The sequence below is a fragment of the Ranitomeya variabilis genome, chromosome 4, assembly GCF_051348905.1.
Source record: "Ranitomeya variabilis isolate aRanVar5 chromosome 4, aRanVar5.hap1, whole genome shotgun sequence".
Lineage (NCBI taxonomy): Eukaryota > Metazoa > Chordata > Amphibia > Anura > Dendrobatidae > Ranitomeya > Ranitomeya variabilis.
In genome coordinates, this window is record NC_135235.1 from 403,305,043 (window position 1) to 403,377,131 (window position 72,089).

General features: G+C 45.1%; 2 protein-coding genes across 8 annotated transcripts; both read left to right on the top strand.

Moving 5' to 3' along the window:
• Window positions 1-671: 671 nt before the first annotated feature.
• Window positions 672-15,514, top strand: LOC143764940 (uncharacterized). 7 transcript variants are annotated; one of them, XM_077251077.1, is made up of 7 exons: window positions 672-949; window positions 3,232-3,340; window positions 3,425-3,857; window positions 10,728-10,844; window positions 10,969-11,139; window positions 12,463-12,565; window positions 13,669-15,514. In XM_077251077.1, exons 3-7 carry the CDS (start codon window positions 3,432-3,434, stop codon window positions 14,826-14,828), a joined length of 1,977 nt encoding a protein of 658 aa, XP_077107192.1. In that variant the 5' UTR covers window positions 672-949; window positions 3,232-3,340; window positions 3,425-3,431; the 3' UTR covers window positions 14,829-15,514. The 7 variants fall into 7 exon arrangements, with proteins under 7 accessions (XP_077107192.1, XP_077107193.1, XP_077107199.1 ...); XM_077251080.1 differs by having other exon boundaries at window positions 884-1,065; XM_077251083.1 differs by having other exon boundaries at window positions 909-1,087.
• Window positions 15,515-49,510: 33,996 nt separating this feature from the next.
• Window positions 49,511-59,818, top strand: LOC143764942 (gastrula zinc finger protein XlCGF66.1-like). Its single transcript, XM_077251085.1, has 5 exons — window positions 49,511-49,553; window positions 57,859-57,975; window positions 58,218-58,403; window positions 58,488-58,611; window positions 58,689-59,818. Exons 2-5 carry the CDS (start codon window positions 57,898-57,900, stop codon window positions 59,678-59,680), a joined length of 1,380 nt encoding a protein of 459 aa, XP_077107200.1. The 5' UTR covers window positions 49,511-49,553; window positions 57,859-57,897; the 3' UTR covers window positions 59,681-59,818.
• Window positions 59,819-72,089: the final 12,271 nt, after the last annotated feature.

Here is a 72,089-nt window from a genome sequence, read left to right on the forward strand (position 1 = left end):
TATGTACTGTATAGGGGGATGTGGGGCACATAATGCTGTGTGTAGGGGCTGTTGGGACATTATTACTTTTTAAGGGAACTTGGGATATTAAATGTTAAGTGGGCACTTAAGAGGCATGGGGCACTGTGTATTATAATTGTCAGAGGCATGTAGGAGACGGTCTTACTTTCTAGGGACAAAATACGAACACTAATACTTTTTAGGGCACTCAGAGGGTTTTATTATTTTTAGGGGGCAATTTTAACATCCCTGGTGATTCCCCCCCCCCCTACTGCTGCCAGTGACTGACAAGCCTTTGCCTATACACGAAGGTAGGCAGACACCTGTTATTTCAGGCAGCGGACACCAGGGAGAAGCCACGGAGGACCCGCCGGTACGACTAGTGCACAGTGCGGCTCGGTCCCAACCAGCTAGTAAAGTATGCTTTTTTTCCCTGAAATGCCGCAGTTTCAGACTCTGACATAACTAGCAAACAGAAAATAGAGATAAAAAAGAGAAACTAAAAGGATACCTTGGGCGAAAATGCAAAACAGGCTAAACACAGCAAAAACTGGACAGTAGAGGATGCAATAATGAAATGGCCAACAATGTCCACCTCAGGGAGGAATTCACACTGAAATCCAGGTCAAATGTGAACAGGCCTTATGTGACCGATATAGGGAGCACTGACTGACTGACAAAGTGACCGTCTGAGGCAGTTAGAGCTCCCGGTCTCCTGTCATCAAATGGTCGACTCGCCGGAGCCGTCGCTGTTTGCTCACTCAGGACACAAAAGGCCACAGGCTCCTCCCCTAATGACACGTGACCACTGACAGGGCAGTCATCCGTCCGCGGTGCCTGATTGGCTGGATGCAATACACGTGATTGACTGCGGCGATTGCATGCCCCGGAATTCCGGTGAACGTGAAGGCGGAGTAATCGGGTCGACGTCGTCCGTGTCCTGAGGAGTGTAGGTACCGAGCGGCGGGGCATGAGACCGGGAAGTAATACTCTGCAGCTGAGGGTTGGGTAAGGCGTGGAGGAGACGGGAAGCATTCCCCTACATATGGGGAGTCAGCACGGCAGGTATAACAATCTGCAGGTGGAGGTGAGAGAGGGTGTAATGCTCTGCAGACCTAGCAAACCACGGGGTGTAATGCTCTGCAGGCCTAGCAAACCACGGGGTGTAATGCTCTGCAGGCCTAGCAAACCACGGGGTGTAATGCTCTGCAGGCCTAGCAAACCACGGGGTGTAATGCTCTGCAGGCCTAGCAAACCACGGGGTGTAATGCTCTGCAGGCCTAGCAAACCACGGGGTGTAATGCTCTGCAGGCCTAGCAAACCACGGGGTGTAATGCTCTGCAGGCCTAGCAAACCACGGGGTGTAATGCTCTGCAGACCTAGCAAACCACGGGGTGTAATGCTCTGCAGGCCTAGCAAACCACGGGGTGTAATGCTCTGCAGGCCTAGCAAACCACGGGGTGTAATGCTCCGCAGGCCTAGCAAACCACGGGGTGTAATGCTCCGCAGGCCTAGCAAACCACGGGGTGTAATGCTCTGCAGGCCTAGCAAACCACGGGGTGTAATGCTCTGCAGGCCTAGCAAACCACGGGGTGTAATGCTCTGTAGGCCTAGCAAACCACGGGGTGTAACGCTCTGCAGACCTAGCAAACCACGGGGTGTAATGCTCTGCAGGCCTAGCAAACCACGGGGTGTAATGCTCTGCAGGCCTAGCAAACCACGGGGTGTAACGCTCTGCAGACCTAGCAAACCACGGGGTGTAATGCTCTGCAGGCCTAGCAAACCACGGGGTGTAATGCTCTGCAGACCTAGCAAACCACGGGGTGTAATGCTCTGCAGGCCTAGCAAACCACGGGGTGTAATGCTCTGCAGGCCTAGCAAACCACGGGGTGTAATGCTCTGCAGACCTAGCAAACCACGGGGTGTAATGCTCTGCAGACCTAGCAAACCACGGGGTGTAATGCTCTGTAGGCCTAGCAAACCACGGGGTGTAACGCTCTGCAGACCTAGCAAACCACGGGGTGTAACGCTCTGCAGACCTAGCAAACCACGGGGTGTAACGCTCTGCAGACCTAGCAAACCACGGGGTGTAATGCTCTGCAGACCTAGCAAACCACGGGGTGTAATGCTCTGCAGACCTAGCAAACCACGGGGTGTAATGCTCTGCAGACCTAGCAAACCACGGGGTGTAACGCTCTGCAGACCTAGCAAACCACGGGGTGTAATGCTCTGCAGACCTAGCAAACCACGGGGTGTAATGCTCTGCAGACCTAGCAAACCACGGGGTGTAATGCTCTGCAGACCTAGCAAACCACGGGGTGTAACGCTCTGCAGTCCTAGCAAACTACGGGGTGTAATTCTCTGCAGGCCTAGCAAACCACGGGGTGTAATGCTCTGCAGGCTTAGCAAACCACGGGGTGTAATGCTCTGCAGACCTGATGTGCCTCAGGATGTAGTGGTTTGTAAATCTGGCGGGGCGTTGGTGCTCGGCGGATCTGGCGCGCCGCGGGGCGTTGGTGCTCGGCGGATCTGGCGCGCCCCGGGGCGTTGGTGCTCGGCGGATCTGGCACGCCGCCGGGCGTTGGTGCTCGGCGGATCTGGCTCGCCGCCGGGCGTTGGTGCTCGGCGGATCTGGCGCGCCGCCGGGCGTTGGTGCACGGCGGATCTGGCGCGCCGCCGGGCGTTGGTGCACGGCGGATCTGGCGCGCCGCCGGGCGTTGGTGCTCGGCGGATCTGGCGCGCCGCCGGGCGTTGGTGCTCTCTCAGCTCCTACTCCACATTTGGAGGTGTCCAGGTATTTGCTCCCTTAGAGGCTGGGTCCCCACAGTAGCAGCACAGTGGACGCAGCACGTGTTTGCTGCGTCCAGAACGCTGCCTTCTACTGAAGATAAGTAATTCCACCCCATGTCAGTGTCCCTGGGTGATCCGCAGGTGCACATGGTGGACATCTGATGTCTTGAAATCCCTTCCACTATGCTGTATTACCTGGGCACTGTGGGTTTGACGCTACATAAATACACAGCGTCAAAACTGCAGCAATTCCTGATCGTGGGCACACACCCTAAGCCTTCCTTTGTATTCATCCATATGTGCACTTCCTATCATTTGTGCCGAGTCCCCTCCGTGATGGAGGGCCATCTTTACTCGTCGGGGTCTGTTAGTTTCTATGGTTGGACATTTCATCCCGATGTTCAGCTTCCACAGTAATCCTGTTGTGCCTTCTCCCCGCAGGTCCTCGTAGAGCCACCCTCACCCTTCTATTGAGTAGCTGACAACCCTCAGCCTCTAAATCTTCACCCTCACCAGATGAAGAAGTCTCCACAGAGCTGGTAGTCAGAGGGTTAGTGGTGCTGCCGGGTGCTCACCGTCATTCTCTTGTTCCTTCCGTCAGCAGGTGTGACATTGTGCTGCCCTCTCCCTGCAGGAGTAAAATGCCACGATGCTTCATCCAGCGATGCTCATCATCGAAGAGGTTGTCGCCCAACATCATCTTTCACGTATTTCCGAATCGCCTGGATAAGATCAGAACGTGGCTTCATTACATTCAGCAGAGCGGGCAGGAGCTTGGGGACATTGACAGCACTGCTGAAAGGATCCTGGAGGCCAAAAGAATAGACACCTACAGAGTCTGCTCCAAACATTTTACAGAAGATTGTTACGTACCCGGAGGCCTCCGCAAGACTTTGAAAAGAAATGCCATTCCTTCTGTATTCCAAGGTATATCTCTGCCAAGGGCCTGCGAGCAGTGGGTGAAGCCGCCATGTAAGAGAGTTCATGTGGATCCCTTTATACGACGTCAGCGCAACCGCCCTCGTGTTGTAGACCTCAGCCCTCTGCTCTGTTGTCATGGTGACTTGGTGAGTGCCTTAAGTGAGAGTGGACTTTGTTTCTGAATGGCCAGCACCTCATTCATCACCTTACTGGGTGCAGTATGGAGTAGAGGCACTCCCGCACTCAGTGACGTTGTGAACAAGACCCAGGGGTCGAAACGTTTTATCATTGTCGCACTTCTCCCTGCACCTTAATGTCCATTTCATATCTACTACATGTCTGCATAAATAAGTGTTTGCATTCTTGAAGCAAAGAGTGTGCAGTGAATTACTCCATATATGCTTCTGGGATTCCACATCTCGTCCAACAGCATCTCATATCATAAGTGTTTGCTCCTTCCTGATTTCCTATTCTTTTGCATGATTGTCACACTTAAATGTTTCAGATCACCAAACAAATTTAAATATTAGACAAACTTAACACAAGTAAACACAAAATGCAGTTTTTAAATGAGAGTCTCTTATTAAGGGTATGTGCACACGTTGCGGATTCTCTGCGGATCCGCAGCGTTTTTTGCAGTGCAGAAACGCTGCAGATCCGCAATTGATTTACAGTACAATGTAAATCAATGAGAAAAAAAAAATGCTGTGCACACTTTGCGGAAAATCCGCTGCGGTTTAACCCCTTCATGACCGTGGGATTTTTCATTTTTCCGTGTTCGTTTTTCACTCCCCTCCTTCCCAGAGCCATAACTTTTTTATTTTTCCGTCAATTTGGCCATGTGAGGGCTTATTTTTTGCGGGACGAGTTGTACTTTTGAACGACATCATTGGTTTTACCATGTCGTGTACTAGAAAACGGGAAAAAAATTCCAAGTGCAGTGAAATTGCAAAAAAAGTGCAATCCCACACTGGGTTTTTGTTTGGCTTTTTTGCTAGGTTCACTAAATGCTAAAACTGACCTGCCAATATGATTCTCCAGGTCAGTACGAGTTCATAGACACCTAACATGACTAGGTTATGTTTTACCTAAGTGGTGAAAAAAAAAATTGCGCCATTTTCCGATACCTGTAGCGTCTCCATTTTTCATGATCTGGGGTCGGGTGAGGGCTTATTTTTTGCGTGCCGAGCTGGCGTTTTTAATTATAGCATTTTGGTGCAGATACGTTCTTTTGATCGCCCGTTATTGCATTTTAATGCAATATCGCGGCGACCAAAAAAACGTAATTCTGGCGTTTTGATTTTTTTTCTCATTACGCCATTTAGCGATCAGGTTAATGCTTTTTTTTTATTGATAGATCGGGCGATTCTGAATGCGGCGATACCAAATATGTGTAGGTTTGTTTTTGTTTTTTTATTGATTTATTTTGATTGGGGCGAAAGGGGGGTGATTTAAACTTTTATGGTTTTTTTTATTTTTTTCACATTTATTTTTACTTTTTTTTTTTTTTTACTTTTGCCATGGTTCTATAGCCTCCATAGGAGGCTAGAAGCAGGCACAACCCGATCGGCTCTGCTACATAACAGCGATCATCAGATCGCTGCTATGCAGCAGAAATACAGGTGTGCTGTGAGCGCCGACCACAGGGTGGCGCTCACAGCTACCGAGGATCAGTAACCATAGAGGTCTCAAGGACCTCTATGGTTACCTTCCTGACACATCGCCGACCCCCGATCATGTGACGGGGGTCGGCGATGACGTCATATCCGGCCGGATGCGGTAGTTAAATGCCGCTGTCTGCGTTTGACAGCGCCATTTATCTAGTTAATAGGTGCGGGCAGATCGCGATTCTGCCCGCGCCTATTGCGGGCACATGTCAGCTGTTCAAAACAGCTGACATGTCCCGGCTTTGATGCGGGCTCACCGCGGAGTCCTGCATCAAAGCAGGGGAGCCGACATCGGACGGTATAGTACGTCCGATGTCGGTAAGGGGTTAAAAGAAGTAGCATGTCACTTCTTTTTTGTGAATCTGCAGCGTTTTTGTACCCATTCCATTATAGAAAACCGCAGGGGTAAAAAACGCACAAAAAAACACAGGTGCGTTTTCTGCCAGGAGAGACAGAATACGCACCAGAAATTCCTAAGCCTAATCCGCAACGTGTGCACATAGCCTCAGGGAAAAAGAAATCCAAACCTACAGGGCCCTGTGTGAAAAAGTGATTGCCCCTTACACCTAATAACTGGTTGGGCCATGAGTTTTTACAACGCTCTGGAGGAATTTTGGCCCACTCATCTTTGCTAAATCGTTGTAAATCAGCCACTTTGGAGTGTTTTCGAGCATGAACTTCCTTTTTAAAGTCATGCCATTCAGAGGTGGACTTGCTGGTGTGTTTTGGATAATTGTCCTGCTGCATAACCCAAGTGCGCTTCAGCTTGAGGTCACGAACAGATGGCTGGACATTCTCCTTCATGATTTTTTGTTAGACGGCAGAATTCATGGACCCATTTACCACAGCAAGTCTTCCAGGTCGTGAAGCAGCAAAACAGCCCCAGACCATCACACTACCACCACATTTTAGGCTATGTGCACACGTAGGAAAAGAGGTGCAGAATTTTCTGCACAAAATCCACATCTTCTGGCAGAATCCGCAGCCGCGGATTTTCTGCGGTTTTTGCTACTGCGGATTTTTATCATGGAGGGGTGCAGAAACGCTGCAGATCCGCACAAAAGAAGTGACATGCACTTCTTTGAAATCCGCATCAATTCCGCACTGATTTTTCTGCACCCTCTGCACAGGTTTTTTTTTTTTTTAGTCCATTGAATAACTTTGTACTGTACATCACAGTGCGGATCTGTAGCGTTTCTGCGCGGAAAAATCCGCTGCGTATCCGCAGCAAATCCGCATCGTGTGCACATAGCCTTACCGTTTGTATGATGTTCCTTTTCTGAAATGCTGTGTTACTTCTATGCCAGATGTAATGGGACATACGCCTCCCAAAGACCACGGAATAGTCTCAAAAAAGTCTTGGGTATCATCAAGATATTTTCTGGCAAAACAGAGACGAGCCTTTGTTCTTATTGTTTAGCAATGGATTTCATCTTGGAACTCTGCCATGCAGACCATTTTTGCAGAGTTTCTTTCTTATGTTGGAGTCATGAACGCTGACCTTAACTGAGGCAAGTGAGGCTTGCAATTCTTTGGAGGTTGTTGTGGGGTCTTTTATGGACTCTTGGATGAGTCGTTGCTGCCCTCTTATGGTAATTTTGTTTGGCTGGCCACTCCTGGGAAGGTTCACCACTGTTCCATGTTCTTGCCATTTGTGGATAATGGCTCTCACGTTGGTTTGCTGGAGTCCCAAACCTTTAGAAACGGCTTTATAACCTTTTCCAGACTGATGGATCTCAGTTACTTTTTCTCATTTGTTCCAGAATTTCTTTGGATGGCGGCATGATGTATAGTTTTCAGGGTGGATAAAAATCAATGTTTTTTAAAAAAAAAAAATCGGATTTTTTTTATTTAAATCGGATTTTTTTTCAATAAACTGCTTTTTGAGGAAAATATTTTACCATCCAAAGGTTCTTCCATCATGAGATAAAGCTGAGTTGTTTAACTCAGTAGAATAAAGGCTGTATATGTGTAACATTCACAATGCCATGCTCTTCCAGAGGTTTCTGTAGGATTAGTGGGCAGTTTCTCTCCTATATTATCACAGACGCTCGCTTTACTTACGCAGTTCTCAAAACTGAATTTGACTCCGCAGAGGTCCCAGCCTCTTCTTCACGGCAAAAATGTTACAACATGAACAGAGTTGAGAAAAAGACCTTAATCCTATTGTTCTCCAAACCTATGAATACAAAATCAACCCCTTCAGTGCCAAGTCCAAGACGTTAGACAATATGTTTCTGATTGTTTGGAGTGGAATAGATCTGCACAACACAAGAAGAATGTGAATCTAAGTGTGAGGAGGAGGAAGGGCAAGCAGACAAGAAAATGAAAGTGAAACGTTGAGCACAATACTGCAGCATAGCCACAAACAGACAAGTCTGGATCTGTTTGTGTGTACGATCTGAGGTTTATTACATTCTTTCCTTATAATGGCAGCAGGCCGTAAAAGAGACCCAGTTTGGGAATATTTTAATGACGCTCCTTCGCCTATCGGTAAGGCAGGCATGCGTGCAAAATGCAAACGATGCAACAAAGAGATGCAAGGCCTGGTGGCGCGAATGAGGCAACATCATGAGAAGTGCGGTGATGAAGATGACCAAAGAAACACTTCTGAACAGGCAGGATCTTCAGGTTGGTAAACATTTTTATTGAATTCTATTTCTAAAGAGTGAACTGTCATGTGTAAGAAAAATTATTTCTTATTATTACTGCATGTTACTGTCATTTGGTACAGTTATGAAGAAAAACAAATATTCCTTTTGGGGCAGGGGCAGTGATGTGTTGTGTACAATAAGCAGAAATTGTATAAACAATAAAATAACAGCATTGACTTTTTTTGTTTAGGGGAATTCATGGATTCTGGAAACTATCCACCTCCAAGATCACCTTCATCCTGTTCTACAGTTTCAGAGTTATCCATCCAGGATAGTGCTTCATTAGCAGCAGCATCATCATCAGACACCCACAGCCACATATCACCATCACCCAAAAGGAAGAAAAAACCTTTACCTCCTGGAACCACCATAGATAGGTTTGTGATAAGAACTAGCAGATTAGAAAAAGAGTTGATTGATGAAAAAATTGCCCAGTTTATTTATGCAACGAACTCTTCTTTCCGTCTGACTGAGAACCCACATTTCATTAATATGGTTCAGTCACTGAGACCAGGATACAGTCCACCCAGCAGAGCTGATGTTGCAGGGAAACTGCTGGATCAAGTGTATGACAGAGAAATGGAGCAATGTGCAACAGCTCTGGAGGGTAAAATTGTTAACCTAAGTATTGATGGGTGGAGTAATGTCCACAATGATCCTATTGTATGTGCTTGTATAACAACAGAAGAAGGTAAAGTCTTCCTTGCACAAACAACTGATACGTCAGGAAATGCACACACAGCAGAATACTTACAAGAAGTGGCAGTAAAAGCTATAACGACATGTGAACAAAAATTCAAATGTCTAGTACGCAGTTTGGTCACTGACAATGCTGCAAACGTATCCAAGATGAGAAGAGATTTAGAAGAGCAGGGAGGGAATACAAAGCTGCTAATAACATATGGTTGCAGTGCTCATTTGCTGCACCTCTTAGCCAAAGACTTAAGTGTTCCAGAAATAAAGGCTAATGTTGTTGAAATTGCTAAATACTTCCGTAATAATCATTTTGCTGCAGCAGCTCTGAAAAGGATGGGTGGAACCAAGCTAACGCTCCCACAAGATGTTAGATGGAACTCTGTGGTGGACTGTTTTGAGCAGTATATCAAAAACTGGCCTATTCTGATGACACTTTGTGAAGAAAATCGAGATAAAATAGATGGCACTGTCACGGCCAAAATCCTCAACATTGGGCTTAAGAGAAATGTTGAACATATGCTGAGCTTCCTGAAACCCATCTCTCAAGCTTTAAACAAAATACAGAAAAATAGCTGTTTTATTGCGGATGCTGTTGAAATTTGGAAGGAACTGAGTGAACACTTAAAAACAGAACTACACATGGACAGAATTAAATTACAAGCAGTAAACAAACGAATGAAACAAGCACTGACTCCAGCTCATTTTTTGGCAAATATTGTCAATATCCAATATCGGGGTCAAAACCTAAGTGCTGAGGAAGAGGAGTTAGCTATGACATGGGTATCCAGCAATCATCCATCTTTAGTGCCAACTATAATAAACTTCAGAGCTAAGGGGGAACCATTCAAGAAATATATGTTTGCTGAAGATATTTTAAGGAAGGTCACACCAGTAAACTGGTGGAAGTCACTTAAGCGCTTGGATTTAGAGACTGTTCAATTAATGATTTCACTTTTAACAGCAGTAGCTTCTTCTGCAGGCGTTGAAAGAATATTCTCTTCCTTTGGACTCATTCATTCTAAATTGAGAAATCGGTTGGGACCCAATAAAGCAGGAAAGCTTGTTTTTCTTTTCCAGATTATGAATAGGAACAAAGAAGAAGATGATGATGAAGATGACGACAAGTGAGCTACAGAGGACAGCAGGGACAGTAGTATTTAAGTTTTTCATGTGTCGGCTGGGCTGACAGTCTAAGTTTCTTAAAATATATATATATATTTTGTTTAGCCAAATTAGTTAACAAACATGGATGTTTGTTTAAGCAAATAACTTATGCTGTAATGTTGTTATTGTTTCAGTTGAATAAATCTATTTAAATTGTTATTAAGATCAGGATTATTTTTCTCCTTCCTAAGTACAACAGATCAGTGGTGTCCAAATATGAATGATTAACCCATTAAACTAGGGAGAAAAAAGTAATATAATAAGTGATTCTAAAAATCTTCATCTACTTGCATGTTAAAGTAGCAAGAACTAGTTTAGGTAGAAACTTTGATTTAAATCACTGATTTAAATCAAGCCTTACTGACTAGTGATTTAAATCGTGATTTAAATCCGTTAGATTTAAATCAAATCCACCCTGATCGTTTTTGAGGATCTTTTGTCAGGCAGGTCATATTTAAGTGATTTCTTGATTGAGAACAGGTGTGGCAGTAATCAGGCCTGCTTGTGGCTAGGGAATTTGAACTCTGCTTCTCAAAGATGTGATAAACCAAAGTTAATTTCTTTTATATGGGGAGGGTGAACACTTTTTCACATAGGGTCCTGTAGATTTGGATTTCTTTTTATTTTAATAATAAAGACATTGATTTAAAAACTGCGTTTTGTGTTATCTTTGTCTAATATTTCAATTTGTTTGGTGATCTGAAACATTTAAGTGTCACAAACATGCAAAAGAATAGGAAATCAGGAAGGGGGCAAACACTTTTTTACACCACTGTCTGTACATAGGTCTGCCCCATGCATTGTATGTATTACCATGATATTTGTTCACCTCTAGGCAAAACGAGATTGTGAAGAGCGACCACCAGCGCGAGAAAACACGGGAGACAGGAGCAAGATTTCCGAAAATATATTCAATTTCACCCTGGAGATTATGTGCCTGCTGACTGGAGAGGTGAGGCTTCTCAAGGTGACCTTGCATAGGCGGAGAAGGAGTAACATGAGCACATCTATATATTTGGGGGTTGGAGGTCTGGCTTCCTTCAGTGAGTTGCTTTTTTTTTATTATAATTTTGTAGGACTGTGTTGTTGTGAAGAAAACATCAGGTGAGAGAGTTACTCCCCTCAGCAGTCCACACGTCTCAGAAGGCTGGAGCAGGACCCAGAGCCCTTTCACAGGGTCTTCACCTTGTAATGAGCAGAAGATACTGGCATTAGCTTTCCGGATCATTCAGCAGCTCACTGGAGAGGTGAGCACCACTGGGAATTGTGGGATGTGCAGGAACCTTAACCCCTTCAAGATCTCTAATGTATATTTAAAGATCGTATCCCTGCCTTTTAATATGGGCTCTGATGCTGATCCCGCATTTTTCCCCTCGCACTCGATAGCTGATTTAATCAAGCAACAAGTGCCTTTAACAGTCATGGGTGGAGTGGTGCTCCGCCTGTGGTAATTAACCTGTTAAATCTCGCTGTCAATCATGGACAGTGGGATTTAAAACATGGCACTCAGAAGCGCCTCACATCCTGTTCATCGCCATCCCTGTCACGTGATCGTTGGGCACTGATGGGTTGTCACAACAGCCGGCTGTCTGCAGAAGAATCCCATGCCTGTCATTGTGACTCCACTGTGAATACCGGCTGTGAATTTTTGCTATACATAACAGACCTGAAGCCCTGTTATGTATAGCACAGGCGATCAGATGATCGAAGCTTCATGTCTCTTAAGGGGACTAAGTCAGTAAATTTGTGTGGAAATTTTTTTTTATATATGAAAAAAATAAAACTCAAGTTCAAATCACCACCATTTTGCCCCATTGAAAATAAAATACTTAAATACACATTTGGTGTATCCCTGCATTCAGAAATATCCCATCTATCAAAATATAAAAATAATCCAATTGGTAAACGACGTAACGAGGAAAAAAAAATCAAAACACCAGAATTACTTTTTTGGGGGGCTGCCTCAACATTGTAATAAAAGGCGATCAAAACATCGTATATGTACCCCAAAATAGTATTAATAAAAACATCAGCTCAAGACTAGTGATAAGCGAATATACTCATTACTCGAGATTTCCCGAGCACGCTCGGGGGTCCTCCGAGTATTTGTTAGTGCTCGGAGATTTAGTTTTCGTTGCCTCAGCGGAATGATTTACTTCTGTTAGCCAGCTTGATTACATGTGGGGATTCCCTAGCAGCCAGGCAACCCCCACATGTACTTATGCTGGCTAACAGATGTAAATCATTCCGCTGCGGCGATGAAAACTAAATCTCCGAGCACTAACAAATATTCGGAGGACCCCCGAGCGTGCTCGGGAAAGCTCGAGTAACGAGTATATTTGCTCATCACTACTCAAGACGCAAAAAAAAAGAAGCCATCACCCTGGCTCCATATCCCAAGAAATGAAAACACTACGGGTCTTGGAAACATAAGCCAAAGTTTTTTTGGTTTTTTTTGTTACAAATTTCAGGATTTTTTTTTTTTTTTACAAGTTAATTAAAAAAAAATTAAAAATTAAAGGGTAGTGTATCAGAATATTGATGAACTTGAACATAACTTTTTGTGTTAGGAGCCAAAAAAACATAAAGACTCTTCTAATTCTTTCGGTGTGGAAATCGTTGAAAGATGCAAGGAAGACCTGGTGGCAAGTAACCACAGAGTTCCATCTCCAGGTAAGGGATTCACCATGTTGGACTTTACAATTACGGGACAACATGCAATTATAGGGGTTGTGCACTGAAAACAAATTATCACCTATCTGAAGCATAGATGATAACTTTTATTGATTGGTGGGGTCCATGTACTGGGACCCTCACCAATCGGCACATAGGGGTATTTTTATACTTGATGAAGAACTACATCACTCATACCCCAGATTCACAAGGCCCCTGCCTGGGTGTAACCCTTGACCCTGCTTTTTCCTTCAAATCACATACTCAAGTCCTCACCACCTCCAACAAAAAAATGTATTTGTAGAATTTGTCCTTTCCTCATCCCCCAAACCTACTATGTTAATGCATGCCCTCATTATCTCCATCTCAACTAATCTACAGACGCCTTCCCAAATGTTATCTGCAGCCCTCACAAGATCTCCTCCTCTTCTCCTCTGTGATCATATGTTCCTCATCCAATCACCTCCAAGACTTTTCCCAAGCATACCCCATCCCTTGTAATTCTGCGTCCCAACACATCCGATTGTCTGCCACATTTGGAATCTTCAGATGTAATTTGAAAACTCATCTCTTCAGCAAACAAAATACTTGGCAATGTTCCTGCTTTCACCTCCCTACCACTGGAGCTGCTGCACCCCTCTTTGCTGGCATACTGTTTCCATGCCCATTACTATGTGGATTGTAAGTCCACAAGGCCAGTGTCCTCTTCCCCTCTTTACCAGTTTGCCACACTTAGTTTGTTCATTGTAGTTTATATGTTGTATGTAAACCCCTTTTCACATGTACAGCACCATGGGGCTTTAAAAAGAAATAAAAATAATAGTGCAGCAGGTCAGACAATTGAATACTCCTCCATTTATTTTGTATGGAGCTGCCGGAAAAAGCCAAATACAGCGCTTATTGGCCTCATAGGGAGTGAATCGAGCATTCTCACTGCCACTCCATTGGAACAGGGTTAAAAGTCCTCTGATCTGCGCTGGTCCAGGCTGTTGGACCCACCACCACCACACTGATCAATACCTTTTCACTTATTTTGTGGATAGGTGATGACTTATAACAGGACAACCCTTTTCTTTCTAATGTTAGTTTTTAATTCTTTCCAGGTCCAGTTTTAAAAAGCCTGTCACACTGTAAAGCAACTATTGTTAAAGAGGAATCTTCACAAGAAAGAGTTTCTTCTGCCCTTTCAGAAGATACAGTGGGTACATCTATATGTATTAAAGAGGAACCAGATTCAAGTGAAGATGGAAACCTCACAGATTCTGAATTTTGTACCTCTGCAAATCCCACAGATCCGCATCCACATGTTCATGTTAAACACGAGTCAAGTACAAGTGATGGAGGTCGTGACCATGATGAACCCTCAAGCACAGGTCATATACAGTATACGTCTGTTCGGATTAAGGAGGAGCCTGTCCCATATGAAGATGGGAACATCACGGATACTGATTACACATCCACTGACGAAATCCAGTACACAAGCATTCAGATCAAAAAGGAGACTGTGTCAGATGAAGAAGGGAGCTTTTTAGACACGGATGACTACAGGCCCACTGCCTGTAGGCGGTATACAGCCTATGGTTCTGACGAAGAAACTGATTCATGTGAGGAAGCAAATGCATCTGAAAGTGATGATTTTACACCTGCAGATCATGAAAAGCCGTATCCATCAACTCATTCAGGACCCGCTTCCACGCTGTATGGGGGTAACCAACTGCAGAACGACTTTCTAATTTTTGATGAAGGAAGTAGCTTTGACACCGATGTCTCTGCTCTCATTAAACACGCACAGACAAAATACAGTTTTGCACCGATTGAGGAGGGTTCAGGTTCAGATGAAGAGGAGGTTACAACAAGCACTGAGACTCACATGTCCAAAGATCATCCACAAGCTAAGACGTCTTCGGGGACAGATGAAGCGGCGGCTGGTGAGGAAGGTTCTGCCTCACAGGTGAAGAAGGATTACAAGTGCTCAGAGTGTTCGGAAGTTTTTGTCCGTAGGTCCGATTTTGCTAATCATCGGAGGAATCACCGAAGAGAGAGGTTGACGTGTTCAGAGTGTGGGAAGCTCTTTTCTAACAAACCTAGCCTTTTAAATCATCTGACAGGTCATACAGGAGAGAAACCTTACTCTTGCCCTGTCTGTGGTAAATGTTTTACTCGAAATAGTAATCTGATTGTCCATCAGGCCATACACATGGAGAGAAGTCCCTTAGGTGCCCGAAACGTGGGTGATTTTATATATATAAAGCCAGTCTTGTGAGACTTTCGAAGATGACCACTCGTACCAGGTGATGACACTTGATTATTCTTCCATGGAGGAAGCCATTTTTCTTTAAATGTGCACAAGAGGCAGGCTCTTGATTTTCCTTGTCTCAGTTGTTCGTGGAGTCTTTTTTTTTTTTTATTTGTAACTTTATGAACCGTAGCATGTGTGTATTACCTGTGAAACAATGACCTCTTTTGACCAGTAATGATCTTAACCCAACCCTCCTTTTGTGTTGGTCTTTCTTGGTAGCTTAGTTGTTCCTGCGCCAAAGTCTTGAGTATTAGCGTTAGTCCTTCCAACCATGATGTATTTTGCCAATATTTTATTTGTCTTAAATTTGCCGCAAAATGGGCTCATTTCCTTGCAAAAATAGTGGGATTTTTTTGTTCTTTCTTTATTACATATAAGCTTGAATGATTACATATAATGAATGCAAACAATAGTTTTGTTTTTTTTATTTGCACGGACTACAATTTCTGATGGCAGTTGTACCTAAGTTACACATTTCAGGTTTTTGCTTTTCTTTTTTGCACGACTTCAGGTTATTTTTTTCATATTGAAAATAACAATGTCTTTATTAAAAGACTGTTTTATAACCATCTTTTCTTTTTTTGTTGTGTGCTGGTGCTTGTTCTGTAATTAATAACCCCTAGTAATTAAACATGAACATATCCTCAGTACCTTCTGAGAAAATAAGTATGTTGTCTTAATTTAAAGGTCAAAAGACCTAAAAATGGGGGGGGAGATAGGTGGTCAGTGGGTGGGGTGCAAAGGAGTAGTATTAAAGGGATGATCTGACACTATTAGTGAATTTCATACCTATTTTTATTAATCCAACCACTTTTTTACCAATTCCTTACCCTTCCGCTTCCCTGTCTACTATTGGTTATTTGTGATTCTTTTGCTTCTCCATGCATGCATTTAGGATTTTCAAACTGATAGTTATCGAAGGGTTGGGGGCTACTGTCACTTACATGACATTTTTTTTTCCTCCCTGAAATAGAGGTTTGGCTGTGCTTTTCTAGTGCATGTACACCAGTTGTTAATTTCGATGCATGATCAGTATGGCCTCTCTGCTCGCAGCGCTCCTCCACTGGCTTGCCATCCTGTTTCAGAGCATGGGAACAGTGGGGAGTAACTACAGCACTGCCAAGTGATGCTTCGATTTAGGAAGGAAAAGCATGCTGTGTAAGGGTATGTGTCCACGTTCAGGATTGCCTCAGGATGTGGTCAGGATTTTATGCAGGTAAAATCCTGAACAAATCTGCACGTGAGGTCACTGGCAGGTCACCTGCGTTGTCCTTGAGTTTTTTCTGCAATGTAAGGACATGCTGTGTTCTTAAAAGACGCGCCGCATGTGAGTATTCTCGGGTGTGCCGCATGCGTCTTTTACTGCATATTGGAGACAGGATTTCATGAAATCCCCTCCACTATGCTGTAACATCTGGACGCTGCGTTTTTTATGCATGCTGCTCAATGCTGCGTCAAAAACGCAGCGTTTCCTGAACGTGGACACATACCCTAAGTGACGGCAGCCCCTGCCCCCTGATGATCCATTTGAGCCTTCAGTTGGGATTCTCAAACGAACCTTCATCAGAAGTATGAAAGACAAACCATATGTTAGAGTGTGCAAGATTTAGAATTTGCCAGTTTAAAGAGGTTGAGCACACATTTCTTTTTCTTAGGGGCATTTGCTAAGGCTACATTCACATTTGCGTTGTTGTGTGTTGCGTCGGCGACGCATCGGCCACAACGCATGCAAAACGCATTGTTTTTTGACGCATGCGTCCTTTTTTTCATGATTTTTGGACGCACAAAAAATGCAACTTGCTGCGTCCTGTGCGCCCTGACGCGTGCGCCCAAAAAGACGCATGTGTCAAAAAACGCATCACAACGCATGTCCATGCGCCCCCATGTTAAATATAGGGACGCATGCGGCGACGAACGCAAATGTGAACGTAGCCTTAAGCCTGGTTTTCTATTTCCACTCTCCTGTAGCTTTGCCCTGTTCTATGTTCTGAGTATATAGAAATGTAACTGCTGCTCTTGAGCCGTGTTTGATCACATACGCATCCGTAAGTAGTACAGTAAGCAAGTAGACTTTGGGGAGAGTCGGCAGGGAATTTGTACATGCTTGTTTTCTCCTACGTATCATTGGGGGACACAGGACGAATGGGTGTTATGCTGCTGCCACCAGGAGGACACTAAGTTAAACACACACAAAAGATTAACTCCTCCCCTGCAGTATACACCCACAGGCTGGACAATCCAGAGCCAGTTCTTACTTAGTGTCTCAGGAGGCACTTGGGTCCTCAGGACCCCACCAATTTTTTGTTTTTAACGGAAGGGAGCGACAGGCAAATTTTCAGCTCTGATCTCTCCCGCACCAACAACGGGCAAGTACATGGAGCGTTCCTCCTGTATCCTTTCCCGCGACGATGGATGCCAGCCCTGGCTCACTTTCCAGTGTGGCGACGGTTCCTTAGCGTTCCGATCTCCCTCCCTCCTTGTCAGGCGACCACGGGGACTAATCATCCACCTAAGTCTCCTGGAGCCAGGGCACAGCCGGACTAATGATATGGCGTCCGTGCAGCCGCCCACTGCATCACCACTGAAGATAGCGGATGTTGCACGGCGGCAGAAGCTCTCCACCCTCTCCCTACTAAGGTGAAGGTGGATGGAGCATCGGCCCTATCGCACAAGGTAAGTGCGGGGGCCGACGAGCTGTCAGAGGACGCCTGTTCAGGGATCCCTTATCCCCTTTCTATTGCGGCGCTGCAGCCGCGGGGCAGCCTTATAATGGGGGCATGGAGGGCAATCCGGCGCCCTGTTAGAGCGGTGACACAGTTTACCGGCCCTGGGCCGGACTCCAACGCGGGCGATCATACTCCCTCCTTCATACAGCAGGAGGGCGGCGGCATTGGCAGCGTTCCGACGCGCATAGCAGGGAATCCACCGCCCGCCCACGACACGCCCCCCCTCTCCCTCTCTCTCTCTCTCTGGGCGCTTCTCGTTCCTGAGAAGCGCCCTTCTCACATCTCGGCAGCCATCTTGGACCAGGAAGTGCGCTGGCGGCTCTGCAGCACCACAGCGCACAGGACTTCAGGATCTCCCTGCCAAGCACCGCAGAACTTGGTGAGACGCACGCAGTAGGATTTTCTCCCCCCCTGCCAGTACGCTCACTTAATGGTAAAGATGTCACAGTCTCAGCAAAAACGGACTGGAAAGTCCCACTCTGTTATTTTTGCTGTGTGCACCTCCTGCAAGGTATCTCTGCCCCGAGGTCACACTACCCCGCTGTGCTCCGCCTGCGTAATGTCTGCGGCACAGGATACTCCGGCCTCTGATCCGGAATGTAGTGAGCCTAGTACCCCCGCATGGGCGTCCTCCCTTGCTCGATCTGTGGCATCCTTGGAAAGGACGATACAGTCCCTCCGTGAGCCGTCCCTTACCCAGGGCACTTCCATGGATGATGTAACGCGGTCTAAGAACCCCTCTCGGCCTAGAGGTCGTACCGTTTCCAGAAGCCCTCGCTCATCTAGAAAGAGGTCCAGGGTAATATCTCCGGTCCGTGATCAGCCCTCCGGCTCAGAGAGCGAAGTCTCTCGTCACTCATCCCCAGCTCATAGCAGGGAATCATTCCTGGACGACGCATCCAGCGTGTCCTGTTCCCCAGAGTATCGTCATGACCAAGAGACCCTAGATTCTCTCATAGACTCTGTAAGTCAGACGCTACAGTTAGAGGAGGAAACCCCGTCCAAGGCGGTTCATCCCGTGTCATTCGGGCGAACTACAAAGGCTCATAGATTTTTTCCTACGCATCCTCAATTCAAGGACATTGTCGATCTCCATAGAGTCCGTCCGGATAAGCGCTTCTCAGGTCAGAAGGCTATGCAATCGAAGTATCCGTTTGCTCAGGACCTTGCTAAGGAGTGGTCTCAGTCACCCTCCGTGGACCCGCCAGTGTCGCGGCTAGCCACCAAGGCGGTTCTATCCTCCTCCGAGGGCGCGTCCATCAAGCATCCCACGGATAGACAGATTGATCAGATGGCTCGCTCGGCCTTTGAAGCCTCCTCGGCTTCTCTCTTCCCCTCTTTTGCCGCCACATGGGTTGCAAAAGCCATGACCCATTGGGCCGAGTCTTTAGCCTCTACAGCACTGCACGCCGATTTACCCCCCGAGGTTTCACACCTGGCCACTCAGATTGCCAGAGCGGGGGACTTTGTAGTTTCCGCATCCTTAGACGCGGCCAACTGTGCCTCACAGGCAGCGGCCAATGCTGTCACGGTCCGCAGATCCCTTTGGCTCAGGGACTGGAAAGCGGACTCAGGATCCAAAAAATCTCTCACGTGCCTTCCATACCAGGGCGAACGCCTTTTTGGGGACAAACTAGATAAAATAATCGCAGATTCCACAGGGGGAAAGAGCAAATTCCTTCCCCAGCAACGAACCTTTCGCCCCTTTCGCAACCAACAGGGCCGAGGCCGTTATTTCCGTTTCGGCTCCAATTGGTCCAACCCTTCCTCCGCGCCACCCGGCGCCGGGAGAGGTCAGCGCAAGGACAGAGCCTCCCAGCCATCTTACAAACCTTCTCCCTCTTGGAGAGGCAGACCCAGACAACAGGGGTCCAGGGGGCCCAGACCTAACAGGTCTCCGCCTCAATGACTTTTGGCAGGCGCCAAAGGACACCGACAGAGTTGGCGGCCGCCTACTCTTCTTTCGGGACGCGTGGCTCTTGGTAGTTCCAGACCGATGGGTCCGCGATCTGGTGTCCTTCGGTCACAAGATAGTTTGTCTCTCTTCCCCCATCTCGTTTCTTCCAGTCCCCTCCTCCCAGAGCAAGGGTCCGTCAGTATTTTCAGGCCATAAGATCGCTGTGGGAAGACGGGGTCATCATCCCGGTACCTCAGAACGAGAGGTACCAGGGTTTCTATTCCAATCTTTTCATTGTACCCAAGAAGGACGGCTCAGTACGTCCAATATTGGATCTCAAGCTTCTCAACAAGTACGTCCGTGTACGTCAATTCCGTATGGAGTCCCTCCGCTCGGTAATTGCCTCTCTGGAAGAGGGCGAGTTTCTTGCATCTCTAGATGTTCAAGACGCTTACCTGCACATTCCCATTCTACCGTCTCATCAGCGCTTCCTCCGCTTCGCGGTCCAGGGGCACCATTTTCAGTTTGTCGCCCTACCTTTCGGGCTGGCCACCGCTCCTCGGGTGTTCACCAAGGTCATGGCAGCTGCCGTGGCCATTCTACATGCTCGAGGCATAGTGGTGTTGCCCTACTTGGACGACATTCTCATAAAGGGCTCCTCTTTCCGGTCCTGCTCAGAAGCGGTAGACGTTACTATAAATACCTTTCTACGCCTGGGCTGGAAGATCAATTTCAAAAAATCTTCCCTAGTCCCGGCTCAAACCATATCCTACCTGGGAATGATCCTAGACTCCTCTCAGGGTCTAGTACTTTTGCCTCCGGAAAAGGTATCCTCTCTACAGAGAGAAGTCCGGAAGCTTACTCGACCTCGCTCTCACTCCCTACGCTTCTCCATGAGGGTACTCGGCAGGATGGTGGCGGCAATGGAAGCAGTGCCCTTTGCGGTTTTTCACCTCCGTCCCTTACAACACGCCATTTTGGCAGTATGGGACAGGAATCCCGCCTCGCTCGACCGCCGTCTCTTTCTCTCTCGCCCCATCAGACAGTCCCTCAGGTGGTGGACCAAGAGGTCCTCCCTGACTCGGGGGAAGTCTTTCCTTCCGGTGCACTGGCTGGTTGTCACAACGGACGCCAGTCTCTTCGGCTGGGGTGCAGTGTTCCAGCGCCACTCGACTCAGGGTCGCTGGTCTCCGCAGGAATCCCAGCTGCCCATCAACATCCTAGAGATTCGGGCAATCAGACTGGCTCTCCGCCAGTTTCAGCCGTTCCTTTCCGGCCGCGCGGTCAGAGTCCAGTCCGACAACGCCACTGCGGTAGCCTACATCAACCGCCAAGGCGGCACTCGCAGCAAAGCGGCCATGGTCGAGGTAGCGCTCATTCTCTGCTGGGCCGAGACCAACCACTCCATACTCTCAGCAGTTTACATCCCAGGCGTGGAAAACTGGGAAGCGGACTTTCTCAGTCGCCACAGCCTCGATCCCGGAGAGTGGTCTCTCCATCCCGCAATTTTTCAACAGATATGCTCTCGATGGGGGACCCCGGACGTGGACCTAATGGCTTCTCGCCTCAATTGCCAGGTTCCCGTCTTCATGGCCAGGTCTCACGACCCCTCAGCCTTCGGAGCCGACGCTCTCGTCCTATCATGGCAGGGTTTCAGACTCCCATACATCTTTCCCCCAATTCCCCTTCTGGCGAAGATAATCAGGAAGATCAAGGCAGAACGGATTCCAGTACTTCTCATCGCTCCGGACTGGCCGCGCAGGACATGGTACGCCGAGATGGTACAACTGGTCTCAGACGTACCTTGGAGGCTACCGAGCCGCGCAGACCTCCTGTCTCAAGGGCCCATTTACCACCCGAACTCAGAGGCCCTGTGTTTAACGGTGTGGCCGTTGAGTCCTGGGTACTGAGGCAAAAGGGGTTGCCCCAGACAGTGATATCTACCATGCTCCGCGCACGCAAGCCTTCTTCTATGCGCATCTACCACCGCGCCTGGAAGGCTTACTTCGCCTGGTGCAGGACGCGGGGACGTTTCCCCCTCCGTTTTTCTATCCCTCACATTTTGGAATTCCTCCAATCAGGCGTAGACTTGGGTCTTGCCCTCAGCTCTCTTAAGGGCCAAATTTCTGCTTTCTCGGTTCTTTTTCAGAGAAGGATTGCAAACAGACTGCAGGTCAGGACCTTCATCCAGGGTGTTTCTCATATGGTTCCGCCTTACAAGATGCCTTTGGAACCATGGGACCTGAACCTAGTTCTCTGTGCTCTTCAGGAGCCCCCCTTTGAGCCCTTGCATGAAGTGTCTTTGCTGTTCTTGTCTTGGAAGATTGCCTTCCTCGTGGCCGTCACGTCTATTAGACGTGTCTCTGAGCTGGCAGCTCTGTCGTGCCGTCCTCCTTTCCTCGTGTTCCACCAGGACAAGGTGGTTCTGCGGACATGTCCGACCTTTCTTCCGAAGGTCGTTTCCTCCTTCCATCTTAATGAGGAGATTGTTCTTCCCTCACTGTGCCCTGCTCCTTCCCACCGTACGGAAAGGGCGCTCCACACTCTGGACTTAGTGAGGGGTCTCAGACGTTACGTCTCCAGGACTGCGTCTTTCCGTAGGTCAGACGCCTTGTTCGTTCTTCCGGAGGGACCACGGAAGGGACTACCCGCTTCTAAGGCCTCCATTGCCAAGTGGATTCGTTCCGCCATCCAAGAGTCCTACCGTGTCAAGGGTCACGCCGTACCTCCGGGGATCAAGGCTCATTCTACCCGGTCAGTCGGCGCGTCCTGGGCCATCCGGCACCAGGCATCGGCAGCACAGGTCTGCAAGGCTGCTACATGGTCCAGTTTACATACGTTCACGAAACACTACCATGTGCACTTTCAGGCTTCGGCAGACGCTTCCGTCGGTAGGCGAATCCTACAAGCGGCTGTGTCTCATCTGTAGCTCGTAGGTTCGCACAGCACTTATAACTTCTGGTTGCCCACCCAGGGACTGCTTTGGGACGTCCCATTCGTCCTGTGTCCCCCAATGATACGTAGGAGAAAAGGAGATTTTTGTGTACTCACCGTAAAATCTTTTTCTCCGAGTCATCATTGGGGGACACAGCACCCTCCCTGTTAGCCTAGTTGGCTCGATTGTTCTTTTCAGTCTGTGTTTTGACTATGACATGTTTTCTGTTTTCTTTTAACTGGCTTACTCCTATTGCTTTGTTACCGAACTGGCTCTGGATTGTCCAGCCTGTGGGTGTATACTGCAGGGGAGGAGTTAATCTTTTGTGTGTGTTTAACTTAGTGTCCTCCTGGTGGCAGCAGCATAACACCCATTCGTCCTGTGTCCCCCAATGATGACTCGGAGAAAAAGATTTTACGGTGAGTACACAAAAATCTCCTTTTTGGGCCAAGATACAGAAAAAAAGGAGGTGGAGAAACCCCTTAAGGGCTCATGCGGACAAGCATATACATCGGACATATGCTATCTGATTTTTAATCGTACAGCACACTAACCATGTTATTCAGTAGTGCTGTACAGATGATTTTGGGTTTTTTTCTTGGTCCGACTCATGAGAAAAAAAATCACAGCATGCACTATTTTCATTCACGTCTTGGATGAGACTTGCTTATTCAAGTCTACAGGTGCAAGAAAAAAAACACATTTTATCTGATTTTTACAGATTTGTATTATAAACCTAGGCAACTGTATCTAATATAATTTTTATTTCTATAGTGGCAACATATTCCACAGCATTTTACATTTTGGTGGGTACTTGTATGGATACTATGTGATCATGTACATGTTTTAATGTAGTTATATGAAAACAGATCGTATACGGATGTAAAAGGACACACGGGTGGCACATGGATGAAAATGGTAAATATATATATATATATATATATATATATATATATATATATATATATATATATATATATATATATATATATATAATTTTTCATGCGCTCGTCTGCAGGCAACCTAAGTATTATGGTGAGAGGGGATAGAAAAAAGGATCCATAGGCTGGATACAAATAAAATTTGCTTTTTATTTTATTCCATTAAAAGGAAAAAACAAATGTTGTTGTCACCGTTGCTCACTAATGCTGCGCTCCCAGCAGGTCAATCATCAGTGGTTCTCAGCCTAGACAGTCGCATCTTGGCTCCGTCCAGCTATCTGCTTTAGCAAGGCTGCTCGACAAAAATGGGGGGACCCAACAGTAACCACATGTCTACTTTACATAAGTACAATTTTAGTTAAAAGTTGACCAGCGCTTTCTCATTTTTCTAACAAAATTTATAAAATCTTTTCTTTTTTTTTTAACAACTCACATTTGAAGTGTGCGGGGGGTCAATATAACAGAACATACCCAAAAGTGACACCATTCTAAAAACTGCACCCCTCAATGCGCACAAGACCACATTCAAGAAGTTATTAACCCTTCAGGTGCTTCACAAGAACTAAAGCAATGTGGAAGGAAAAAATGAACATTTTACTTTTTTTCACAAAAATTTTTACTTTGGAACCAAACTTTATTTGCACAAGGGTATCAGGAGAAAGTGGACCACAAAATTTGTTGTTGTGGGGGAAAGCCACTGGTTGGGCGCATGGCAGGGCTCAGAAGGGAGCACTGTTTTGACTTTCTGAACGCAAAATTGGCTGGAATCCATGGTGGGTGCCATATTGTGTTTGGCCTCTTTCACACTTCCATCTTTTTAGATCCGTTGCAATGCGTCGTTTTGGGGAAAAAACGGATGCTGCAAATGTGCCCGCAGGATCTGTTTTTTTTTTCCATAGACTTGTATTAGCGATGAATCGCCACACGTCGCATCCGTTGTGCGACGGATCCGTTGTGTTTTGGCGCACTGGAAAAAACGTTCAATGTAACTTTTTTGTCTGCGTCGGGAAAACGTGTCGCGACGGATCCTGCGGCATACGTCGTTGACTAGAATGGAAGCCTATGGACGGAGGATACGTCGTATGACGGAATCCAGTGCTGGAATCCGTTTTTTACACTGAGCATGGTCAGAATCAGGAATTTGTAGCCAATTGGCCAGGCAGGCCCCAAATCTATATAAACCTGGCCTGGGGCGTCACCCCCAAATGTGCCAGCAAGACTCCTGCCAGCCTGTCTGCCACTTTCTCTAAACCCTGTCAAAGATGGGGTGTAAAAACAGTCAATATATAGGTTTCCCTATTTTTCAGTAGCCAATCACATTATAAGGCATGGAAAACAGATCCGTCAAATAAAACGGATGGCAAATACGGATGCAACGGATCCAGTTTTTCAACGGAACCGTCTAGCGGATCCAGCGAAATACTGGATGCGTTGCATTCGTTTTTCACTATTTTTGATGCATCCATTGATACGTCGTGCCAACGCATTGTGACGGATTCAAAAAAACGGAAGTGTGAAAGTAGCCTTTGGAGACCCCCTGATGTACCTAAACAGTGGTAGCACCCCAATTCCAAACCTAACACAGACCTAATCCCAACCCTAACGGAAATTTTTTATTTTATTATTTTTACCTAACTAAGGGGGTGATGAAGAGGGGTTTGATTTACTGTTTTATTTTATTTTGATCGCTGTGAAAATCTCCTATTGTTGCCAAATGCGGCTACCACTAGAGAAGTCAGAACCTGAAGCTCTGGGTGGTGCAGACTCTGTCTGGCAATATAGGTGTGTGTGCTGTCCAGCTGGAGTTATCTCCCTGATTAAACCAATTGGAAAGCACCTCACCCTAGTAAAGCTCCGAGCAAGCTGCCAGATACAGCCTTGTTCTTCTTTGGGTCAGGGCTATGTGTGTGCTTTATATGTATTTAATTGTTTATGTGTTGCACTATTTCATGTGTGTCTTGTCACTTGAATTTGTTGGATGCATATTCCTTATGGTTTCCTTCTGGTCAGGGAGGGGTGTAGTGTGTGTGGCCATTAGCTTCTGCTCCCCAGAGCCAGTGTAGTGTAGGAAAGGTGCAATGTGCATTTGGGGGAAGTGTGTGGGAAAGGTGCAGTGTGCTTTTGATGGGGGGGGGGTTGTGCAGTTGGGGGCAGTGTAGTGTGGAAGAGGTGTAGTGTGCAGTTGGGGGCAGTGTAGTGTGGAAGAGGTGTAGTGTGCAGTTGGGGGCAGTGTGGAAGAGGTGTAGTGTGCAGTTGGGGGCAGTGTAGTGTGGAAGAGGTGTAGTGTGCAGTTGGGGGCAGTGTAGTGTGGAAGAGGTGTAGTGTGCAGTTGGGGGCAGTGTAGTGTGGAAGAGGTGTAGTGTGCAGTTGGGGGCAGTGTAGTGTGGAAGAGGTGTAGTGTGCAGTTGGGGGCAGTGTGGAAGAGGTGTAGTGTGCAGTTGGGGGCAGTGTGGAAGAGGTGTAGTGTGCAGTTGGGGGCAGTGTGGAAGAGGTGTAGTGTGCAGTTGGGGGCAGTGTAGTGTGGAAGAAGTGTAGTGTGCACTACAATACCCCCCAATGCACATTACCTCCCCAAATTACTGTCCTCAAATGTACACTACACTGCCTTAATGCACATTACACTTTTCCCACACTACTCCCCCGCTCAAATGCGCATTACACTGTTCCCAAATGCACATTACACCTCTCTCACACTACACTGTTCCCAAATGCACATTACACCTCTCTCACACTACACTGTTCCCAAATGCACATTACACCTCTCTCACACTACACTGTTCCCAAATGCACATTACACCTCTCCCACACTACACTGTTCCCAAATGCACACTAAATCTCTCCCACACTACACTGCCCCACACATGCACATTACACCTCTCCCACCTCAAATACACACACACACACACACTCCCCCAAATGCACATAATAATAGTCTTTGTTTTTATATAGCGCTTATATACTCCGCAGTACAGTCCCCAATGGGGCTCACACTCTAAATTCCCTATCAGTATGTCTTTGGAAATGTGGGAGGAAACTGGAGACCCTGGAGGAAACCCACACAAACACAGGGAGAACATGCAAACTCCTTGCAGATTTGAGCCCAGGACTCCAGCGCTGCAACGCTATCCACTGAACCACCATGCTTCTCCCCTCTCCCATTACACCTCTCCCACACTACACCCCCCAAAAAAAATACACACTGCCCCCCCAAATGCACATTGCCTTAACCCCTTTCTGACCTCGGGCGGGATAGTACGTCCGAGGTCAGAAGCCCCGCTTTGATGTGGGCTCTGGCGGTGAGCCCGCATCAAAGCCGGGACATGTCAGCTGTTTTGAACAGCTGACATGAGCCCGTAATAGGCGCGGGCAGAATCGCGATCTGCCCGCGCCTATTAACTAGTTAAATGCTGCTGTCAAACGCAGACAGCGGCATTTAACTACCGCAAGCGGCCGGAAATGATGGCATCGCGGACCCCCGTCACATGATCGGAGGTCGGCGATGCTTCAGAATAGTAACCATAGAGGTCCTTGAGACCTTTATGGTTATTGATCTCCGGCAGCTGTGAGCGCCACCCTGTGGTCGGCGCTCACAGCACACCTGATTTTCTGCTACATAGCAGTGAACATCAGATCGCTGCTATGTAGCAGAGGCGATCGCGCTGTGCCTGCTTCTAGCCTCCCATGGAGGCTATTGAAGCATGGCAAAAGTAAAAAAAAAAGTTTAAAAAAATTTGAAAAAAATAAAAAAAATATAAAAGTTTAAATCACCCCCCTTTCGCCCCAATCAAGATAAATAAAAAAAAAAAATCACACCTACACATATTTGATATCGCCGCGTTCAGAATCGCCCGATCTATCAATAAAAAAAAAAAAGCATTAACCTGATCGGCATAGCGAGAAAAAAATTCGAAACGCCAGAATTATGTTTTTTTGGTCGCCACAACGTTGCATTAAAATGTAATAACGGGCGATCAAAAAAAAAGTATCTGCACCAAAATGCTATTATTAAAAACGTCAGCTCGGCACGCAAAAAATAAGCCCTCAACTATTAAAGTTTGGAATTTGTTTTCACCACTTAGGTAAAAAATAACTTAGTCATGTTAGGTGTCTATGAACTCGTACTGACCTGGAGAATCATAATGGCAGGTTAGTTTTAGCGTTTAGTGAACCTAGCAAAAAAGCCAAGCAAAAAACAAGTGTGGGATTACACTTTTTTTGCAATTTCATCACACTTGGAATTTTTTTCCCCATTTTCTGTTACATGGCATGGTAAAACCAATGGTATCGTTCAAAAGTACAACTCGTCCCGCAAAAAATAAGCCCTCACATGGCCTTATTGATGTAAAAATAAAAAAGATATGGCTCTGGGAAGGAGGGGAGCGAAAAACGGAAAATCCCAAGGTTATGAAGGGGTTAACTACACCACACTACACTACACTGCTCCAAGTGCATACTGCCCCCCTATGTGCTTTTGGGGTTAGTATATGGGAGAGGTGTAATGGGCATGAGGGGCAGTGTGTATTAGGGGTTTTTTTTCGGGGGGGGGGGGGGGGGGGGATGTAGTGTAGATATAAATGTAGCTGGCTGTATGGAAACGTCCATGTTCCCATCCTTCACATTTCCTGCCTGTTCCTTTGTGAGCAGCAGTCTACACCTCGTTATTAGCTGCAGCAAGAAGCCGCCTGCCGCAGTCCGGTCCCGCTGGAATAGACGAGCACTCAGCCAGCCGTGCTCCCTTTGCTATGACCACCAGGCCGTGTAAGCTGAGGGGAAGGAGTCCGCAGCTCGGCCGCCTGGTGGTGCACAGCTACAGAACACATAATCTGAGCAGACCCCCTCCGGGAAGGCCGCCCTCCCTCCCCACCATGTGACTGCTCGGGTCATGTGATCGCGCTCCCTAAACTTTACATCCCAGAATTCCATGCGAATCGTTTCCTGGCTTCCTGCACTATGCTCATTTGTGGAGGCTGCTGCTCCTGCAGGTAATAAGTGTGGTCACGTGTCCGCCGAAGACGGGAAAACTATACACAGTGTATTATATGGGCATAGTATGGGTACGGGGGGAGAGCTATATACAGTGTATTATATGGGCATAGTATGTGTACGGGGGGAGAGCTATATACAGTGTATTATATGGGCATAGTATGTGTACGGTGGGGAGGGCTATACACAGTGTATTATATGGGCATAGTATGGGTACGGGGGGAGAGCTATACACAGTGTATTATACGGGCATAGTATGTGTACGGTGGGGAGAGCTATATACAGTGTATTATATGGGCATAGTATGTGTACGGGGGGAGAGCTATACACAGTGTATTATATGGGCATAGTATGTGTACGGTGGGGAGGGCTATATACAGTGTATTATATGGGCATAGTATGGGTACGGGGGGAGAGCTATATACAGTGTATTATATGGGCATAGTATGTGTACGGTGGGGAGAGCTATATACAGTGTATTATATGGGCATAGTATGTACGGTGGGGAGAGCTATATACAGTGTATTATATGGGCATAGTATGGGTACGGGGGGAGAGCTATATACAGTGTATTATATGGGCATAGTATGGGTACGGGGGGAGAGCTATATACAGTGTATTATATGGGCATAGTATGGGTACGGGGGGAGAGCTATATACAGTGTATTATATGGGCATAGTATGGGTACGGTGGGGAGAGCTATACACAGTGTATTATATGGGCATAGTATGGGTACGGTGGGGAGAGCTATATACAGTGTATTATATGGGCATAGTATGGGTACAGGGGGAGAGCTATATACAGTGTATTATATGGGCATAGTATGGGTACGGGGGGAGAGCTATATACAGTGTATTATATAGGCGTAGTATGGGTACGGTGGGGAGAGCTATATACAGTGTATTATACGGGCGTAGTATGTGTACGGTGGGGAGAGCTATATACAGTGTATTATATGGGCGTAGTATGGGTACGGTGGGGAGAGCTATATACAGTGTATTATATGGGCATAGTATGGGTACGGGGGGAGAGCTATACACAGTGTATTATATGGGCATAGTATGGGTACGGGGGGAGAGCTATATACAGTGTATTATATGGGCATAGTATGTGTACGGTGGGGAGAGCTATATACAGTGTATTATATGAGCATAGTATGTGTACGGTGGGGAGTATGGGTACGGGGGGAGAGCTATATACAGTGTATTATATGGGCATAGTATGGGTACGGGGGGAGAGCTATACACAGTGTATTATATGGGCATAGTATGGGTACGGGGGGAGAGCTATATACAGTGTATTATATGGGCATAGTATGGGTACGGGGGGAGAGCTATACACAGTGTATTATATGGGCATAGTATGGGTACGGGGGGAGAGCTATATACAGTGTATTATATGGGCATAGTATGGGTACGGGGGGAGAGCTATATACAGTGTATTATATGGGCATAGTATGGGTACGGTGGGGAGGGCTATATACAGTGTATTATATGGGCATAATATGGGTACGGGGGGAGAGCTATACACAGTGTATTATATGGGCATAGTATGTGTACGGTGGGGAGAGCTATATACAGTGTATTATATGGGCATAGTATGGGTACGGGGGGAGAGCTATATACAGTGTATTATATGGGCATAGTATGGGTACGGTGGGGAGGGCTATATACAGTGTATTATATGGGCATAGTATGGGTACGGTGGGGAGGGTTATATACAGTGTATTATATGGGCATAGTATGTGTACGGTGGGGAGGGCTATATACAGTGTATTATATGGGCATAGTATGGGTACGGGGGGAGAGCTATATACAGTGTATTATATGGGCATAGTATGTGTACGGTGGGGAGAGCTATATACAGTGTATTATATGGGCATAGTATGTGTACGGTGGGGAGGGCTATATACAGTGTATTATATGGGCATAGTATGGGTACGGGGGGAGAGCTATATACAGTGTATTATATGGGCATAGTATGGGTACGGGGGGAGAGCTATACACAGTGTATTATATGGGCATAGTATGGGTACGGGGGGAGAGCTATATACAGTGTATTATATGGGCATAGTATGGGTACGGGGGGAGAGCTATACACAGTGTATTATATGGGCATAGTATGGGTACGGGGGGAGAGCTATATACAGTGTATTATATGGGCATAGTATGGGTACGGGGGGAGAGCTATATACAGTGTATTATATGGGCATAGTATGGGTACGGGGGGAGAGCTATATACAGTGTATTATATGGGCATAGTATGGGTACGGTGGGGAGGGCTATATACAGTGTATTATATGGGCATAGTATGGGTACGGGGGGAGAGCTATACACAGTGTATTATATGGGCATAGTATGTGTACGGGGGGAGAGCTATACACAGTGTATTATATGGGCATAGTATGTGTACGGTGGGGAGAGCTATATACAGTGTATTATATGGGCATAGTATGGGTACGGGGGGAGAGCTATATACAGTGTATTATATGGGCATAGTATGGGTACGGTGGGGAGGGCTATATACAGTGTATTATATGGGCATAGTATGGGTACGGTGGGGAGGGTTATATACAGTGTATTATATGGGCATAGTATGTGTACGGTGGGGAGGGCTATATACAGTGTATTATATGGGCATAGTATGGGTACGGGGGGAGAGCTATATACAGTGTATTATATGGGCATAGTATGTGTACGGTGGGGAGAGCTATATACAGTGTATTATATGGGCATAGTATGTGTACGGTGGGGAGGGCTATATACAGTGTATTATATGGGCATAGTATGGGTACGGGGGGAGAGCTATATACAGTGTATTATATGGGCATAGTATGGGTACGGGGGGAGAGCTATACACAGTGTATTATATGGGCATAGTATGGGTACGGGGGGAGAGCTATATACAGTGTATTATATGGGCATAGTATGGGTACGGGGGGAGAGCTATACACAGTGTATTATATGGGCATAGTATGGGTACGGGGGGAGAGCTATACACAGTGTATTATAGGCATAGTATGGGTACGGGGGGAGAGCTATATACAGTGTATTATATGGGCATAGTATGGGTACGGTGGGGAGGGCTATATACAGTGTATTATATGGGCATAGTATGGGTACGGGGGGAGAGCTATACACAGTGTATTATATGGGCATAGTATGTGTACGGTGGGGAGAGCTATATACAGTGTATTATATGGGCATAGTATGTGTACGGTGGGGAGGGCTATATACAGTGTATTATATGGGCATAGTATGGGTACGGGGGGAGAGCTATATACAGTGTATTATATGGGCATAGTATGGGTACGGTGGGGAGGGCTATATACAGTGTATTATATGGGCATAGTATGGGTACGGGGGGAGAGCTATATACAGTGTATTATATGGGCATAGTATGGGTACGGTGGGGAGGGCTATATACAGTATTATATGGGCATAGTATGGGTACGGGGGGAGAGCTATACACAGTGTATTATATGGGCATAGTATGTGTACGGTGGGGAGAGCTATATACAGTGTATTATATGGGCATAGTATGTGTACGGTGGGGAGGGCTATATACAGTGTATTATATGGGCATAGTATGGGTACGGTGGGGAGGGCTATATACAGTGTATTATATGGGCATAGTATGGGTACGGGGGGAGAGCTATATACAGTGTATTATATGGGCATAGTATGGGTACGGTGGGGAGAGCTATATACAGTGTATTATATAGGCGTAGTATGGGTACGGTGGGGAGAGCTATATACAGTGTATTATATGGGCGTAGTATGTGTACGGTGGGGAGAGCTATATACAGTGTATTATACGGGCGTAGTATGTGTACGGCGGGGAGAGCTATATACAGTGTATTATACGGGCGTAGTATGTGTACGGTGGGGAGAGCTATACACAGTGTATTATACGGGCGTAGTATGTGTACGGTGGGGAGAGCTATACACAGTGTATTATACGGAAAACCACAGCTTCATGAGAAACATGCCCTTATAATATTTATCAACAAATGAAAGAAAATCCAATTATCTAACAAGGGCCATAATGAACATATCTATGGGATACTCGCTAACTGAAGATATACTACCATAGAAAACTTGCGAACAAACACCCGACAAGAACCATATTATAAATGCTTTATTGATTAAAAATACAACATGATATTAAAGGGCCAGGGAGGGAAATGGAAAAACACTCAGGTCACAGTGTGCACCATGAAACGGCCAGAGGTACCAGCATGTGAACCATGTGGCAAGGAGTTAATACAAGTATAGGATCCTAGAAAGAGGAATCCTAAATAAGCCATCACAGAAATACACAAGTTAGCATGTCCAGTAATACAGCAACATTGGCTGCTAATGGAAGTAAAAATATAATTACCTGATCAGGCACAGATTACCACCACGGTCCACAGCTGGCACCAACCCCAACGCACGTTTCGGCGAGATGAGCCTTTCTCAAGGGGTAACAAGTGAGGGGAAATAGCAGACTTAAAATAGGAAACACCCACCAATCACCGCTTGGTGTAGCAGCTGAATTGTATAGAACTAAGCAGTATATGTTAAATGGGTGATGTGAAACATGTGCCCTTAAGCCATGTTACTATGGCAATAGATCGCACAAAGCGGCGCCAGAATCAAGCGCCGCTATAACAGACGCCGCACATGGTATGCAGGGTACTACAACCGCCATTTCTCCTGTGCCGTCCGACAGTGATGACGCATGTATCTCCGCGGCAACCAGGAACGCTGGGCGGCGCCGGCGTCTGACGCCAATAGTACACGCGCCGTCCACCAATGATGACGCGTGCATCACCGCGGCAACCCAGGACGCCGGACGGCGCCGGCGTCAGATGCCCAGAGGGAGGGACAAAGTCACTCCCCCTGAAGCGAAAGAGACGCCGGAGACCGGCCGACGGACCGAGAGCCACGGCGCACACGCGTCTAGGTGGGGGGCACGCGACTCACCAGTATCTATGGCAACAAAGGAGACCCATTACACCCAATTTGTGCCAATGTGGGTAACCACCTAAACAAAGGGCACATAGATGTACTTCAATAGTACCCACACACATATACAGTATTATAACAACATAAGATAAGGACTTCAATCAGTACATGGATACACTGAAATCTCATGATGATGCCTACAAACATATACAGCAGTTGAATATAATATTACAACAAAATACAGGGATACACATAATACTCAAAATTACATTTGGAATGTTATAACGGCCATATATGTTGTGCAGGGATAATAATCAATCCATCCAATGATACATAGAATGTCCAAACGAAGTGGCTGCCATACATTCACCAAACGGAGAAAAAACGTGGATGTTTACTAAATAAAAAAGAATAAAACAAAGTTAAAAACAACGAGAACGCCTATACATGCACATGGATCGTGGAGAATATTATAGAAATTATTGTAAAAAAAGGCCCGAGAGAGAGAGAGAGCACACTCACAAAAAAGGAACAAAGCTAATTGTTTCATTTAACCCTTTGGGCTGGACAGTGTCCAAAGCCCAGATCCATCTTGTCTCACAGCGTGCCAATCTCTGACTCAGGTTCCCCCCACGAATACCAGGGGTAATAATGTCAATTCCCCTGACCCTGAGGAGGGAACTGTCACAGTCATGGTAGATTTTAAAATGCCGTGGTATCGTCCTGAGCGCGGCAACATCCTCCTGGCCGACCGCCGCCTCAATCCCCAAAACATGCTCACGCACCCGCACCTTAAGTTGGCGAGTGGTCATGCCGATATATATTAAATTGCAAGGACAGGTCGCAAAATAAACCACATAACGTGAATTACACGAGATGTGCTTCCAAATATCATATATCTTAGTACCTGCAGAATTGAAGAAGGTGCGGGTACGCTCGACATTGGGGCAGGCGACGCACCGGCCACAAGGAGTGCAGCCACACGCAGGACGACCCATATCCAAAAAGGTGGATTTAGTTTCTCCTTGGTAGTGGCTGTGTACAAGGTGGTCCCGTAGATTTTTAGAACGTCTGACTGTAATACTGGGAGTAGCGGGCAACAATTGATTTAAGATGGGATCAGTGTATTATACGGGCATAGTATGTGTACGGTGGGGAGAGCTATATACAGTGTATTATACGGGCATAGTATGTACGGTGGGGAGAGCTATACACAGTGTATTATACGGGCATAGTATGTGTACGGTGGGGAGAGCTATATACAGTGTATTATACGGGCATAGTATGTGTACGGTGGGGAGAGCTATATACAGTGTATTATACGGGCGTAGTATGTGTACGGCGGGGAGAGCTATACACAGTGTATTATACGGGCGTAGTATGTGTACGGCGGGGAGAGCTATACACAGTGTATTATACGGGCATAGTATGTGTACGGTGGGGAGAGCTATATACAGTGTATTATACGGGCATAGTATGTACGGTGGGGAGAGCTATACACAGTGTATTATACGGGCATAGTATGTGTACGGTGGGGAGAGCTATATACAGTGTATTATACGGGCATAGTATGTGTACGGTGGGGAGAGCTATATACAGTGTATTATATGGGCATAGTATGTGTACGGTGGGGAGAGCTATATACAGTGTATTATACGGGCGTAGTATGTGTACGGTGGGGAGAGCTATACACAGTGTATTATACGGGCGTAGTATGTGTACGGTGGGGAGAGCTATACAGTGTATTATACGGGCGTAGTATGTGTACGGTGGGGACAGCTATATACAGTGTATTATACGGGCATAGTATGTGTACGGTGGGGAGAGCTATATACAGTGTATTATACGGGCATAGTATGTGTACGGTGGGGAGAGCTATATACAGTGTATTATATGGGCATAGTATGTGTACGGTGGGGAGAACTATATACAGTGTATTATATGGGCATAGTATGTATACGGTGGGGAGAACTATATACAGTGTATTATATAGGCGTAGTATGTGTACGGTGGGGAGAGCTATATACAGTGTATTATATGGGCATAGTATGTGTACGGTGGGGAGGGCTATATACAGTGTATTATATGGGCGCAGTATGCACGGAGGGGAGAGCTATATACAGTGTATTATATGGGCATAGTATGTGTACGGTGGGGAGAACTATAAACAGTGTATTATATGGGCATAGTATGTGTGCAGTGGGGAGAACTTTATACAGTATATTATTTAAAAAGAAAAAAAAAAGAAGCAAAAAATTTGGTCAATTCTGTACTAATATCCCCTATTCTGGTATGTACATCTCCCTAATCCAGGTATACATTGCCCCCCCATCCCTATCCTGGTAAGCATGGTACGGGGGGAGAGCTATATACAGTGTATTATATGGGCATAGTATGTGTACGGTGGGGAGAGCTATATACAGTGTATTATATGGGCATAGTATGGGTACGGTGGGGAGAGCTATATACAGTGTATTATATGGGCATAGTATGGGTACGGGGGGAGAGCTATATACAGTGTATTATATGGGCATAGTATGGGTACGGTGGGGAGGGCTATACACAGTGTATTATATGGGCATAGTATGTGTACGGGGGGAGAGCTATACACAGTGTATTATATGGGCATAGTATGTGTACGGTGGGGAGGGCTATATACAGTGTATTATATGGGCATAGTATGGGTACGGGGGGAGAGCTATATACAGTGTATTATATGGGCATAGTATGTGTACGGTGGGGAGAGCTATATACAGTGTATTATATGGGCATAGTATGTGTACGGTGGGGAGGGCTATATACAGTGTATTATATGGGCATAGTATGGGTACGGTGGGGAGGGCTATATACAGTGTATTATATGGGCATAGTATGTGTACGGTGGGGAGGGCTATATACAGTGTATTATATGGGCATAGTATGTGTACGGTGGGGAGAGCTATACACAGTGTATTATATGGGCATAGTATGGGTACGGGGGGAGAGCTATACACAGTGTATTATATGGGCATAGTATGGGTACGGTGGGGAGAGCTATATACAGTGTATTATATGGGCATAGTATGGGTACGGGGGGAGAGCTATACACAGTGTATTATATGGGCATAGTATGGGTACGGTGGGGAGAGCTATACACAGTGTATTATATGGGCATAGTATGTGTACGGTGGGGAGGGCTATATACAGTGTATTATATGGGCATAGTATGTGTACGGTGGGGAGGGCTATATACAGTGTATTATATGGGCATAGTATGTGTACGGTGGGGAGAGCTATATACAGTGTATTATATGGGCATAGTATGTGTACGGGGGGAGAGCTATATACAGTGTATTATATGGGCATAGTATGGGTACGGGGGGAGAGCTATATACAGTGTATTATATGGGCATAGTATGGGTACGGTGGGGAGAGCTATACACAGTGTATTATATGGGCATAGTATGGGTACGGTGGGGAGAGCTATATACAGTGTATTATATGGGCATAGTATGGGTACGGTGGGGAGAGCTATATACAGTGTATTATATGGGCATAGTATGGGTACGGTGGGGAGAGCTATATACAGTGTATTATATGGGCATAGTATGGGTACGGTGGGGAGAGCTATATACAGTGTATTATATGGGCATAGTATGGGTACGGTGGGGAGAGCTATATACAGTGTATTATATGGGCATAGTATGGGTACGGTGGGGAGAGCTATATACAGTGTATTATATGGGCATAGTATGGGTACGGGGGGAGAGCTATATACAGTGTATTATATGGGCATAGTATGGGTACGGTGGGGAGGGCTATACACAGTGTATTATATGGGCATAGTATGTGTACGGTGGGGAGAGCTATATACAGTGTATTATATGGGCATAGTATGTGTACGGGGGGAGAGCTATATACAGTGTATTATATGGGCATAGTATGGGTACGGGGGGAGAGCTATACACAGTGTATTATACGGGCATAGTATGTGTACGGTGGGGAGAGCTATATACAGTGTATTATATGGGCATAGTATGTGTACGGGGGGAGAGCTATATACAGTGTATTATATGGGCATAGTATGGGTACGGGGGGAGAGCTATATACAGTGTATTATATGGGCATAGTATGGGTACGGTGGGGAGAGCTATACACAGTGTATTATATGGGCATAGTATGGGTACGGTGGGGAGAGCTATATACAGTGTATTATATGGGCATAGTATGGGTACGGTGGGGAGAGCTATATACAGTGTATTATATGGGCATAGTATGGGTACGGTGGGGAGAGCTATATACAGTGTATTATATGGGCATAGTATGGGTACGGTGGGGAGAGCTATATACAGTGTATTATATGGGCATAGTATGGGTACGGGGGGAGAGCTATATACAGTGTATTATATGGGCATAGTATGGGTACGGTGGGGAGAGCTATATACAGTGTATTATACGGGCATAGTATGTGTACGGTGGGGAGAGCTATATACAGTGTATTATATGGGCATAGTATGTGTACGGTGGGGAGAGCTATATACAGTGTATTATATGGGCATAGTATGGGTACAGGGGGAGAGCTATATACAGTGTATTATATGGGCATAGTATGGGTACGGGGGGAGAGCTATATACAGTGTATTATATAGGCGTAGTATGGGTACGGTGGGGAGAGCTATATACAGTGTATTATACGGGCGTAGTATGTGTACGGTGGGGAGAGCTATATACAGTGTATTATATGGGCGTAGTATGGGTACGGTGGGGAGAGCTATATACAGTGTATTATATGGGCATAGTATGGGTACGGGGGGAGAGCTATACACAGTGTATTATATGGGCATAGTATGGGTACGGGGGGAGAGCTATATACAGTGTATTATATGGGCATAGTATGTGTACGGTGGGGAGAGCTATATACAGTGTATTATATGAGCATAGTATGTGTACGGTGGGGAGTATGGGTACGGGGGGAGAGCTATATACAGTGTATTATATGGGCATAGTATGGGTACGGGGGGAGAGCTATACACAGTGTATTATATGGGCATAGTATGGGTACGGGGGGAGAGCTATATACAGTGTATTATATGGGCATAGTATGGGTACGGGGGGAGAGCTATACACAGTGTATTATATGGGCATAGTATGGGTACGGGGGGAGAGCTATATACAGTGTATTATATGGGCATAGTATGGGTACGGGGGGAGAGCTATATACAGTGTATTATATGGGCATAGTATGGGTACGGTGGGGAGGGCTATATACAGTGTATTATATGGGCATAATATGGGTACGGGGGGAGAGCTATACACAGTGTATTATATGGGCATAGTATGTGTACGGTGGGGAGAGCTATATACAGTGTATTATATGGGCATAGTATGGGTACGGGGGGAGAGCTATATACAGTGTATTATATGGGCATAGTATGGGTACGGTGGGGAGGGCTATATACAGTGTATTATATGGGCATAGTATGGGTACGGTGGGGAGGGTTATATACAGTGTATTATATGGGCATAGTATGTGTACGGTGGGGAGGGCTATATACAGTGTATTATATGGGCATAGTATGGGTACGGGGGGAGAGCTATATACAGTGTATTATATGGGCATAGTATGTGTACGGTGGGGAGAGCTATATACAGTGTATTATATGGGCATAGTATGTGTACGGTGGGGAGGGCTATATACAGTGTATTATATGGGCATAGTATGGGTACGGGGGGAGAGCTATATACAGTGTATTATATGGGCATAGTATGGGTACGGGGGGAGAGCTATACACAGTGTATTATATGGGCATAGTATGGGTACGGGGGGAGAGCTATATACAGTGTATTATATGGGCATAGTATGGGTACGGGGGGAGAGCTATACACAGTGTATTATATGGGCATAGTATGGGTACGGGGGGAGAGCTATATACAGTGTATTATATGGGCATAGTATGGGTACGGGGGGAGAGCTATATACAGTGTATTATATGGGCATAGTATGGGTACGGGGGGAGAGCTATATACAGTGTATTATATGGGCATAGTATGGGTACGGTGGGGAGGGCTATATACAGTGTATTATATGGGCATAGTATGGGTACGGGGGGAGAGCTATACACAGTGTATTATATGGGCATAGTATGTGTACGGGGGGAGAGCTATACACAGTGTATTATATGGGCATAGTATGTGTACGGTGGGGAGAGCTATATACAGTGTATTATATGGGCATAGTATGGGTACGGGGGGAGAGCTATATACAGTGTATTATATGGGCATAGTATGGGTACGGTGGGGAGGGCTATATACAGTGTATTATATGGGCATAGTATGGGTACGGTGGGGAGGGTTATATACAGTGTATTATATGGGCATAGTATGTGTACGGTGGGGAGGGCTATATACAGTGTATTATATGGGCATAGTATGGGTACGGGGGGAGAGCTATATACAGTGTATTATATGGGCATAGTATGTGTACGGTGGGGAGAGCTATATACAGTGTATTATATGGGCATAGTATGTGTACGGTGGGGAGGGCTATATACAGTGTATTATATGGGCATAGTATGGGTACGGGGGGAGAGCTATATACAGTGTATTATATGGGCATAGTATGGGTACGGGGGGAGAGCTATACACAGTGTATTATATGGGCATAGTATGGGTACGGGGGGAGAGCTATATACAGTGTATTATATGGGCATAGTATGGGTACGGGGGGAGAGCTATACACAGTGTATTATATGGGCATAGTATGGGTACGGGGGGAGAGCTATACACAGTGTATTATAGGCATAGTATGGGTACGGGGGGAGAGCTATATACAGTGTATTATATGGGCATAGTATGGGTACGGTGGGGAGGGCTATATACAGTGTATTATATGGGCATAGTATGGGTACGGGGGGAGAGCTATACACAGTGTATTATATGGGCATAGTATGTGTACGGTGGGGAGAGCTATATACAGTGTATTATATGGGCATAGTATGTGTACGGTGGGGAGGGCTATATACAGTGTATTATATGGGCATAGTATGGGTACGGGGGGAGAGCTATATACAGTGTATTATATGGGCATAGTATGGGTACGGTGGGGAGGGCTATATACAGTGTATTATATGGGCATAGTATGGGTACGGGGGGAGAGCTATATACAGTGTATTATATGGGCATAGTATGGGTACGGTGGGGAGGGCTATATACAGTATTATATGGGCATAGTATGGGTACGGGGGGAGAGCTATACACAGTGTATTATATGGGCATAGTATGTGTACGGTGGGGAGAGCTATATACAGTGTATTATATGGGCATAGTATGTGTACGGTGGGGAGGGCTATATACAGTGTATTATATGGGCATAGTATGGGTACGGTGGGGAGGGCTATATACAGTGTATTATATGGGCATAGTATGGGTACGGGGGGAGAGCTATATACAGTGTATTATATGGGCATAGTATGGGTACGGTGGGGAGAGCTATATACAGTGTATTATATAGGCGTAGTATGGGTACGGTGGGGAGAGCTATATACAGTGTATTATATGGGCGTAGTATGTGTACGGTGGGGAGAGCTATATACAGTGTATTATACGGGCGTAGTATGTGTACGGCGGGGAGAGCTATATACAGTGTATTATACGGGCGTAGTATGTGTACGGTGGGGAGAGCTATACACAGTGTATTATACGGGCGTAGTATGTGTACGGTGGGGAGAGCTATACACAGTGTATTATACGGAAAACCACAGCTTCATGAGAAACATGCCCTTATAATATTTATCAACAAATGAAAGAAAATCCAATTATCTAACAAGGGCCATAATGAACATATCTATGGGATACTCGCTAACTGAAGATATACTACCATAGAAAACTTGCGAACAAACACCCGACAAGAACCATATTATAAATGCTTTATTGATTAAAAATACAACATGATATTAAAGGGCCAGGGAGGGAAATGGAAAAACACTCAGGTCACAGTGTGCACCATGAAACGGCCAGAGGTACCAGCATGTGAACCATGTGGCAAGGAGTTAATACAAGTATAGGATCCTAGAAAGAGGAATCCTAAATAAGCCATCACAGAAATACACAAGTTAGCATGTCCAGTAATACAGCAACATTGGCTGCTAATGGAAGTAAAAATATAATTACCTGATCAGGCACAGATTACCACCACGGTCCACAGCTGGCACCAACCCCAACGCACGTTTCGGCGAGATGAGCCTTTCTCAAGGGGTAACAAGTGAGGGGAAATAGCAGACTTAAAATAGGAAACACCCACCAATCACCGCTTGGTGTAGCAGCTGAATTGTATAGAACTAAGCAGTATATGTTAAATGGGTGATGTGAAACATGTGCCCTTAAGCCATGTTACTATGGCAATAGATCGCACAAAGCGGCGCCAGAATCAAGCGCCGCTATAACAGACGCCGCACATGGTATGCAGGGTACTACAACCGCCATTTCTCCTGTGCCGTCCGACAGTGATGACGCATGTATCTCCGCGGCAACCAGGAACGCTGGGCGGCGCCGGCGTCTGACGCCAATAGTACACGCGCCGTCCACCAATGATGACGCGTGCATCACCGCGGCAACCCAGGACGCCGGACGGCGCCGGCGTCAGATGCCCAGAGGGAGGGACAAAGTCACTCCCCCTGAAGCGAAAGAGACGCCGGAGACCGGCCGACGGACCGAGAGCCACGGCGCACACGCGTCTAGGTGGGGGGCACGCGACTCACCAGTATCTATGGCAACAAAGGAGACCCATTACACCCAATTTGTGCCAATGTGGGTAACCACCTAAACAAAGGGCACATAGATGTACTTCAATAGTACCCACACACATATACAGTATTATAACAACATAAGATAAGGACTTCAATCAGTACATGGATACACTGAAATCTCATGATGATGCCTACAAACATATACAGCAGTTGAATATAATATTACAACAAAATACAGGGATACACATAATACTCAAAATTACATTTGGAATGTTATAACGGCCATATATGTTGTGCAGGGATAATAATCAATCCATCCAATGATACATAGAATGTCCAAACGAAGTGGCTGCCATACATTCACCAAACGGAGAAAAAACGTGGATGTTTACTAAATAAAAAAGAATAAAACAAAGTTAAAAACAACGAGAACGCCTATACATGCACATGGATCGTGGAGAATATTATAGAAATTATTGTAAAAAAAGGCCCGAGAGAGAGAGAGAGCACACTCACAAAAAAGGAACAAAGCTAATTGTTTCATTTAACCCTTTGGGCTGGACAGTGTCCAAAGCCCAGATCCATCTTGTCTCACAGCGTGCCAATCTCTGACTCAGGTTCCCCCCACGAATACCAGGGGTAATAATGTCAATTCCCCTGACCCTGAGGAGGGAACTGTCACAGTCATGGTAGATTTTAAAATGCCGTGGTATCGTCCTGAGCGCGGCAACATCCTCCTGGCCGACCGCCGCCTCAATCCCCAAAACATGCTCACGCACCCGCACCTTAAGTTGGCGAGTGGTCATGCCGATATATATTAAATTGCAAGGACAGGTCGCAAAATAAACCACATAACGTGAATTACACGAGATGTGCTTCCAAATATCATATATCTTAGTACCTGCAGAATTGAAGAAGGTGCGGGTACGCTCGACATTGGGGCAGGCGACGCACCGGCCACAAGGAGTGCAGCCACACGCAGGACGACCCATATCCAAAAAGGTGGATTTAGTTTCTCCTTGGTAGTGGCTGTGTACAAGGTGGTCCCGTAGATTTTTAGAACGTCTGACTGTAATACTGGGAGTAGCGGGCAACAATTGATTTAAGATGGGATCAGTGTATTATACGGGCATAGTATGTGTACGGTGGGGAGAGCTATATACAGTGTATTATACGGGCATAGTATGTACGGTGGGGAGAGCTATACACAGTGTATTATACGGGCATAGTATGTGTACGGTGGGGAGAGCTATATACAGTGTATTATACGGGCATAGTATGTGTACGGTGGGGAGAGCTATATACAGTGTATTATACGGGCGTAGTATGTGTACGGCGGGGAGAGCTATACACAGTGTATTATACGGGCGTAGTATGTGTACGGCGGGGAGAGCTATACACAGTGTATTATACGGGCATAGTATGTGTACGGTGGGGAGAGCTATATACAGTGTATTATACGGGCATAGTATGTACGGTGGGGAGAGCTATACACAGTGTATTATACGGGCATAGTATGTGTACGGTGGGGAGAGCTATATACAGTGTATTATACGGGCATAGTATGTGTACGGTGGGGAGAGCTATATACAGTGTATTATATGGGCATAGTATGTGTACGGTGGGGAGAGCTATATACAGTGTATTATACGGGCGTAGTATGTGTACGGTGGGGAGAGCTATACACAGTGTATTATACGGGCGTAGTATGTGTACGGTGGGGAGAGCTATACAGTGTATTATACGGGCGTAGTATGTGTACGGTGGGGACAGCTATATACAGTGTATTATACGGGCATAGTATGTGTACGGTGGGGAGAGCTATATACAGTGTATTATACGGGCATAGTATGTGTACGGTGGGGAGAGCTATATACAGTGTATTATATGGGCATAGTATGTGTACGGTGGGGAGAACTATATACAGTGTATTATATGGGCATAGTATGTATACGGTGGGGAGAACTATATACAGTGTATTATATAGGCGTAGTATGTGTACGGTGGGGAGAGCTATATACAGTGTATTATATGGGCATAGTATGTGTACGGTGGGGAGGGCTATATACAGTGTATTATATGGGCGCAGTATGCACGGAGGGGAGAGCTATATACAGTGTATTATATGGGCATAGTATGTGTACGGTGGGGAGAACTATAAACAGTGTATTATATGGGCATAGTATGTGTGCAGTGGGGAGAACTTTATACAGTATATTATTTAAAAAGAAAAAAAAAAGAAGCAAAAAATTTGGTCAATTCTGTACTAATATCCCCTATTCTGGTATGTACATCTCCCTAATCCAGGTATACATTGCCCCCCCATCCCTATCCTGGTAAGCATGGTCCCCCTCCCTATTATGGTATGCTTTGCCCCCATGTCCGGCCTGGTATGCATGGCCCCCTCCTTCCTATCCTGGTATGCTTTTCTCCCATCCCGTTATGCATGGCCCCATCAGAAAAACGTTAAAAAAACCCCAAACCATTCTACTTACCTTCCTGCTCTCCCTTGCAGCTTCCTGTTGCGTTGCCAGCAGCTGATTTATGCTTGTAAGCAGCGCATGGCAGTGATATCATGCTCTGCCTACAAGCAGAGGACAGCTGCTTGAATACTCACTGCTCCCCACTCCCCATGCCTGGACTATAGGCGTGTGGAACAGTGAATATTCACTGATCTTTAATAGTGGGCACAGTGTTAGCCGCAGCCGCCGGCTTCCTGCATCCGCCGGGCATTCACGTGTGCCCACTACTAAAGGGAATGAATATTCACTTCTCTCCATTCCTGTGGGAGTGGAGAGTAGTGATGAGCGAATATACTCGTTACTCGAGATTTCTCGAGCACGCTTGGGTGACCTCCGAGTATTTATGACTGCTCGGAGATTGTTTTCCTCACCTCAGCTGAATGATTTACATCTTAGCCAGCTTGATTATATGTGGGGATTCCCTAGCAACCAGGCAACCCCCACATGTACTTATGCTGGCTAACAGATGTAAATCATTCAGCTGCGGCGATGAAAACTAAATCTCCGAGCACAAAAAAAATACTCGGAGGACACCTGAGCGTGAATATTCAGTCCGTTACGTACCGGCTACACATGAAAGCCCGGCAGCTGCATGAATTTTGAGGCTGACAGCGTGTCCGCTATTAAAGAGAAATTAATTTTCACCGCTTTCTACTCCCATGGGCGTGGAGTGCAGTGAATATTCATTTCTCTTTAGCAGTGGGCACAGGAGTTAGCTGCAGCCACCGGTCCTGCCTTCCGCTCCCACTTCCCCATCCACAGCCAGAGCATGTACATCCAGACCATAAGACGCACCACCCATCTTCCTCCACACTTTTGGAGAAAAACAGTCTGTCTTCGTTCAGTACAGCTCCGTGAAAGGAGAAGCAGCTTATAGTACCTCTCAAAGAAGCGTCAGAAACGGGAAGCAGCTGTAATAAAAAGTCCTTGGTGGCTGAGAAACTCTATGAAGCCGGCATGAGCTGCTGACAGCCTCGTGGCTTGGAACCCTCACAGACTAGGCGTCGGTCACATTCAGCATCCGGTCACACCCCCCCAACAGTCTGTCTTATAGTCCGAAAAATACGAGATATGCAGTGTGTGTGTTATACAGTCATGGTATGTGGGTGTGGATGGTGTGTGGTTTTATGGGCACAGTATGTGGGTATAAGGAGAGTGGTGGACTGAGATATATGTGCACGAAGTTATGTATCTTGCTGAACATAACGGTATAATGATACTTTAATGAAGATCCAGTATGATATATAATCTATATCTGCCCCCAGACTTAAGTATTGGTCACAGACGTGGAAAAGGGACATTTCTACTGACGAGTGCAGGCGTATTATGTTACATACTGGCTGGCCAATAAAGCACAGTGATATTGTTGTTTTTAAACCAGGTATTAATACTTTTGGCAGTGTGGACAGGTGCCAAGTCCTGCTAGAGAATGAAATTTCCATTTCCAAAAATCTTGTCAGCAGAGGGAAGCATGAAGTGCTCTAAAATTGCCTGGTGGACGGCTGCAATGACTTTGGTCTTGATAAAACACAGTGGACCTACACCAGCAGATGACATGGCTCCCCAAACCATCACTGATTGTGGAAACCTCACACTAGACCTCAAGGAGCTTGGATTGTCTGTCTCTCCACTCTTCCTCCAGACTCTGGGACCTTGATTTCCAAGGTCTAGTGTGAAGTATCCATAATCAGTGATGGTTTGGGGAGCCATGTTATCTGCTGGTGTAGGTCTGTTGAGGGAGGATCTAAATTGATCCTTCACGGTTAACTCAGTGATTTCCAAATTAATCTACAGGGCGTTGCCGGCAACTGAAAATTACCAGACGGAGACGTGTGCCTCTGTATGGGGGATCGAGCAGATCTCTGGCCCCCGTTTTATTGTGTATGAGTTTTCATAGTCATAGAAATTATACTTCAACCAATCAGCATAAGAACACGCTCACAGTTCTTAACCTATAAGAATGCAGGAAAAACTTAACCCATGAGGATACAGGAAAAATGGAAACTACAGATATGGTCATGTCTTTTTGGCATAGTATGTGTTTTTCTAACAGATGCCTCAGTCTTGTATAGTGATACACCCCCGAATCTATTATCTGGCTCGAGTCAGAAGACTCAAGGTCTTTATACCAATTATGAACCATAGCCTAGTTGCATACCAGGCTTGTGAACAACAAGATAAAATTACTTCCTGGCAGCTGTAACCTTTTACCTAATTAAATAACAGAATTTATCTTTAAGCAACAAGAAAATGGAGTCAAAAACACAAAATGGAGAATCTAGCATAAAATGGAGAACCTTTCATAATTTGTTCCTTCACATTCCCCCCTAGATAAATTTTGTTAATTAATGTCCAGCATCAGAGGTACTATCCCAAGAAAATACAGTGAAACTCAAGAGCGCAGCCACGTGCGTGCCCCCTCCACACCAGAAACACAGCATAGAAAAGAAAATCACAGCATTCCTCAGCGCAGAAGGGAGAAAGCAACAGCGCAGCTGCTCGACCCCTCCCATCGGATATTTTAGAGATAAACACAGAAACGGAATACAGCAGTTCTCAGACTTAATTAATTTCTACAAAATCTTCATCGCACAATTCACATACCAGAACACCTTAGGAAAAAAAAACAATAATTGAGAATATTTTCCCTGCATTCCAGACAGATTTCTTTCCCCATCTTTGAGCTAACAATATCAAATTCATCACACAATTCAAAATCTTCTTCTTCCACGGAAACTGATTCTCCTTTAGAGCTAAATACCCTTACTTAGTCGTGCATAATACCGACGGCCTTACGGTTTTATTCCACTGGGTCTCTCTGTCCCCCGCTGGGACAACCCAAAAACGCGGTACTCAGTGAAAGGAGGAGGGCGTCTTAGACTTCCCTCCGGAATCCTCTGGATATATTTAAATCAATATATACCTGAGTTACGTATACTACCCAATCTTCGATCACCTCACCGCGCCTGATTCTAACAGTGATCAGGAATTCAGGATATTTTGACTGTAAAGAGAATTACATCACTGGTCAATCCGGGATGTCCGTCCCTTATGAGGTACGGTTCGAGCACTGGACTCCCAACGGAACTACACCTCTATATGATTCCACCCAAAAATCATCCCACCTTCGGGGACAAACATCAGATACTCTTTGCAGCAACATACACAGGAAAACCACACCAAACAGTCAGTCTGGACAGTATAACTGCCAACTTACCGTGGTTGTTGTGGGGGATGATCAGTCCCAATTTTCCAGTGCCTGTGTCCGGTCCGAGGGTCCTTTGTCTTGTTGTCCTCAGGGGGGCAGAGGCGTTCCTGCTTGGGGCCCCACGTTCTCGTGCGCCAACTGTTGAGGGAGGATCTAAATTGATCCTTCACGGTTAACTCAGTGATTTCCAAATTAATCTACAGGGCGTTGCCGGCAACTGAAAATGACCAGACAGAGACGTGTGCCTCTGTATGGGGGATCGAACAGATCTCTGGCCCCCGTTTTATTGTGTATGAGTTTTTATAGTCATAGAAATTATACTTCAACCAATCAGCATAAGAACACGCTCACAGTTCTTAACCTATAAGAATGCAGGAAAAACTTAACCCATGAGGATACAGGAAAAATGGAAACTACAGATATGGTCATGTCTTTTTGGCATAGTATGTGTTTTTCTAACAGATGCCTCAGTCTTGTATAGTGATACACCCCCGAATCTATTATCTGGCTCGAGTCAGAAGACTCAAGGTCTTTATACCAATTATGAACCATAGCCTAGTTGCATACCAGGCTTGTGAACAACAAGATAAAATTACTTCCTGGCAGCTGTAACCTTTTACCTAATTAAATAACAGAATTTATCTTTAAGCAACAAGAAAATGGAGTCAAAAACACAAAATGGAGAATCTAGCACAAAATGGAGAACCTTTCATAATTTGTTCCTTCACAGGTCCACTGTGTTTTATCAAGACCAAAGTCATTGTAGCCGTCCACCAGGAAATTTAGCAGGACTTGGCACCTGTCCACACTGCCAAAAGTACCAATACCTGGTGTAAAAACAACAGTATCACTGTGCTTGATTGGCCAGCAAACTCGCCTGACCTTAACCCCATAGAGAATCTATGAGGTATTGTCAAGAACAAGATGAGACACCAGACCCAACAATGCAGACGAGCTGAAGGCTGCTGTCAAGCAACCTGGTCTTCCATAACACTTCAGCAGTGCCACAGACTGATCGCCTCCATGCCACGCCGCATTGATGCAGTAATTGATGCCAAAGGAGTCCAGATCAAGTATTGAGTTGATTTACAGAACATACATTTCAGTAGGCCAACGTTCCGGATGTTAAAATCATTTTTCAAGCCGGTGTTATAAAGTATTCTAATTTACTGAGATAATGACTTTTGGTTTTCATTGGCTGTAAGGCATAATCATCAACATTAACGGAAATACACACTTGAAATATATCACTCTGTTTGTATTGACTCTATATAATATGAGTTTCACTTTTTGTTTTGAAGAACTAAAATAAATTAACTTTTTGCTGATATTCTAATTTTGTGAGATGCACCTGTACATTGCACACACAGCTCTGCTGCAGGAACCCTCTGATCCCATGTATACGGGGTTACTATACTTCTCCCAGTGATGTGATATAAGACCGTGCTCTGTGACATGAGCTGACACCTCTACTCCAGCATCAGCACAGCCCTGCGTCTGACGACTCCTCCCAAGCACGTGACTGGTCACGTGGTGACATCATCACAGGTCCTTTGGCTGCCCAAGATCTCTCATCTACTGAGACTTCAAGCAGGGAAGAGAGAGGAGAAAGGCCCAGAAACTCTCCGGACCCGGGATTGGATCTGTACACCAGCTGCTGGCCTGGGCAGGAAGGAGGAAAGAAGAAACCCGCCACACACAGGCGGAACCCACGCTGTCAGTCTGCGCTGGAGAAGAGCAGTGACATGAACACCAACATCATGTACGCCAGCAGGAAGAGGCGCAAACCCGTGCAGAAGGCGTAAGTCACCCCCCGTGCCCCACTATGGATCTCTGCAGGCCTAATAACGGTGGTGTGCGGCACCTACAGCTGTGGGATTACATGTCAGTGTGCGGCCCGGGCACTCAGGGGTTAATGGGAACGACCTGAGAGCAGCGGAGGGCCACTGCTGGCATGGAGAGGACGGGGCACTGCTGGCATGGAGGGAACTCTCTGGATCAAGTGTTTCCAATTGTATATGGAAGAGGAGTGTAAGGTGCTGCCGTAGGCGATGACTATAAAGGAGAAAAGCTGTGCTGCAGAATAATGCGTATAAAGGAAGAGCGTGAGGTGCAGGAGGAATAAGGCCCCTTCACTGCCACCGTTATTTGTTATAACTAACCACAGGTAGTAACTATACCCGGGCAACATCGGGCTCTTCATCTAGTATAATATACAACAGACCGGTCACCAAACTTCATAATAGTGTACATTCATTGTTAAAACTATTTTGGACCTTAAAAGAGCGATGTACTTTGGAAATCCCTATAAAGCTGGGTTAAAAGGGGTATAATGCGTGCCGATCGACACACATTGAAACTGGGTGATGCAAACTGTGCAAATACAGAATCTCTCATATGGAGAGCACTTGGACCAGTGTTAGCCTATGGGCTATTTGACTCACGGACTTTACGTCCATGTGTAAGAAAGAAAAGAAAAAAAAAATTCTAGTGTGCTCTGGTCCAATTTACGTATCAGACTAGTGCATGTATAGCTGGCAGCTCCTGAAACCGTCTTATATTGTTGGGCACATGGAGCTGGTAATGTCCGCAGATTGCCGAAGTAATGGCAGTAAGCCATAATCTTCAACATCAACGGAAATGAACACTTGAAATAGATCACTCTATCTGTGATGACTCTATATAATGAGTTTCACTTTTTGTATTGAAGAACTGAAATAAACTAACTTTTTGATGATATTCTATTTTTTTGAGAAGCTCCTGTATGCATAAATGTCTATCACATACAAAAAGACAATGAATTAGTACATACGGTAGGTCAAGAACAGGCCCACAGTCCCTCAACACTAAATGCTCCACTGGGTATAAAGGGAATCTGTCAGCGCAGACTGTTCAAACCAGGTACAGGCGCTTGGTGCACCCTTGGCATTGCAAAACATTAAAGGGAATCTGTTGGTAAGCTCAACCTTCTAAAGCTGTCTATATGGGCATGTAGGTCATAGAAAGTTGAATAAAATGGTATATGCAATCTGATGTCTTATTCCTGAGCAATTCACACTTTCCTTATATGTAAATGACCTGCTAGGATCTATGGGCTGGACAAGGATCTGGCCGAGAATTTGCCTCCAGAGCTTACTTTACATGAAAGGGGGAGTTACCAGTGTGAGACATGTAGATCAGGAGAGCTGACTGTCAGCCATTACATGTCTCACACTGGTAACGTCCCCTTTCATCTATCTATAAAATCGTCTAAGGTCCACTTCCGTCTGTTTGTCTGTCTGTCTGTTTCTCTGTCACGGAAATCCCGCGTTGCTGATTGGTCGCTCCCAGCCGGCCGCGACCAATCAGCGACAGGCACAGTCCGGCCGCGAATTGGCCCCTCCCTACTCCCCTCCAGTCAGCGCCCACATTAGCGTTTTAGCAGTCCGTTAAATGGACTGCGTTACACCCCTGCATAATGCGGTGTAACGCAGTCCGTTAACGCTGCCGTTAACCCTGTGTGACCAACTTTTTACTATTGATGCCGCCTATGCAGCATCAATAGTAAAAACATATAATGTTAAAAATAATAATAACAAAAAAAAATCATTATATTCTCACCTTCCGGCGTCCGCGGCAGCCTTTCCAGCCCCTCGCGACACTCTGGTCCCAGGAATGCATTGAGGCAACAACCCGTGATGATGTAGCGGTCTCGCAAGAAGATGATGTAGCGGTCTCGCGAGACCGCTACATCTGCACGGGTTATTGTCGCAAGGCATTACTGGGAACGGAGCGTCGCGAGGAGCATTGCTAATGGCCTGGGCTGGATCCAGGGGCCGCCGGAAGGTGAGTATATAACTATTTTTTATTTTAATTATTTTTTTAACAGGGATATGGTGCCCACATTGCTGTATACTACGTGGGCTGTGTTATATACTGTGTGGGCTGTGTTACCTACTACGTCGCTCTGCTATATACTACGTAGGCTGTGTTATATACTGCGTGGGCTGTGTTATATACTACGTCGCTCTGCTATATACTACGTGGCTGTGCAATATACTATGTGGCTGTGTTATATAGTACGTGGGCTGTGCTATATACTACGTGGCTCTGCAGTATACAACGTGGCTGTGCAATATACTACGTGGCTGTGCAATATTCTACGTGGCTGTGCTATATTCTATGTGGCTGTTATATTCTGCGTGGGCTGTGCTATATACTACGTGCCTGTGCTATATACTACGTGGCTGCTATACACTGTATGCAGAATTATTAGGCAAGTTGCATTTTAGAGGATTATTCTTATTACTAGATGGTGGCCCGATTCTAACGCATCGGGTATTCTAGAATATGTACGTCCACGTAGTATATTGCCCAGCCACGTAGTATATTGCCCAGTTACGTAGTATATTGCCCAGTGACGTAGTATATTGCCCTGTTACATTGTATATTGCCCAGTGACGTAGTATACAGTACAGAGCCACATAGTATATTGCCCAGTTACGTAGTATATTGCCCAGACACGTAGTATATTGCCCAGTGACGTAGTATACAGCACAGAGCCACGTAGTATATTGCACAGCCCATGTATTATATTGCCCAGCTATGTAGTATATTGCCCAGCCACGTATGAGACAGGTTAAAAAAATAAAAAATTAACATATACTCACCTTCCGCAGGCGCGTTGTAGCTCTGTCGCCTGTGTGGGGTGCAGGCGGCAGCTTCCGGTCCCAGGATGTGATGACGTCGTGGTCACGTGACCGTGTCGCGGTCACATGACCGTGACATCACGGCAGGTCCTTGTCGCGCAGGACCTGTGATGATGTCGCGGCCACATGACCTTGTAGCAGTCACATGACCGTCACGGCAGGTCCTTTCCGCGCAGGACTTGTGATGACGTCGCGGTCACATGACCGTGACGTCATGGCAGGTCCTTCTGCCAGACCATCCTTGCCACCGGAACGTGCCGCTTGCATCGCGAGGAGCGGGAAAGGCGGCGTAGGCGAGTATATAATAATTTTTTTTTTTTTATTATTATTTTTAACATTAGATGTTTTTACTATTGACGCTGCATAGGCTGCGTCAATAATAAAAAACTTGGTCACACAGGGTTAATAGCAGCGGTAACGGAGTGCGTTACCCGTGGCATAACGCGGTCTGTTACCGCCGGCATTAACCCTGTGTGAGCGGTGACCGGAGGGGTGTATGCGGGCGCCGGGCAGTGAGTGCGGGGAGTGAGGAGCGGCCATTTTCTTCCAGACTGCGCGTCGCTGATTGGTCGTGGCAATGGTCGTGGGCGTTTTGCCACGACCAATCAGCGACTTGGATTCCATGACAGACAGAGGCCGCGACCAATGAATATCCGTGACAGATAGAAGGACAGACAGAAAGACGGAAGTGACCCTTAGACAATTATTTAGTAGATTGATCAACAACTATGTTCTCAATCAACCCAAAAGACTCAAATAACAAAGCTTAATATTTTTGGAAGTTGGAGTGGTTTTTTTTTTAGATTTGGCTATCTTATGAGGATATCTGTTTGTGCAGGTAACTATTACTGTGCAGAATTATTAGGCAACTTGATAAAAACCAAATATTACCATCTCACTTGTTTATTTTCACCAGGTCAACCAATATAACTGCACAAAATTTAGAAATAAACATTTTTGACATGCAAAAACAAAACCCCAAAAAATTAGTGACCAGTATAGCCACTTTTCTTTATGATGACACTCAGCAGCCTTCCATCCATAGATTCTGTCAGTTGCTTGATCTGTTTACGATCAACATTGTGTGCAGCAGCCACCACAGCCTCCCAGACACTGTTCCGAGAGGTGTACTGTTTTCCCTCCCTGTAGATCTCACATTTTATGAGGGACGACAGGTTCTCTATGTGGTTCAGATCAGGTGAACAAGGGGGCCATGTCATTATTTTTTCTTCTTTGAGACCTTTACTGGCCAGCCACGCTGTGGAGTTGCTGGAGACATGTGATGGAGCATTGTCCTGCATGAAAATCATGTTTTTCTTGAATGATACCGACTTCTTCCTGTACCACTGCTTGAAGAAGTTGTCTTCCAAAAACTGGCAGTAGGTCTGGGAGTTGAGCTTCACTCCATCCTCAACCTGAAAAGGTCCCACAAGTTCATCTTTGATGATACCAGCCCATACCAGTACCCCACCTCCACCTTGCTGGCATCGGAGTGGAGCTCTCTGCCCTTTACTGATCCAGCCTCTGGCCCATCAAGAGTCACTCTCATTTCATCAGTCCATAATACCTTTGAAAAGTCAGTCTTAAGATATTTCTTGGCCCAGTCTTGACGTTTTCTCTTATGTTTCCTGTTCAAAGGTGGTCGTTTTTCAGCCTTCCTTACCTTGGCCATGTCCCTGAGTATTGCACACCTTGTGCTTTTTGTTACTCCAGTAACGTTGCAGCTCTGAAATATGGCAAAACTGGTGGCAAATGGCATCTTGGCAGCTTCACTCTTGATTTTCCTCAATTCATGGGCAGTTATTTTGTGCCTTTTTTGCCGAACACGATTCTTGCGACCCTGTTGGCTATTTGCCATGAAACGCTTGATTGTTCGGTGACCACGCTTCAAAAGTTTGGCAATTTCAAGACTGCTGCATCCCTCTGCAAGACATCTCACAATTTTGGACTTTTCAGAGCCCGTCAAATCTCTCTTCTGACCCATTTTGCCAAAGGAAGTTGCCTAATAATTAAGCACACCTTATATAGGGTGTTGATGTCATTAGACAACACCGCTCCTCATTACAGAGATGCACATCACCTGATTTACTTAACTGGTAGTTGGCTTTCACGCCTGAACAGCTTGGAGTAGGACAACATGTATAAAAAGTATCATGTGATCAAAATGCAACTTGCCTAATAGTTCTGCACGCGGTGTATACTACGTGTCTGCTATATACTACGTGGCTGTGCTATATACTACGTAACTGTGCTATATAGTACGTGCCTGTGCTATATACTACGTGGCTGTGCTATTTACCACGTGGCTGTGCTATATACTACGTGGGCTGTGTTATTTGCTACGTGGGCTGTGAGTCTCTTTCGCTCGGGGCCCTCAAAAACCTGCAGCTGGCCCTGGCTTTACTTATTAGTTGCGGCCGGCCGCAAACAATCAGCGACAGGCGCAGTCCGGCCGCGAATTGGCGCGGGATTTGAACCACACTTCGCTAATTGGTCGCGCCCGGCCGGCCGAATCCCGTGTATTCATTGTATTATTCTGAAATCTTCATAAATAAACTACATACATATTCTAGAATACCCGATGCGTTAGAATTGGGCCACCATCTAGTCTAAAATAAGCTCTGGAGGCAGATTCATGCACATTTGTGTCTGGCCCATAGATCTTAATAGCTCATTTACATATTAAGAACATGCACTTTTCTGAAACAATACATCGGACCGCAGATATCAAGGTGTAATTTTATTCCGCTTCCTATGTGCTACATGCCCATATAGACAGCTTAGGAGGGTTGATTCCCTTATAGTGCACCTTCCTAACTGCTTGTCTTCCCTCTATCTATGCCTCTCTCTCTATTTTGCTTGATAGCTCTTGCTTTTTAGAGGCAGAGATGGATAGCAATGTGCTCTTAAAGGGAACTTGTCACCCCCCAGGGCATTTTTAAGTAAAAGCGCCACCTTCAGCAGCACTAAGGCTGCAATCTGTGACAGTGGTTCTTATGTTTCTGATCCCTAGTAACACTGAAGTAATGAGTTTTATAAATTGCGCCCCATACCTGTATTGAGTCCCAGAGGTATGGTGTCTCCCCCTGTTTCAGCCGCCTCCCAGCCGTCCATCCTCCCAATCTCTGGGACTCAATACAGGTATGGGGCGCAATTTATAAGTCAATATTTCAGTGTTACTAGGGATCAAGAAACATAAGAGCCACCTTCACAGAATGCAGCCTTAGTGCTGCTGAAGGTGGCACTTTTACTTGCGAACGCCCTGGGGGGGGTGACAGGTTCCCTTTAAGTATTTTGCTAAGCCAAGGGTGCATCGAGCGTCTGTACTTGGTTTGAACAGTCATTGTGTGCTGATAGACTCCCTTTAAATGCTATTTTCCTGCAGATTATCCCTATATCTGCAGGTAAATGGTGTTTTTGCACATGACGGGATCCCTTTAAAGAAGCATTCTGTATCACTGCAAAGAGAAGCAGAGCTGCTGAAGTTAGGAGGTGAAGAGGAGATGGAGTTGGGCTGCCAAGGACTTTGCAGTGGTGAAGACTTGTAGCTGTAATGAGGACTTGTGCAGAGAAATGAGACTTCATCTTCTACATAGAGCTGAGAAGGGTTCAGCCAGCCTGTTCTTGATCACGCGATGTCATAGACCTAATTAGGCTATGTTCACACTAGGCATATTTTTTAATGCAAATTTTCAGCAGCGTTTTACAGTACCAGTTATGTCTATGAGATGTCAGAAATCTCATTCACACACCTTGGTTTTTTTTGTCATCAGGATTTAGTGCTTTGCATGTTGTTTTGCACAAAAGAGCCTGTCACTTCTTTCAGCTGTTTTTCTGCATTTTTCACCCATTGAAAGTAATGGGTGGTGAATAAATGCTGAAAATCCGCAGCAAAATATAACAGGTATTAGGTTAGATTTAATGGAATGAGATTTTTTTTTTATGGGAATAAACTTTATCAGGCACACAGCTTCTTTCCTGCCAAGAGAACAGCTTTTGCTGCAGAAAAAAATAGCAGCAAAAATGCGTAGTGTGAACATAGCCTGGTAGAAGGGCAAAATGCGCAATTCTAAGTACACAGTGCTTTGTAATATGAGGATTGCAATATACCGTATATACTCTAGTATAATCTGAGAATTTCAGCCCATTTTTTTAGACTGAAATTGCCCCTCTCGGCTTATACTCGACATTGTCCCAGGGGGTCGGTGGTGGAGGGGGAGCGGCAGCTGTCTAATCACACTCACCTGCTCCTGGCACGGCCCCTGCAGGTCACTGGTTCTCCGGGCGCCGGCAGCTTCTTCCTGTGTTGAGCGGTCACGTGATACCGCTCATTACAGTAATGAATATGGACTCGACTCCACTCCCATTGGGGTGGAGCCGCATATTCATTACTTTAATGAGCGGTGCCATGTGACCGCTCACTACAGGAAGAAGCTGCCGGGACCGCGCCAGGAGCAGGTGAGTATAACGGAGGCATTGCGCGATATTCACCTCTCCTCGTCCCACCGCCGGACTCTGTTTTCCACGTCCTCTGTCTGTGACGTTCAGGTCAGAGGGCACGATGACGTGTTACTGTGCGCACAGCCCTCTGCCTGAATAGTCACTGCGGAGGACGCTGAGGAGCAGCGACGAGAGGTGAGTATGTCATTTATTTATTTTTTAATTGCAGCAGCAGCAGATATACCGTACAGTTAATAATATCAGCATAAACTGCATTTTATGGGGCCATAATCTACTTTTATGCAGCATTATATGGGGCTATTTTCCTATGGAGCATCTTATGGGGAAATAATCAACTTTTATGGAGCATTATATGGGGCAAATATCTTTATGGAGCATCTTATGGGGCCATAATCAGCATTTGTGCAGCATTATATGGGGCAAATGTCTCTATGGAGCATCTTATGGGGCCATTATTAATATTTGTGCAGCATTATATGGGGCATATTTTAATATGGAGCATCTTATGGGGCCCATCATGAACTATATGGAGCATTATATGGGGCTCCTGATTCAATATGGATATTAAAAAACACTTAACCTACTGATGTCTCAATTAATTTTACTTTTATTGGTATCTATTTTTATTTTTGAAATTTACCGGTAGCTGCTGCATTTTCCACTCTAGGCTTATACTCGAGTCATTAAGTTTTCCCAGTTTTTTGTGGCAAAATTAGGGGTCTCGGCTTATACTCTGGTCGGCTTATACTCGAGTATATACGGTATTAAGAGCATAAAAACGTTGATGGGAGGAGGGCTTCTTTAAGTGTTAGTCATTTTAATGCCATCACATTGGAATGAACCCGACATACAAGATGTCATCATACAACATGAGTGCACATGCATACCGCTTGCAATGCCACAAAAAGAAAGAATATTTAGCTAATACAATTTACCGAATCCATCTTCTCATTCCAGATTTCATGTCTGAGGTATTTCTCAACTGTATCACTGAACATGGACAAAAACCAGAATGATCCAACTGAGCAGGCCCTAAACCTCACCCTGGAGATCATCTTCTTGCTGACAGGGGAGGTAAGAGGTTCTGGGAATTGTGGCATGTGGTTTCACTTATATTTACTAGAATAACCATCATGTAATCACAAAGAATAAACGAGAGAACATGTCTCACTAGACTAACATCTTCTGGATGTAAGATGATGTCTTGTTCTTCAGTGAACTGCAGCTGTTTATGAAAGCGATGTGACAAAGTATTATAGGGGGTGTCAATTATGAATCAATGTTCCTTAATTATATCATTCTCTCTCATTCTACAGGATTACTTTGTTGTGAGGAAGCCAAGAGGAAAAGTAAAGAATAACTGTCTTCAAGTTGCAGAAGGAAGTTGGAGGGAGCTGAAGGATATTCACACACCTTTGCCTCCATCATTGATACATGAACCAAACTATAAGAAGAAGATCCTAGACCTCACCAACAAAATGATCAAGCTACTGACTCAAGAGGTGAGCGTTGCTGGGAATACTGGGGTATTATATGGTACACAAGGGATAATGGGTTTGGATGATGACTGTATCATTGTGTGTCAGGTTCCTGTAAGGTGTCAGGATGTTGGTGTCTATTTCTCCATGGAGGAGTGGGACTATGTAGAAGAGCACAAGGAAACATACAAGGACGTCATGATGGACGACCTCCAGCCACTCACATCATTAGGTCAGTGGCATATATTAGTAGTCACATAATATATTATAATATAAAAAAGTCTAACTATCTGCTGCTCTTTTCTATAGGTGTATTTAAAGATGATGCAAATGAACATCCATCAAAGAAGACGAAGGTGGAACTACATGAACAAAACTTAACAAACCCCAATATTTATAAACCTACAGATAATATACAACAGGATCCTCCTTCTCCTATTAGGGAAGAACTAGTTTCATGTGACGGAAGAAATCTCACAGAACCTACACAACACAATCCATTCAATCATGTTAAAGACAAACCAGTCAAACATAATGGTGGAACTCGCACATACCGAAACATTAGGCCATCTATTTCTACTAAGAAGGAGGCAAGCTCATGTAGTGGAAGGAATTTCAAAGACCTCAAAAGTACACCCAATTCTCATACACTGTATCTACTTACTCATAATGGGGCTAAAGGAGACATTCAAGAAGTCGAAACTGTAGCAAATCTTAATCTTTATACACAACAATCTTTATCTCATGATAGTAAGGAACCAGCCTCATGTAGTGGAGGAAACCCCATGTTCTATACACAACATCAGTCAACAAATGGTGAAGAAGGTCCATCTCTTTTGAAGTTACAAACCAGAACCAATAATATTTGTGTACAATATTCTTGTTCTGAGTGCAAGAAATGTTTTTTGTCCATGGATGAATTAGTGGCACATCAAGGAATTCACTTAGCAGAAAAAATACTTCAGAAAGGGACCATGGCAGTTGTGACTTTTCCAGCAGAACCACCTGTGAAACATAATCTGTTGACTTGTACCAAGTGTGGGAGAGCGTTCTACACCAAATCATCACTTGCGGGGCATATGAAGATTCATTGGGGTAAAAAGATTGAAATGTTTAAATGTATCTTATGTGAGAAGTGTTTCCCAAGTACATCAAAACTTCAGTTACATATGAGACGCCACTTTGGAAACAGACCTTATGCCTGTTGCACGTGTGGAGAACGTTTCATGAGAACTTGTGATCTTTGCAAACATCAAAGAATACATCAATCAGGAACACAAAATGTGCCTTTAAGTTTGTGAACATCCACTAAGTTTATGGTACAAGAACGATTAATAGAGCGTTTTCTGCATGACCAGTCATTTTCTCATGTCTGTTTCATGATGTTCAGTTTGTAAAAAGCAGCCACCCACGGTTGGGCAGGAGTCTGTCATTTTTGCTTTTATACCAGAAAAGATATATCTTTGTACCGTGTTATCCAGTAGATAGAAAAATATTTAGAATTGAGAGTCCTCAGTGGTTGATACCTTTTAATGGCTAACTGAAAAGATGGTAACAAATTGCAAGCTTTCGAGACTACTCAGGTCCTTTCTATGCCTGATGAAGAGACCTGTGTAGTCTTGAAAGCTTGCAATTTGTTACCTTTTAATGGCTAACTGAAAAGATGGTATCAACCACTGAGGACTCTCAATTCTAAATATTTTGCTTTTATACCAGGCATTTACTTTAGGTATGTTTGTGAGTGTATTGTATTAAAGAAACTTCCTTTCTGTAGCATTAAAGATGTGCTACCCATTGTTGGAATCTGTTACACCTATTCCGGATGGGAGAACTTTCATTTGTGTGCTTTTATTTTTGCAGGACGACTTATAATCCTCCATGACACCATTCACTATACCATATTTTGTACTGAAAGACTGGGAAAAAATTTACTTTCATTTTGTCAGTTTTTTTTTTTTTTACTTCATTCGTTTGGTAAAAATGATCTGGTGACATGATTGCTGCAATCATACTGACCTGAACAATCTCATCCTTGTATACATATTTTAACCCCTTCTCGACATGTGTACAGTTACATCATAAGCCGGGTCCCTGACTTTGATGCCTGCTCAGAAGCCAAGTGTGCATCTTTCCCAGCAGATGATGGCTAAATTATTCAGTCATCATCTGCCTCTAACAGCTGCTGGTGAAGTGGAGCTCCACCTGCTGATGTAAACCTGTTCACCATTACCGACATATGACGTACTGGTGCGTCATACGTCGGTTCGCTGACTTAGGTGCTGTCTGGTTTGTTACTAGATTCTAAACAAGACGGCAGTGTGGTAGCATGAAAAATCCAACATTGTATAATTGGAAAATAATAATTGCCAAATAATGCTACATACATGACATAATCTAGAAGCTATTGATAACGTGCTAAGGACACCAATGGAGATGTACCCAAAGACAATACAGTGCATATCATACACATCAGCAGTTCTTCCGCCTGATAAATAATCTCTGGTGATATATAAGATAGTGTATGCACAGCCCATTTGTAGCAGCGTAAAAAAAAAAAGTGTTTTTTTTGCTATTTTGCAGCACTTGGAATTTTTGTCCCGCATCCAGTATGTCTTATGATAAAATGGATGATGTAATTCAAAAGTACAACTCATCCCACAAAAAAGCCCTCGCATGACTCTTGATGGAAAAATAAAAAAGTTATCCTTCTTGGAATATGGGGAGGAAAAAAATGAAAGTGCAAAAAATGGAACATGGCACAGTTGGGAAGAGGTTAAATCACTTCTGAAAGCCAAGCCTGCAGCTGGCGCTCATAGGACTGTAGCACTGCTGTGTATAGCACAAATAATGGCAAATTCAAGTCCTCTCAGGCTATGTGCACACTTTGCGGTTTTGCTGCTTTTTTTATGCAAATTTAAAGCAGTTTTTTACAGTATCAGCAAAAGCTATGAGATTTCAGAAATCCGATGCGCACACGTTTTTTTTTTTCCTAACTGAATTAGAAAAGTGCTGCTTTTTTGAAAACTGAAGCATATCACTTAACAGTTGTTTGATCAAATTGCCCTTTGTTCCAAAAATGTTTTAATGGTGTCACATATGTCCTGCATTGGTGGCCTAACACCTTGTTCATGCCTGTATGGTGGGATCAAAGCTGAACTATGGGATCCTGAAAAGCACAGCAAGAAAAGCAGAAAAAAAGCCTGCAAAACCTGCTTTTTGTCTGCAGCTTTTTATTTTTTACTGCCAAGAGATCAGTTTTTGGCTGCAGAAAAAAAAACAGCAAAAAAGCAACATGTGAACATAGAGCAGAGAAAAGAGATTTTTAACCCCTCTACCCCCAAGGGTGGTTTGCACGTTAATGACTGGGCCAATTTTTACAATTCTGACCACTGTCCCTTTATGAGGTACTGGAACGCTTCAACGGATCCCGGTGATTCTGACATTGTTTTCTCGTGACATATTGTACTTCATGTTAGTGGTACAATTTATTTGATATTACCTGCGTTTATTTGTGAAAAAAACTGAAGATTGGCGAAAATTTTGAACATTTCGCAATTTTACAACTTTGAATTTTTATGCCCTTAAATCACTGAGATATGTCACACAAAATACTTAATAAGTAACATTTCCCACATGTCTACTTTACATCAGCACAATTTTGGAACAAAATTTTTTTTATTGCTAGGAAGTTATAAGGGTTAAAAGTTGACCAGCAATTTCTCATTCTTACAGCACCATTTTTTTTAGGGACCACCTCACATTCGAAGTCACTTCGGGGGGTCTATATAATAGAAAATACCCAAAAGTGACACCATTCTAAAAACTGCACCCCCCAAGGTGCTCAAAACCACATTCAAGAAGTTTATTAACCCTTCAAGTGCTTCAGAGGAATTTTTGGAATGTTTTAAAAAAAAGATGAACATTTAACTTTTTTTCACAAAAAATTTAATTCAGATTAATTTTTTTTTATTTTACCAAGGGTAACAGGAGAAATTGCACCCCAAAAGTTATTGTGGATTTTGTCCTGAGTATGCTGATACCCCATATGTAGGGCAACACTATTCAAAAAGGATGATACTGAAGTCCATATAAATAGCAAAATTACAAAACTTTATTATTAAAGTATAATGAACACTGGTGAGGGGGAAAGCAGAGATATACATAAAATGTCACACACAAAGATTACTGTGGAACAGGACATGCAAACACCTTCAGTACCCCTGAAGAAGGAAGGTCTGAAACGCGCGTCGGGGTGGACGTGCATCTTCGTGGATAGTGGACTGTGCCCCAGATTGCCAGTAATTGCTGTTCTATAGTACTAATTGCACATTTGCACTTTGAAATATAATAGGATAAACAGCGAGATTAAATGGTGGTACAAACTGTGGGTGGCATAGTAGTGGACAAACATGATATAAGTTTGCCCTGTATGATCTGGTGTACACACATCGGTGTATGGTATGCCTAAATTAGGGTTTTATGATATAGGAAAGAAATATATCTTGGTACCGTGTTAGCCAGTAGATAGAAAAATATTTAGAATTGAGAGTCCTCAGTGGTTGATACCTTTTAATGGCTAACTGAAAAGATGGTAACAAATTGCAAGCTATTTTTATTCTAATTTTTACTTCTCGACAACAGGTGGTTGTTGTCACCCAAACAGGCAGCTAGAATCCCCAAACGTAAGACACGCCAGTGGAATATATATATATTTCAGTATTAATTTCAGCCTATTGGTTCCCCCCTCCACATCAGTCACTGTCTGTCATGTAGCCCCTTGGGAAAATTACCGTATTTTTCGGACTATAAAACGCACCGGACCATAAGGCGCACCCCAAATTTGGGGTGAAAATTGCAGAAAAAAAGATTTTTTATAAGATGGGGGTCCGTCTTATTGTCCGAATTTACAGTATCTTACCTGAGGGCTGGCGATGGCAGAACAGGGTCACAGGAGGCATGGTGTCGGCAGAGGTGGGGTGATGCGGTACGGCGTGCACCTGAGCAGGGTCCCTTCCTGCTTAGGTGGGCGACGCCACGGCCTGGTGTCCATGGGAGGGTTGCAGCAGTGGTTACCGGCAGAGGTGCTGGGATGAGGAGGTGCTGGGATGAGGAGGTCCTGGGATGAGGAGGTCCTGGGATGAGGTGCTGGGATGAGGAGGTGCCGGGATGAGGTCCCGGGATGAGGAGGTCCTGGGATGAGGAGGTGCTGGGATGAGGAGGTCCTGGGATGAGGAGGTGCTGGGATGAGGAGGCGCAGTGAGAGGTATGGCGTCAGAGGGGTCCCTTTCCCCGGTGAGGTGATGCAGCAGCCCGGTAAGCAGCAGAGCCGGGTGAATACTGTTGTTAGCGGTGGTGGCGGCCATCTTCCGGAGGCCGCGGGTGCGCAGATGAAGCGCTCTGCTTCACGGGGCTTCAGGAAAATGGCCGCGGGATGCCACGTGTGCGCAGATGGAGATCGCGGCGGCCATTTTCCTGAAGCCACGAACTTCAGGAAAATGGCCGCCGCGATCCCCATCTGCGCACGCGCGGCATCCCGCGGCCATTTTCCTGAAGCCCCGGGAAGCAGAGCGCTCCATCTGCGCACGCGCGGCCTCCGGAAGATGGCCGCCACCACCGCTAACAACAGGATTCACCCGGCTCTGCTGATTACCGGGCTGCTGCATCACCTCACCGGGGAAAGGGACCCCGCTCTCTGCGCCTCCTCATCCCCGCACGTCTGCCGCCGCACCTCTGCCACCGTACCTCTGCCGCCACGGTAAGCCTGCATTGCGACTATTAGACGCACCCGCCATTTTCCCCCCTTTTTTTGGGGGGGAAAAGTGCGTCTTGTAGTCCGAAAAATACGGTAATTGTCTAACCCCGGAATTTATAGTAACATTGGTTATAGTGTCCTCTCCTATTTACTGGCCATTTATCCTACAGTAGTATGTCCACCTCCCCATCCAACCATCCATATAATCTAATCTTGTGTAATACTGGGATAAATGGGTTATTATTGTCGATTTATCACTGTTCAAATCAGTAGAAACTACACCGGAATTACATTTTATAGCAATAATGACATTGTATAAAAGTTTTAAGAGGTCAAGGTGGATAATTAGAGTTCATTTCATTTATATGGTAATGAATTGCTTGTGTGGCCTGGTCCCTTTATATAACAACTGCTGCTCCTGCTGATGATGTCACGGAATGTTGTGGTTTCTGGCTCCGCCCCCTGCATTATGACATCACACACATTGTGTAAGGAGCCGCAGAGCCAACATTCCATTTGACAGTTGCAGACAGCGGAGAGAGAGGTAAGTCGTCTCTATGTCATCTCTTGTTGTGTCCTTCATTCTCTTCTATCATCTATTTCTCATTTAATTTTTATTCATTAAGTAGTCTGTATACTATATAATACAAGCACGTCCAAAACAAAGAGTGAACCCCTCAGATTAGGTGATGTCCAAGTTTTACAGCATTTCTTCCAATAGTAAAGGGAGATGTGACAGGATTTATCTTCAAGTACAGAAATGACAATGACTTCCCGATTATCCATCACATTTTATTGGTTTCTGACTTTCTTGCTCATCAGGTCCATAGATTAGTTAAAATTGAGAGAATCCCCGCAGCCATAACTGGAACATGACGACTTCTTGACTTTTAGGCCATGAATTGTTATAGAATCATGCAAATCTGGGAGATTATAGTTATATCCTGTAAAAGGAACATATGTAACCTGGAGATAATTATTGGGAAATTCTTGTACCACACCGATGTATATACATATTAGCACCATAGGTACTGAAACTATTCAAATATTCCCCCATATCGGTAGGATTCATATTGTTTGATGCCTAGTATATTGGGCAATGCGCTTCAGTGGAAGCCAGCAGTAACAGCCCACACTTGTAAGGTCACGGAATGTGGTGGTTGTTGGCTCGGCCCACATTAGCTGTTGCTTGTTATGTCTTAGAGCAGGGGTGGGGAACCTCAGGCCCCAGGGCCATTTACGGCCCTCGATGGCCTTTTATCAGGCTCCAAGCTGATTCTCAGGGACCGCGTTCTTGGGCAAGGAGCTGTATTTTGATTGCCACAAGCTCATTATTTTCTTCTTGCTCTGTTAGCACACACGCAGTGTTCACGACTGAACACTGAAGGGCATGCAATGAAAGATTACGTCCTGATACTAATGCCATATTCAGGATGTACTTTGTGGGCGGACTTTGTACGGCCCCCAAGGATGGTATTAATATCCAAATCGCCCTTCGCAGAAAAAAGATTCCCCACCCCTGTCTAAGAGTGTTGGGATTGTTGATTCTGCCCCCATTAGATGCGTCATATGATGTCAAGGATTGTGGTGGTTGTTGGCTCCACCCACATTAGCTCTTATTTGTCATTTCACCAAATGTTTTGGTTGTTGGTTTTGCCCCCATTAGCTTCTACTTCTGAAGTCACCAAATAGGGATGGTGGCCCTTCAGAAGAGAATGGTTCTTGACTACCTGTTAGCAATTGAAAGGGGCACCTTTGCTGTTATAGGTGAGGAATGCTGCTCCTAGATTGAAGATGCACATGATTCAATAGAGAAACATGGATAAAGTAAAGGAGCTGCAATAAAAAAGCTAGAGATATATCCAAGGAGGGATGGAATCCCTTTTTCTGGATGGGGTTTATCAGAGTTAGGTTAAACATTATATTGTCAACTTTGCTAAAGCCCATAATGGTAGTGATAGGATTGATTGTATTGAGCTTGATTGCCTGGAAATTACTAATGTGATGTGATTCTCATTGCAGGAAATTAATTATACATTGGAGCTACTGGCAGACACAGACAGAAGAGGATCTATATGCAAGAACAATATATGAGCCCTTTGCAGCCCACTAACTCATCATTAAGCACAATATCATCTGCTTTGGATGTGGAAATGGGACCCCTTACCTCATGGCCCGTGTTCAGTTGCATAAGTTGCAACAATAACATGTACGCCCCTGTCCACCCCTGAATGTAACCATAGGAAGGATGACTACAGCTACAGAGGTGACCGTCTGATAGCCTAGCTCAACTACCCACCTCTTCTGAAGACCCTTTCAGCATTTTGAGACTTGGGTGGAGGACATCATCTCTGAAAATAGGGTCCCACAGCTGCACCCCAACAGTTTGAGCAACACTCTTAGTTGAGTAAATGCCCTAAGAGCAAAGGGAGGTGCCTAGCCTCTTGCTTTGTGATGACCCACTGAGGATGATTTCATACTCTAGGGAGATTACTCCTGGACTGTTACTTGTGGTGGGATGCAGGTCTGGACAGCTGTCGTCATCCTATTAGATAGATAAGAATTAATATATGTGTGTTTATGCTTTAACCCCTTCCTGACATCCGACGTACTATCCCGTCGAGGTGGGGTGGGCCCCCATGACCGCCGACGGGATAGTACGTCATAGCCGATCGGCCGCGCTCACGGGGGGAGCGCGGCCGATCGCGGCCGGGTGTCGGCTGCATATCGCAGCTGACATCCGGCACTATGTGCCAGGAGCGGTCACGGACCGCCCCCGGCACATTAACCCCCGGCACACCGCGATCAAACATGATCGCGATGTGCCGGCGGTGCAGGGAAGCATCGCGCAGGGAGGGGGCTCCCTGCGGGCTTCCCTGAGCCCCCCGCAGCAACGCGATGTGATCGCGTTGCTGCGAGGGTCTTACCTCCCTCCCTGCCTGCTCCAGACCCGGATCCAAGATGGCCGCGGATCCGGGTCCTGCAGGGAGGGAGGTGGCTTCACAGACGCCTGCTCAGAGCAGGCACTGTGAAGCAGCCTGCACTTCTCTCAGATCGGTGATCTGTCAGAGTGCTATGCAAACTGACAGATCACCGATCTGTATTGTCCCCCCCTGGGGCAAAGTAAAAAAGTAAAAAAAAAAAATTCCAAATGTGTAAAAAAAAATAAAAAAAATATTCCAAAATAATGAAAAAAAAATATATATATTATTCCCATAAATACATTTCTTTATCTAAATAAAAAAAACAAAACAATAAAAGTACACATATTTAGTATCGCCGCGTCCGTAACGACCCCACCTATAAAACTGCCCCACTAGTTAACCCCTTCAGTAAACACCGTAAGAAAAAAAAAAAAAAAACGAGGCAAAAAACAACGCTTTATTACCATACCGCCGAACAAAAAGTGGAATAACACGCGATCAAAAAGACTGATATAAATATCCATGGTACCGCTGAAAACGTCATCTTGTCCCGCAAAAAACAAGCCGCCATACAGCATCATCAGCAAAAAAATAAAAAAGTTATAGTCCTGAGAATAAAGCGATACCAAAGTAATTATTTTTTCTATAAAATAGTTTTTATCGTATAAAAGCGCCAAAACATAAAAAAATGATATAAATGAGATATCGCTGTAATCGTACTGACCCGACGAATAAAACTGCTTTATCAATTTTACCAAACGCGGAACGGTATAAACGCCTCTCCCAAAAGAAATTCAGGAATTGCTGGTTTTTGGTCATTCTGCCTCACAAAAATCGGAATAAAAAGCGATCAAAAACGGTCACGTGTCCGAAAATGTTACCAATAAAAACGTCAACTCGTCCCGCAAAAAACAAGACCTCACATGACTCTGTGGAGCGAAATGTGGAAAAATTATAGCTCTCAAAATGTGGAGACGCAAAAACTTTTTTGCTATAAAAAGCGTCGCTGGTTTCACACTTGCGTTTTTGTCTGCAGCGTTTTTTGCACAAAAAAACGCATGCGTTTTTTCCCTATATTTAACATTGAAAACGCATGCGTTTTTTTTGTACACGTTTGGTCGCGTTTTCAAACGCATGCGGTTTTTTTCTGCATGCGTTAATTTTCAGAAATACAACCTGCAGTATTTTCTTGCGTTTTTAAGCACATGCGTTTGTTTGCGTTAAAAACGCATGCATTTTTATCGAAAAAAAACAGAAAACACACTGAAAAGCCACCCACCACCATCATTGTGATAAAGGGATCCAAACCCTAACCCTAACTCTACCCCTAACCTCACCCCTAACCGTTTAATGAACATTTTCTGACAGTCATAGTGCCACGTATTTCAGTGCCACGTATTTCAGTGCCACGTATTTCAGTGCCACGTATTTCAGTGCCACGTATTTCAGTGCCACGTATTTCAGTGCCACGTATTTCAGTGCCATGTATTTCAGTGCCATGTATTTCAGGGCAACGTATCACGTATTTCAGTTGCACGTGTTTCAGTGCCACGTATTTCAGTGCCACGTCTCACGTATTTCAGTGCCACGTATAACGTATTTCAGTGCCACATATTTTAGTACCACGTATTTCAGTTGCACGTGTTTCAGTGCCACGTATTTCAGTGCCACGTATTTCAGTGCCACGTATTTCAGTGCCACGTATTTCAGTGCCACGTATCACGTATTTCAGTGCCACGTGTTTCAGTGCCACGTATTTAAGTGCCACGTATCACATATTTCAGTGCCACGTATTTAAGTGCCACGTATTTCAGTGCCACGTATTTCAGTGCCACGTATTTCAGTGCCACGTATTTCAGTGCCACGTATCACGTATTTCAGTGCCACGTGTTTCAGTGCCACGTATTTAAGTGCCACGTATCACATATTTCAGTGCCACGTATTTAAGTGCCACGTATTTCAGTGCCACGTATTTCAGTGCCACGTATTTCAGTGCCACGTATCACATATTTCAGTGCCACGTATTTCAGTGCCACGTATTTCAGTGCCACGTATTTCAGTGCCACGTATTTCAGTGCCACGTATTTCAGTGCCACGTATTTCAGTGCCACGTATTTAAGTGCCACGTATCACATATTTCAGTGCCACGTATTTAAGTGCCACGTATTTCAGTGCCACGTATTTCAGTGCCACGTATTTCAGTACCACGTATTTCAGTGCCACGTATTTCAGTGCCACGTATTTCAGTGCCACGTATTTCAGTGCCACGTATTTCAGTCACGTTTAGGGTTAGGGGTAGGGTTAGGGCTAGGGTTGGAGGTAAAGTTAGGGTTGGGGCTAAAGTTAGGGTTGGGGCTAAAGTTAGGGTTGGGGCTAAAGTTAGGGTTAGGGTTTGGATTACATTTACGTTTGGATTAGGGTTGGGATTAGAATTATGGGTGTGTCAGGGCTAGGGGTGTGGTTAGGGTTACCGTTGGGATTAGGGTTAGGGGTGTGTTTGGGTTAGGGTTTCAGGTAGAATTGGGGAGTTTCCACTGTCCAGGCACATCAGGGGCTCTCCAAGCGCGACATGGCGTCCAATCTCAATTCCAGCCAATTCTGCGTTGAAAAAGTAAAACAGTGCTCCTTCCCTTCCGAGCTCTCCCGTGCGCCCAAAAAGGGGTTTACCCCAACATATGTGTTATCAGCGTACTCGGGACAAATTGAACAACAACTTCTGGGGTCCAAGCTCTCTTGTTATCCTTAGGAAAATAAAAATTTGGGGGGCTAAAAATCATTTTTGTGGGAAAAAAAAGATGTTTTATTTTCACGGCTCTGCGTTATAAACTGTAGTGAAACACTTGGGGGTTCAAAGTTCTCACAACACATCTAGATAAGTTCCTTGGGAGGTCTAGTTTCCAATATGGGGTCACTTGTGGGGGGTTTGTACTGTTTGGGTACATCAGGGGCTCTGCAAATGCAACGTGACGCCTGCAGACCAATCCATTTAAGGCTGCATTCCAAATGGCGCTCCTTCCCTTCCGAGCTCTGTCATGCACCCAAACAGTGGTTCCCCCCCCACATATGGGGTATCAGCGTACTCAGGACAAATTGGACAACAACTTTTGGGGTCCAATTTATCCTGTTACCCTTGTGAAAATACAAAACTGGGGGCTAAAAAATCATTTTTGTGAAAAAAAAAAAGAATTTTTATTTTCACGGATTTGCGCTATAAACTTTAGTGAAACACTTGGGGGTTCAAAGTTCTCAAAACACATCTAGATAAGTTCCTTGGGAGGTCTAGTTTCCAATATGGGGTCACTTGTGGGGGGTTTGTACTGTTTGGGTACATCAGGGGCTCTGCAAATGCAACGTGACGGCTGCTGACCAATGCATTTAAGTCTGCATTCCAAATGGCGCTCCTTCCCTTCCGAGCTCTGTCATGCGCCCAAACAGTGGTTCCCCCCCACATATGGGGTATCAGTGTACTCAGGACAAATTGGAAAACAAATTTTGGGGTCCAATTTATTCTGTTACCCTTGTAAAAATACAAAGCTGGGGGCTAAAAAATCATTTTTGAGAAATAAAAAAAAAAAAATTATTTTCACGGCTCTGCGTTATAATCTGTAGTGAAACACTTGGGGGTTCAAAGCTCTCAAAACACATCTAGATAAGTTCCTTAGGGGGTCTACTTTCCAAAATGGTGTCACTTGTAGGGAGTTTCAATGTTTAGGCACATCAGGGGCTCTCCAAACGCAACATAGCGTCCCATCTCAATTCCAGTCAATTTTGCATTGAAAAGTCAAATGGCGCTCCTTCCCTTCCAAGCTCTGCCATGCGCCCAAACAATGGTTTACACCCACATATGGGGTATCAGCGTACTCAGGACAAATTGCACAACATTTTTTGGGGTCCAATTTCTTCTCTTACCCTTGGGAAAATAAAAAATTGGGGGCGAAAAGATCATTTTTGTGAAAAAATATAATTTTTTATTTTTACGGCTCTGCATTATAAACTTCTGTGAAGCACTTGGTGGGTCAAAGTGCTCACCACACATCTAGATAAGTTCCTTAGGGGGTCTACTTTCCAAAATGGTGTCACTTGTAGGGAGTTTCAATGTTTAGGCACATCAGGGGCTCTCCAAACGCAACATGGCGTCCCATCTCAATTCCAGTCAATTTTGCATTGAAAAGTCAAATGGCGCTCCTTCCCTTCCAAGCTCTGCCATGCGCCCAAACAATGGTTTACACCCACATATGGGGTATCAGCATACTCAGGACAAATTGCACAACATTTTTTGGGGTCCAATTTCTTCTCTTACCCTTGGGAAAATAAAAAATTGGGGGCGAAAAGATCATTTTTGTGAAAAAATATGATTTTTTATTTTTACGGCTCTGCATTATAAACTTCTGTGAAGCACTTGGTGGGTCAAAGTGCTCACCACACATCAAGATAAGTTCCTTAGGGGGTCTACTTTCCAAAATGGTGTCACTTGTAGGGGGTTTCAGTGTTTAGGCACATCAGGGGCTCTCCAAACGCAACATGGCGTCCCATCTCAATTCCAGTCAATTTTGCATTGAAAAGTCAAATGGCGCTCCTTTCCTTCCGAGCTCTGCCATGCGCCCAAACAGTGGTTTACCCCCACATATGGGGTATCAGGGTACTCAGGACAAATTGTACAACAACTTTGGGGGTCCATTTTCTCCTGTTACCCTTGGTAAAATAAAACAAATTGGAGCTGAAATAAATTGTGTGTGAAAAAAAGTTAAATGTTCATTTTTATTTAAACATTCCAAAAATTCCTGTGAAACACCTGAAGGGTTAATAAACTTCTTGAATGTGGTTTTGAGCACCTTGAGGGGTGCAGTTTTTAGAATGGTGTCACACTTGAGTATTTTCTATCATATAGACCCCTCAAAATGACTTCAAATGATATGTGGTCCCTAAAAAAAAATGGTGTTGTAAAAATGAGAAATTGCTGGTCAACTTTTAACCCTTATAACTCCGTCACAAAAAAAAATTTTGGCTCCAAAATTGTACTGATGTAAAGTAGAC

Bases quoted from the DNA above. Each gene is read 5' to 3' on its own strand.
- LOC143764942 (XM_077251085.1), top strand. From the start codon at position 57,898: ATGGACAAAAACCAGAATGATCCAACTGAGCAGGCCCTAAACCTCACC. The intron at 57,976-58,217 runs GTAAGAGGTTCT...CTCATTCTACAG, and splicing joins TCTTCTTGCTGACAGGGGAG to GATTACTTTGTTGTGAGGAA. The intron at 58,612-58,688 runs GTCAGTGGCATA...TCTTTTCTATAG, and splicing joins CCAGCCACTCACATCATTAG to GTGTATTTAAAGATGATGCA.
- LOC143764940 (XM_077251077.1), top strand. From the start codon at position 3,432: ATGCCACGATGCTTCATCCAGCGATGCTCATCATCGAAGAGGTTGTCG. The intron at 3,858-10,727 runs GTGAGTGCCTTA...GTTCACCTCTAG, and splicing joins TCTGTTGTCATGGTGACTTG to GCAAAACGAGATTGTGAAGA. The intron at 10,845-10,968 runs GTGAGGCTTCTC...ATAATTTTGTAG, and splicing joins TGTGCCTGCTGACTGGAGAG to GACTGTGTTGTTGTGAAGAA.